General features: G+C 31.6%; 8 protein-coding genes, 1 non-coding gene and 1 pseudogene across 10 annotated transcripts; 2 read left to right on the top strand and 8 right to left on the bottom strand.

Annotated features, from left to right (window-relative positions):
* Positions 1-10,168: 10,168 nt before the first annotated feature.
* LOC107618681 (receptor-like serine/threonine-protein kinase At2g45590) lies at positions 10,169-12,238 on the bottom strand. The gene has a single exon (XM_016320811.3). The coding sequence runs from the start codon at positions 12,047-12,049 to the stop codon at positions 10,349-10,351; it is 1,701 nt and encodes a 566-aa protein (XP_016176297.1). The 5' UTR covers positions 12,050-12,238; the 3' UTR covers positions 10,169-10,348.
* A 7,554-nt stretch (positions 12,239-19,792) lies between these two features.
* SBT1.3 (subtilase 1.3) lies at positions 19,793-22,598 on the bottom strand. The gene has a single exon (XM_016319956.3). It carries the CDS (start codon positions 22,337-22,339, stop codon positions 19,982-19,984), a length of 2,358 nt encoding a protein of 785 aa, XP_016175442.3. The 5' UTR covers positions 22,340-22,598; the 3' UTR covers positions 19,793-19,981.
* A 10,610-nt stretch (positions 22,599-33,208) lies between these two features.
* LOC107616103 (uncharacterized) lies at positions 33,209-34,035 on the bottom strand (annotated as a pseudogene).
* A 6,576-nt stretch (positions 34,036-40,611) lies between these two features.
* Positions 40,612-42,384, bottom strand: LOC107616104 (3-ketoacyl-CoA synthase 6). Its single transcript, XM_016318104.3, has one exon. The coding sequence runs from the start codon at positions 42,308-42,310 to the stop codon at positions 40,853-40,855; it is 1,458 nt and encodes a 485-aa protein (XP_016173590.2). The 5' UTR covers positions 42,311-42,384; the 3' UTR covers positions 40,612-40,852.
* A 7,256-nt stretch (positions 42,385-49,640) lies between these two features.
* On the top strand, positions 49,641-52,125 carry LOC107617472 (alpha-L-fucosidase 1). The gene is made up of 3 exons (XM_016319233.3): positions 49,641-50,362; positions 50,654-50,893; positions 51,264-52,125. The coding sequence occupies exons 1-3, from the start codon at positions 49,809-49,811 to the stop codon at positions 51,940-51,942; spliced, it is 1,473 nt and encodes a 490-aa protein (XP_016174719.1). The 5' UTR covers positions 49,641-49,808; the 3' UTR covers positions 51,943-52,125.
* Positions 52,126-53,542: 1,417 nt separating this feature from the next.
* Positions 53,543-56,686, bottom strand: LOC107617469 (DEAD-box ATP-dependent RNA helicase 7). 2 transcript variants are annotated; one of them, XM_016319231.3, is made up of 11 exons: positions 56,001-56,686; positions 55,801-55,912; positions 55,633-55,703; positions 55,384-55,538; positions 55,168-55,279; positions 54,984-55,085; positions 54,679-54,908; positions 54,505-54,601; positions 54,332-54,426; positions 54,124-54,257; positions 53,543-54,045 (listed from the first exon to the last, which is right to left on the bottom strand). In XM_016319231.3, the coding sequence occupies exons 1-11, from the start codon at positions 56,541-56,543 to the stop codon at positions 53,789-53,791; spliced, it is 1,908 nt and encodes a 635-aa protein (XP_016174717.1). In that variant the 5' UTR covers positions 56,544-56,686; the 3' UTR covers positions 53,543-53,788. The 2 variants fall into 2 exon arrangements, with proteins under 2 accessions (XP_016174717.1, XP_088355921.1); XM_088499795.1 differs by having other exon boundaries at positions 53,543-54,257.
* Positions 56,687-56,871: 185 nt separating this feature from the next.
* LOC107617473 (Embryo-specific protein 3, (ATS3)) lies at positions 56,872-58,908 on the bottom strand. Its single transcript, XM_016319234.3, has 3 exons — positions 58,372-58,908; positions 58,051-58,164; positions 56,872-57,473 (listed from the first exon to the last, which is right to left on the bottom strand). The coding sequence occupies exons 1-3, from the start codon at positions 58,501-58,503 to the stop codon at positions 57,150-57,152; spliced, it is 570 nt and encodes a 189-aa protein (XP_016174720.1). The 5' UTR covers positions 58,504-58,908; the 3' UTR covers positions 56,872-57,149.
* A 2,323-nt stretch (positions 58,909-61,231) lies between these two features.
* On the bottom strand, positions 61,232-63,317 carry GT18 (glycosyltransferase 18). The gene has a single exon (XM_016319232.3). It carries the CDS (start codon positions 63,071-63,073, stop codon positions 61,433-61,435), a length of 1,641 nt encoding a protein of 546 aa, XP_016174718.1. The 5' UTR covers positions 63,074-63,317; the 3' UTR covers positions 61,232-61,432.
* A 6,099-nt stretch (positions 63,318-69,416) lies between these two features.
* On the top strand, positions 69,417-69,498 carry TRNAS-UGA (transfer RNA serine (anticodon UGA)). Its single transcript has one exon. It is a non-coding gene; the product is annotated as a tRNA-Ser (tRNA).
* A 227-nt stretch (positions 69,499-69,725) lies between these two features.
* Positions 69,726-70,869, bottom strand: NEET (2 iron, 2 sulfur cluster binding protein). Its single transcript, XM_016318506.3, has 2 exons — positions 70,517-70,869; positions 69,726-69,949 (listed from the first exon to the last, which is right to left on the bottom strand). Exons 1-2 carry the CDS (start codon positions 70,744-70,746, stop codon positions 69,850-69,852), a joined length of 330 nt encoding a protein of 109 aa, XP_016173992.1. The 5' UTR covers positions 70,747-70,869; the 3' UTR covers positions 69,726-69,849.
* Positions 70,870-72,089: the final 1,220 nt, after the last annotated feature.

The following is a 72,089-nucleotide window of genomic DNA, read 5'->3' as shown; positions in this document are numbered from 1 at the left end:
TTTTAGGGATTTAAATGTCTACAAAACAAAAAGTTAGATATATATTTGTCTTTTTATCAAAAAATTTAAAGATGTTTGATTTAGATTGTGTAATTCGATCGGATCAAATCAGGTCTAATAATTATAATGCAGACAATTGGGTTTATTATTGTTGGTATAATAAACCGATTTTGTTCTGGTTTATTAAAAAATAAATTATTAACCGGTTTAATAAAGATGTCCAATAATAACATGATACATATAAATATCTTAAAAAAAAAAAGACATTTTTAGTGTCTTTATTAAAGTGGTCTCCTTTAGAAATAGTTAAATTATTGCATAAAGATATTTAAGTCCTGGGTAACAATTTAAATAATTTTTTTTTTGAAAAAAAAGTTTAAAATACAAGAACTTTTATTAATAATAATTTATAAATAAGTTATTTTGTGTTTGAATTTTTAGTTATAAAAATACTTATTTTAAAGTTATATATAGCATTTGGATAAATGACACAAAAAATACAATTTTTTTATGTAGTGAATAATAATAAAATTTTAATTCACAATAATCTTAATGAAAATATCAAAAAAATTATTGTGTAGTTAATATTTGATATTTTATTGTGTATGATATGGTAGGTGAAAATAGAAAATAAATATAAAATGTGTGTCATGTATATAAAATGATAATGACACCATTAATTATTTGGATATTTGTTCTTTGTCTTAGGCAATATCCCTTTTGATTCAACATTGGTGAGTGAAATTTAAGAAACTTTCTACTTTCCAGTTTCATTCGAAAAAGGGGTATTTATGGATTGAATCTAATCCGCATATTTGTGGTATTTATCAGATCGGATTGCAGATTTTATATAGGTATATGTATATCCGATTTGTATATTCGCGGATCCGCAAAAATAAATAAATAAATAAGTAAATATTTTTTAATATTTTATTTCAACTAATAATTATTATATATGTTGTATTATTTTATTTTTATTATTTAAAAAAAGTATGTTTAATAATATTTTAAGAGTAGATATCTTTAAAAGAATTGAAAATAGTATTTTATTAATATTTTTTAAATAAAAATAAGTTTTTAAAAATATTTATATATTTTGCAGATATATCCAAGATCCGATCCGATTCGCGAACGTGCGAATCGGATCGGATCCAAATTTAAAAATCGGGATATTAAATTCGATCCGATAATTTTAGTATGAAATACCCTTAATTCGGACAGTCTAGAAAAGATAAAACAATGATATCACAACAAATTACTCGTATTGAGTGATCCTTTAACTTGCATAATAATGAGTGGTCAATGAAAATAACAACCACCGTAATATCTTCGTGGAATTGCTGTCTTGACTCGCCTTCATGATTGATAATTCGTGGTTCATTGCTTTTTAGCATCTCCCTCAAGAACATCATGCTCTCCCCATGATAAGACAACTAGTATAGTCTAGTTAACATTAATTAAAGTTTAGTAATGTGTAATTTAAAAAAACTATTGTAAAAGTTATACAATTTTATTTTCATAATGTAAATTACAGTTTACCTAGATCATTTCTTTAATATTAAAAGTGCCATTAATAGATGTAACAGAAATAATATTTCCGTGTTCTTTTTCAAATTCCTCTCTAACATTCGGGTCACGCTATGAACATTGGTCACTAGTTCTACTCCGAGTCTGCCTCTTCTATCAGTACCAATTATTAACAAAATTACTCATAGTGAATAGATCAGATTCACTAAAAATAAAAGAAAAAACAATAAAATAGAGCAAGAGCGTACAAAAAAATAAATAATAATAATAATAATAATAATAATAATAATAATAATAACCTAAAAGAAAATAAGAACATATGAGACTATATATGCAACTAACTAATCAAAGAGTAAATAGAATCCCCTATTTTTTAACGTCATATAACAATGAAGAGTATTCCGGCAAAGATACTCTTTCCGCGTTATATATTGGTTTCACACTGCTCCGAGATGTCCAATAACTTTTGGACTAGAATTGAAGTATCCTTGTGAACTCGGACCCAAGCTTGGTATCTATAAAAAGGATTCCCATACTTAAGTCAGTAAAAAATTTTTGAGAAAGCGAGTATAATATTGGTGTTGTGTTGTTGTTTGTTTTGTCCTTTATCGTTGGCCTCCACTATAATTTATAGTTGTTTGGGCTAAATTATTCAGTTACTTTGACGAGTCGAAGTATCCGTGGCCGACTTTAGGACAAGATTTGGGAGAAAAGTTTGTTGCATAGGAATAAGGAGTTATTCATTTTTGAATTTATTTAATCATGCCGAGATATAATCTATTTCTTCCGAAGTATTAAGAGCACAGTACAAAAAAATAATATCCATCAAAGATAATTACGAACCATACACCCAAACTAATTAAGCAAAAATAATGTTATACCCTAAATAATAAACTGAAGAAGATAGGTTAAGGACACACATATGAGAGAGAAGGTAAAGTAGAACAATAGGATATATTACATAATTAAGCACTATATAAGTTTTTTAAAACAAAGAAAAAAAAAACTAATCAAGCACGATGATCATCATAGTCTTGCACACACTCTATACAGAAATTTATTTAACATATAGATCAAGTACTAGTAATTACATATAATTAAGTTAACAAATAAGGGAAAGTTGTGAGAGTTGAGATTAGGAATGATCATAGTCCGGCTCTGACGTTGGACGGAGCTCTGTCAGTTGGAACAATTAGCATGAAGCAAGATTGCATGATTTAATTTCTGTTTCAGCCTAGTAAGTAGTAAGATCAATGCTTGTCAAGTCCTCCACCTGTGTGTTCAACAATTTCATGTAATATCATATATAGACGCATCAAATTGTTGCAACTTATTGCACTTCAATTCATCAATCAATAATTTTTAAACTTTCATATAGAAATAGAAACAATGATATTTATCCTTATTGTTTTATTTACAAGTTATGTTATTGTAAATAAAGAGTTCAATTAACATGAACTGATTTGTTTAAATTTTAAATTTTAAGAAATCTAAAATTTTAATTACAGATATTAAATTCTCTAAAAAATGTAACTAAAAAAAATTAATATTAATTATTTAAAAGTTAATTTGTTATACTTCTTAATAAATTAAATGATACACAACTACACAAGAATGCAATAAATCTAATAGATAAAATCAAAATTTCAAAAGACTAAATCCAAACAAACATAGAGTAATACTTTCGCATACATATTTACCAATAGTATAACTAAAATTTATAATTGTGAACAGATTATATGCTGATTTTCTTCGCCCATTGTTGCCTCAAATTCAGATCTCGTATCTTCTACTTGGTGATTAATAAACATAAGCAGATCCTTGTCCAGATGGAAAGGAGAAACCCAAAGATGATCATTAAGATTTGGAAACGAGATCTTCAATAATCAAGTTCCTCAGCTACTTGCACCTTTTATTTTATTTTTATTTTAATAATGCTGCAACTACTTTTGGCCGTGGTTTTTTAGATGCTCACACAACCCTGGCTTATGATTGACAAATTTTTAAATTTTCGTGACCCAGAGTAATTTCTCTAAGAATTTTTATTCATTTAGTGCTAGAGAAGTATAGACTATGGTGGAGAATAAATATTCTTATATTCAGATTAATATATGAAATTTAGGTCGAATTTTAAATTAATTTTTAAAAAATTAATTGACCCAGTTATAATTCTTAAATTTCCATTTATCATTCGAGTTAGTTCATAGTATAAGTAGTCAAGCATTTGAACATTTTACTAACTTCGATTATTTTTGTACGAGCTATATCTCATTGTTAATGGAGATGATTTTAGAGATTAGCATCATAATGTTATAAATGTGAAAAATATATGAAATTAGTCTCATATCAAAAAAAATATAAAAAAATAAAGAAAAGTAGAAAATTTATAAGACGAGAGACTTATTAACTTAATAAATTTTGAGCTGGATGTGATGTCTTTTTATTTTATATTCTTCTACTAAGAAGACTAAAAAAATATATTTTTTAAATTGGATAAAATATATTTTTTGCCTTTGAAGTTTGTTAAAAATTTTAAAAATATTTTTAAATTTTATTTTGTTTCAATTTTGTCTCAAAAAATTTTTAACTGCATCAAATATACTCCTAACGTCTAATTTTTTAAAAAAATTAGGACTAATGCAGCAACAATTTTACAAGAACAACCTTCACTACAAACAAACTAGACATAGTTGTCATGCATTATTACTAGATTGGTCTTAAAATTTTTGAAAATTTAGTTGTTAATAGTATATTTGATGTAAATTGAAAACTTCATGGACAAAATTAAAATAAAATAAAACTTAAGGATATTTTTGAAATTTTTGACAAATTTCAAAGATAAAAAATATACTTTACCTTTTAAAATGAAAATTTATTTTATTTTTAATCACACTTTTTGAACTAAAATATAAATTAAAAAACTATAAAATTATAATTTAAATATGAATATTAACTTTTCGATAACAAGTATTTTTTCTTTTTTATAAATAAGTGCATTATAATTATTTGACATAAAATTTATAAGACGCAAACTTTATTGAGTTAGACTCAATCTTAGTGTGACCCACTTGGTTCTTTTCCAAAATTTCTCTTGTGATCGAGCGGATCGATTGTCAACATAGAATGCTTTCATAGAGGTTATTGAGTGATCCTTTACCTTGTTGGGTTATACTGAGTGGTCAAATTCTATCTAATACGGCGCGAAATATTTTTTTTAATAAATTTATTTTTAATATATTATTATTATAAAATAATTCAATAAATATATTTAATTATATAACATTATATCAGTAAAAATAAATACTTTTATCAGTAATATTAAATGTCTATTAGTAGTAATATTGTACTTGATCATCTAAATAGAAAATACAACATTGATAGATTTGGCTAGAGTCAGGGACGGATTAGTGGAGGCTTCGGCCCAACTTTAAAAAAAAAATATTAATAATAATAAGTTATTAAGTACGATTTAATTTTTTTTAAAATTTATTTAGTATTTAATCTAATATAAATAAAAATTTAGTCTAATCTAAATATTAATGATTTTTAATATCTAAAAATTAAGTAACAATATTAAAAAAATATGAAAATATATTATTACTAATATTTTTTAATTAAATAAAATTTTTCAATTTTTATAAAGTAGATTTTTTTCTTCTTGTGAGCGTCCTTTTTTATTCATTTGGTATTAATTTTCTCTGTTTCAACTACTACAACTGAGAGTTCTTTTTCAGCTATGAATATTGTGAAGAATAATTCAGAAACAAAATAAAAGATAAATTTCTTGCTAATTGTCTTTTAATTATATTGAAAAGAAAATTGCAGAAAAATTTGACACAAATTCTATTATCAATGAATTTTATGAAACGAGGAATCGACCACTTCGTTAATAAAAAGTACATATATATTTTTTGCACTTTAAAATATATTCTCTATCAGTATATTTTTGTAATGCATTTTACATTATATAATTTTTTGCATAATTTTTTAATTTTTTAATATTATATATATTATTGGCCCCATGATACTATTTCTGGATCCGTCCCTGGCTAGAGTTAAATCTATCCTTTTATTTACTGAAAAAAAAAATCGATCCTTTTACTTTATATTAAGTGATAGTTTTTTTTATTCTTCTGACTCTGTTCAAATAAAAAAAAAATAACTACTTTTTACAATAACTATAATCATTTAAAAATATAGAATTTATTTAAAAATATAGAATTTATTTGATTTATTTTTTTATTTTTAATTATTTTTTAGTAATGCTATACATTTAAGTTTTTTTATGACCTAAATCTAATTAAGTTAAATAATAAAATTTAAAATAATACTATTTATAATTAATTTTTGTTGATATTAGATCAATTTAATTAAATTTAATTAATAAAAATACTTAAATACGTAGCATTATTTAATTTTTTTTCTAAGATCTTATAAAAAAATGAAAAGGATAACTACAATAATTAATTAAATAGCATGATCATCATCTATTATTTTTAATTGATCATTGTAATAGCATGTTCACTATCTACTTACCACTCATTTAAAATTATATGTAAAGAAAATCAATAATGTCATTCTTTATATGATTCTTTTACGTGATATTTTGTATGAACTTGTACACAAAATAATTGTTGGCATTATTAAAATAAGAATAACATTATTATCTTCTATATAAATAGATTATTTTTTTCCTTCTCAAACCAAATTTCATCTAATTCACTGCAGCTCAAAGTGGTTTAACCTTTTAATATTTCATACTCGTAATTCAGGGTATCTTGTAGCAGTTTTTTCTTTGTTTCTTTTAATGGATATATTCTGCAAAGGGTTAATTATAAAAAACACTCTCAAATTATTCAAACGTTTACAAAAATGCACCCGAATTTTACTATCAAATAAAAATGTCTTCAAATGATTTAAAAATACGACAAAAATATTAAATACGTATTTTCAAAAAATGTCTTGGAGATTGAACTTTAATGCGATTTTTCGCAAGCATGATTAGAAAAATGAGATATTATTATTCTTAAATTTTGGTGTTTTTTGTTACGTATATATTTTTTGTGATTTTTTAAAAGTATTATTGGTTGTTAACAAAAAAAATATATACTTAACGAAAAATCACTAAATTTTAAAGATAATAATATCTCATTTTTATAATCATGCTTGCAAAAAATCACATCAAAATTCAATTTCTAAGACATTTTTTGAAAATATATATTTACTGTTGGCCATTTTGTCGCTATGGGGCCAACTCGTTTTAATGGGCGGGACTTTGCCTCTAAAATTAAGCTCGTTTATTTTTTTTACATTCTTTTTAAATAGCCCTTTTTGCCAATATGTTTTTTGATTTGACCCATCAACTAAAAAAATACTATTTGTTAAAAGTTTTTAACCTAAAAATGATATTTTTAGTCAAAATATTTTTTAAAAAATAAAATAAAAAGATAAATAAGACAACTCGTTTAATTTATTGGATTGACCATAAACAGATCGGACTAAAATTTTATGGCCTGCGAATGAAGCAAGTTAAATGAGCCCGGCCATTTAACACGCAAACTTAAACCGACTGGACCTAAATAGGTCGGGTTGGCCAGTTTGAGAGCTACATTTTTATGTTAACCAACCATTCTCGAAAATTAAAAATTTGGTCACCGGGGTCTTTATATATCGTTCTTGTGTTAGTCCTTTCTCTCTTGAAAGAAAATTCAACGCCATCGACCATAATATTTTTAGTATGGAACCTGAGGACCATTCGGCAGGAAAATTCTCCTACACTGCCGTTCAATGCAACGAAGTTGTCCAACAATTCAGTTGAAAGGGGAAGATAATCAATCTTCTTTGGTTTATATAACCGACATGTAACCATGAATATAGCTGTAAAATTTGTAGCAGAAAACCTCTTTAACAGCATTATAAATGAATTATTCAATCTTTAACAGCATTATGAGTGAGTTATTCAATTTTCTTTTTTTGTTTTTCATTTGAATGGTTCGTATTTTTTATGAACTCCTCGTCTCAATACTCAATGTTTTTTCTTCTTGTTAGGTTTTTCTTTTTTTTCTTTATTGGATTCCTGTTTGTATTTTTGTCGATAATTAAAATAATGGCATCATCCTGCACTATTGGAAACATAAAGATTCTAGCGAATCAAGATTCAAGTGGTCTCTACTCTCTTATAAACATTATAGAAACATTAGTTTCCAAGCATTAGTGTGGTTGAACATTGTACTTGTGAAATCCCGATCATCTTTTCAAATAACATGAGAATTTTGGTTGCTTGCTTGCATGGCTCTTCTTAAAAATCACTGGCACTCAAAGGTGGGCATAGTTTGAATTTTTAAAAATCTAAACTGGATCCATTTTAGAATCAGTTTTGTGGTTTATAAAACCAAAGCGGAATTAGATTGAACATTGAAGAGAGAAATTGGTTCTAAACCGATTTGAAAAAACAAAAAACCGATTTTAAATCAGTTTTAGAAGTTAAATTCGATTTTATTTATAAATCGGTTTTAAATTCGATTTTTTAATCTCCAAATTTAAATTTTGGTTTTTTTTTAATCCAATTTTAGAACCAGATTTTTAAACAAAAAATTCAATTTTAAATTCGATTTTATTTATAAATCAGTTTTAAATTCGATTTTTTAATCTCCAAATTTAAATTTTGGTTTTTTTTTAATCCAGTTTTAGAACCAGATTTTTAAACAAAAAATTCAATTTTAAAACCAATTTTTGAAAATCCAGTTTTAAAACCAGTTTTTTCAACCAAAAATTCAGTTTTCAAACTAGTTTTTAAAAATCTAATTTCCAAACCAGATATTTTAACAAAAAATCCACTTTTAAAACCAATTTTTAGAAATTCAATTTTCAAACCATAATTTTTTTAAAAGTAAAATTAATACTAAAGTCATTTTAAAGTGTATAGGTTCATTACAACTAGAATTTGATTCTTTATAAATCTAATAACAATAGCTAATCTATATAACATTTAATTATTCTCAAAACATCAAGAGGATATCACCGAAAAATCTCTCTAAAACAAGAACCACAAAATATCAAAAGATGCCAAGTTGCCAACAAAATTATCAAACACCCACAACCTTTGAAAAAAATATATCTGCAAATAATAAAATATACCTTTGTCATTTTAAAACAAATCTTAGAATGAAAGTATTAAACTAAATGAGAATACTAAGCATACCTAGTTATCAAGATTATCAATTGGGCTATAAGGTATACCTAATAACGGGTTCCTTAGCTATTCTTGGTTGATTTTGAGACTTATCACCGATCCACTTCCTTCTATTCTCATGCCAAGCAATTGCAGCTGCATAATATTTCAATCAACAGTAGGTTTTAAGTAAAAATTTAGAGGAATTAAATATAAACATAAATAAAATCATTGGTGAAATGTTCAGAAAATTGAAATTGGAAAAAGAAAACAGAAAATTATGACAAGGCTACTGCCAAAAAAGTCTTTACAATTTAAGATTGTAACAAAAATTTAAAGAAAAGCTTTATATTGCACTTGAGGACAAGTCCTCTGATCTAAATGGATCATTCCAATAATATTATCGTCCTACACACAAGACATAACCCAATTTATCCATCAGCAACAAACTTTAAAGTTATAATAGATTAATTTCTGACTTGATGAAAAATAAGGTGAGAAAATAAAAAGCTAATGTCACAGAATGATGATATATGATGTATCTGACTTCAGCGGCTAACTCTGTCGCCATTGTATAATTGTTGCTTCCTTGATTCTCTGCATTCCCACTCACACAAATGAGTAAATGCTTCATTTATTTATTTATTCATTTTCTTTGATTAATGGTTGGACAAAGAACTAAGTATGAAAATCAATTAATCAAAATGCAATTCAAACTCAAGAATTCCAGCAGCAATATCTCAATAGGATTACACAATCTCAATAGTTTCAGCAACAATTTCAGCAATTTTACAATAAAATAGTAAATTTTCACACAAGCAAACAATGTGTACAATAGAGGTTTAGGAAGTATTAGAGATATAACCATTAAAATTACTTTTTTTCATCATGACATGGTATTAGAATTCTAGATTCGAAAGGTCAAGAGTTCGATCCTTGGTAAACCCAAAAATCAGTTTAAGCTTTTGGGAAAATGTTTATTATCCCTAGTACTCGGATGGTTATTTTAGATAATATGGGAGATGTTCATTTTGTAACTCAATAGCCCATTGTACACATTGTACAAATAGTCCATTGGCTCCTAGCAGGACTTAATTAATATAATGTGATTTGAATTTTTTTATTTAAAATTAATTTTTTTAAAATGGTTTGGTTTGAATTGGATTTAAAATCCAAGATTTGGATTTTTTTGCCAGCCCTAACTGTACCCATTAGTGGCCCATTACTATAGCGTAGTTATTACTTAATACTTATTAGTGAATTAGAAGTATGATGGAGAAAGCAAAGTGCATAGTAGTATAGTTGAATATAACATATGTCGTAAGGCGTTGCACCATTCTCCATTCGTAGACGGGTTTTTATCCAATATTCTCGGATGATTTCATTGATCTGTGGAAAACTGTATGTATGTCCAACTGTCCAAGTCAATTTGCATAATCAGAAAAACGACAACAATCAATTACCAAAAGATGTTACACAAAAGTAAGAAGGGTTTCTGATTAGCAAAAGTTGTGAACTACAAAGATGGCCTCTCCACTAAAGCATGCCTCAAAGTTAGTGTGAAATAGAGAAATCAATCAAAACTAGCAAAAGTGAAAACAAAAGAGAGTCAACGCAACTAAAAGGGAAATTTACAGCAAAGTAGAATTGCTACTGTTGAGTGGATGATGAAGATGAATAGTGAAGGGGCAATTGAGATGGGTCCAATTCCCCACTAAGCATCCCAACAACCTCTTTCATTGAAGGACGACGAGACGGTGACTTGAGCAAACAGAGCAACGCAACCTTGATACAGAGCAGAGCCTGCTCTTTATCCAAACCCTGAATGGATTCATCAACAAGATCAAGCAGCTTCCCTTTGCGGCTGCAATGGCGACCCCACGACACAAGATTCGCTCTCTGAAACTCACTGCTCGACAATGGTGAACCAGTAGTCACCTCCAATGGACGCCTCCCAGACACTATTACAAGCAATAACACCCCGAAACTGTACACATCGCACTTCTCCGACGCATCGCCACCACACTCTGGAGCAACATAGAACACCGTCCCTCTCATGCTTTGGTTGCTGCTCATAGCGCCACTCTTGGGGATTTCACCATCATCTACCCATGAATCTACGCTGTTCCTGCTACCGCTTTTCTTAATCTCCCTGAACCACCACTCATCACTCTCTCTCTCTGCACCATTTCTATCCTTTTCTTTCTTCTTTTTGTTTTTCTTTTTCTTCTTGCTAGCAAGCTCTTGAGAATACTCCTCCTTCCACCATTCCCTCACAGGCCTTCTTCTCTGCTTCTTCAAAACATCACCGTCCTCATCCATAGATTCCCACCATTCCAGTTTCCTCCTACTACTACTGCTATTATTCTTCTTCTTCTTCTTGTTGATCTCATCCTTTGCACTGGTAGAAGCAGCAGAAGCAGAAGCAGTCAACTCAGCTTTGGGTCTCTGCATTCCAACGTCATTCCCAATCCAATCCATCACATAATCCTTCAACACAGCACCCGATGAACCTCCGTTCTCTTCATTTACCAAATTGCCCCCCACACCCTTCCCATTTTTCTTCACAACTGCATCAGGCGATGGAATTGGTCCTTCCGGAGATTGCTCCTCAAAAACAGAGGCACCGTCACTCTCGCACCCCAAAGCCTCAGCTTCCAACCTGTTCTCCGTCTTGAACCTCGCAAGTCCAAAGTCTCCTATCTTGGCCGCAAAGGACCGGTCCAAGAGAACATTACTGGGCTTGATATCGCCGTGAATCACCGGAGGGTCGCAGGAATGAAGAAACTGTAACCCTCTCGCGACGTCCAGTGCGACGGAGAATCTCGTCTGCCATCGCATGAGCTCAGGGGATTTTCGGCGGAGGAGTGCGTCGTGGAGGTTGCCGTTGTGCATGAGGTCGTACACGATGAGGAAACGGCGCCGTTTGGGGTCGGAGGCGAACCCTATAGCAGGGACCACGTGACGGCACGTGGAGGAGGAGGATGAACGGAGGAGCCTGGAAGCGAAGAGGAGCTCGTTGTGGAACTCGCGCTCCCCTTGGAGGGATGCAGAGGAGTCCATGAGCTTAACGGCGAGGGGTTTTCCGGCGAGGGAGGCGGAGAAGACAGGGCCAAAGCCTCCATGGCCGAGGATGGTGGAGAAGGAGTTGGTGGCGCGGCGGAGGAGGGAGTAGGAGAAGCGGTGAGGAGGGTTGGAGTCGGAGTCAGAAGAAGGAGTTGTCCGGTTCTTCTTCCTTGTTGGGTTTCGAAGGCAGAGGAAGAAGAGGACGAAGAAAGAGGAGGCGGAGGAGAAGACATGGTTTTGGGGTTTGTTTGGTGGCGATGACGTGGACAGGTGGCGTGATGGCATCTTTTCATGTGAATTGCCAACTAGTTTGTTAGTCTTCTGAGGGGGGTTTTTAATGCGTCTCTGGATATTCGAGAATAGAAGAATACTGAATACAGTTACACTATGTATCTATTCATTTATTGTTTTCTTCTACTCTACTTGGCTACTTCCATTTCCATAACCCTCTTTACTTATATAGCTACCTCCAATTTTAGTACCGCATCATCTTTATTTAAAAAAAAAAAAATCACGTCTATGTTACTAGTATTTTAGAAAAATAAAGGTGCATTATCAACTCCATCTACATTTTATTACTAGTTAGTACTTTGATAATTAAGTCTCTTTAAATTATAGGTAGTTGTTGTAAATGTGTTTTGAGTAAGCAAGGCTAAAACAATGACATTAATTACTTTTATAAGAACTGTTTTTTTGATCTACCAATTAAATACTCCGCCTTAGTAGTCCATAGCAAGTGTGATGAGTTAACTTGTAACCAAGGGGGAAAATGGGGCGATATAAATAAATATTGATGGGCGGTGTTTATTGGTAATATACATTTGTGATTATGTGTGTTGATTCCTACATATATGTATAGCACAGGCTAGGACTATAGTTAGTAGTATTAGTTACTTCAATTCATTGTCTACCTGTAAACGCGGCACTTATTTTTTAGCCTTTTATGATTCATGCTTTGCATATGAATATTGTAGAAGATAGATTCATTGCCTAAGATTCATAATACATGCTCTATATATGTTCATACTTTATAATGCTTTTTTGACTCAACTCTTCCTTTCATTACAAGACAAATTAGAAAGAAACACCAATTATTGCAACTCGATCTTATCTATCGCGGTTTCACACCTTTAGGCTATGTTTTAAAGAGAGACTGCAACGGAGAGGAAAAAAAATAAGAAATAGAAATTAAATTAAAATTTTATTTTAATAAATATTAAAATTGAAAAATAAATTTATAATTTAAAAAATTAAATAAGAATACTTTTAAAAGGAAATATTGTTATAGTTTAAGTCTTTAGTCTAAGAAATTTCAATTTCTTTTGTCTCGACTTTTTGAAAGTACTTAAAAATTTGAAATTTTATATCTAAAACTAAAATTTTAATTCCAATTTTTTACCACCAAATATAATATTGAATTATAATTTCCAATTTTAATTTTAGTCTCTAAAAACAAACGCTATTTTATAAAATAAAAAATATTTAATAACAAAAAATATTAAATAAAAACAGTCAAAATTTATCTTATTTAATATTCATTAATTATTGTACAATAATTAATAAATATTAAATAAGGTCAATTTTAACAATTTTTTTTTTTGTTTTCCTAACATTATATATCCAATTTTCATGTAGTATGGATTCATATTTGTACAAGTAAATTAAGTTATGAATTAATATGTCATTAATTATGTAATAACTATCTAAAAAGTACTTGTATATTAATTAGCAATATAAAAACAATACATGAAGCAAATTCTTATTACTATAGTTTCGAAATAAAATAAAATGTAAACGTCATGAAGAATTGAAGATTGTAAAAATAGCAAATAAAGTTTCTTATTGTAGGAAAAAATAATGAAATTTGATTTAATTTTATCATGCCGGTTCAAACTTGAGAATTGAGACAAACCCGCATCCCCGTGCTTATATATGATCATGTGGTAGCTCGTTTCTCTTTGACCCCTTTTTAGGTGGATAATTTGGAATTATTAGTATACTTCTTGTTAGACTTTCTATTCGTGCAACTACAATAATTTTTTTAATCAATAAGTAAAGTAACTAACAAATCAATTTCTTTTCTTACTCTTCCACAAAAAAGTATAGAGAATATACTTATTTGTTATTTCTTTTTTATATTAATGATAAAAATGTTGATCCTAATAACGTGATTCATATCATATGTGAAATGAATAACATATTCTTCTATATAAATATATTTTGCTTGTTCTGCTTTTGTTAGCAACGGTGATATATGGATAAATTTCGAGAAGGAAAAGTTTTGGGCCAGCAACTTTTCTAAATTCTGGCCAGCATGTAACCAGTAAAGAAAAGTGAGTCATTAGATGAAATCTTACACCAATCTCACACCATTAAAATCATTTTTTATGACTATTTGATGACTACAAATACCAAAAGTTGCTGACTCCTAGCACTCTTCTTTGGAGAAATAATGAAAAATAACAAGTAATCAAATGACAAATTTTGGATATATTAACTTGTACATTTTTGGACCATGAATTTGTTATTGATTATAAGTTGATTTTTTATGTCTCCTTAAATACATACATTAATAAATAAGGCATGATGATACAGACTGAGGAGAAGTCATTCACTATGATTAGCAATATTCTTTTTCTTTTTCTTATTTTTGTATAGAGCAATATTCATTTTCGCATGGCATTAAATTATCAAAAAAATATTTATGCATTTACTTTGTGTATATTTTCATATGTTTTTAATTGAAAATAATTGATAAGAAATGAAAGAAAAAATAAAAAATTTATAATAGATTAAGTGAATATAATAATTAAAATATAAACACACGTTATGTTAAGCAGTGTAATCAAATAGATCAAATCATTTAACGATTCTAAATTATCATCTTTGCACATCTTTATATGAGTAGTTTGATACTGATACGATATTATATCAAAAAATAGAAAAAATTAGATAAAAATTAAAGAAAATTTAATAAAACTCCCTACAATTAGGATCAAGAAGAGAATTAGAATTTTTAATTACATTATATATAGGGTAAAGTATTTTTTTATCCCTAAAGTTTTACAAAAGTTTTAAAAATACTCCTAAGTTTTATTTTGTTTCAATTTTGTTCCAAAAGTTTTTTATTTGCATCAAATATACCCCTGACGGCTAATTTTTCAAAAAATTTAAGACCAATTCAACAACAATTTCATAAGAACAACCCTCAATACAAGCAAATCAAGCATAATTTTCATGCATTATTGTTAGATTGATTTTAATTTTTTTTTGAAAATTTAACCGTCGAGGATATATTTGATACAAATCGAAAAATTTTGGGACAAAATTGAAACAAAATAAAACTTAGGGATATTTTTAAAACTTTTATTAAATTTTAGAGACAAAAAGTATACTTTACCCTTGTATATATCTACACTATGATAAGTTCAATACTAATATTAACATATATATATATATATATATATATATATATATATATTTATTGGAAAAGTTTAGGGGCCAGCAATTTTAATGAATTTTGGCCAGCATGTAACCAGCAGAGAAAGGTGAGCCATTGGATGAAATCTCACACCAATCTCACACCATCAAATCATCATTGATGGCTAACAATCACAAAAATTGCTGCCCCCTAGCATTGCTCTATATATATATATATATATATATCATTATATTTTTTTGAAAAAAAAAGGTGAGTTTAATAGAGTGAGATTTGAAATGGATTGATGCACATTTACAAATAGATGGTTGGTGGTGCACCGTATGTGTGGGGTATGCATGTTGGTGTAATGGTATAGACAAGACGGAGTAGTGAAGCCTCGTGGTACATATACATATAACATATGTATCAGATAAAACTCAAAAGGAAGGAAACTCTCCCTTATTGGACTAAGACATGACCAGATCCTTGTCCATCCATTTAATTACACAGCAATGCATGTCTGCTTTCTTCACTGCTTCTTTCTGCTTTCTGCCTATTCAACTTTATTACTCTGCACCACCACACATATATGCGTTATCCGATCCTATCTATATTTAGATGCAAACACAATTGCTTTTCATTTTGTTTTTTCGTTTCTTGAGGGCTAATCTAATTGCCATGGCTTGACAATCAAAATTATTTAATATAGAAATAAACAAAAAAAACCGACGTGTATATATAAAAATAATTTTCCCATTCAAGACGCAAAAGCATAGTAATTTATGGACACACGTGTGCTTACAAAAAAGGTGGGGACCACAAATCCTCTAATGGTAGTTTAGACTGGAGATTTTGGTTGATTAGCATATATAATAAATTAATAATCAAGTTCAAAGATGTGCAGCTTCTAGATTGGATATTGCTAAATTGCTAAATGCATGACGACACGCGAGAGAACTAGGTCAACCTCTTATATCAAAGTTTATTTGTGTATGGAATAAGCTCCTCTTTTTAATTTAGTGCCACTTGTATGATTCGCTTTACAAGTTTCAATTATACAATTTTGCAAGTAACCATCACAACCACAATTTCCCTTACACTGCCGGCTCTGCATTATGCTTAAATTAATAGCTTTTTTTTATTATTATTATTAAAGTTGCTTTTTCTTTTTTTAAAAATGAAGTCTTATGCATAAAATTAGTCGAACTTCAAATACCACCAGCAAGTATATATCCAAGTTAAACAGTAGAATCGTAGATCGTTCAAACTTTTTAGCCGACTTATATTGCTCTACAATTTGGTGATTTAAGTTTTTTTTTTTTTTTAAGGAAGAATGGGACATAAATTTTCTAGGGTACAAAATTCTGATCTGTTTTCTTTGATACGTATATATATAGATAGATTACTTCTTCGAAAACAAACTTAAAGATAATTGTTTCAATTGATAAAAGATTAAAAAGCTACTAACACACGTCAATTAGAAGAGTAGAAATTTAATTATTTCTCTTAATAATAATCTTAAATTCTAAGCCATCACCAATATATAAACTATCAACTATAACAGTCATGGTTTTATAAAAATTTTAACAGTTGAATAAATATTGTCTTGAATAAGATTAGAATACATGTGAGTTTGAAAATGAAAATGAAAATGTCGTCCCTACTTTATATATATGGCAATTAGTAACCACGCGAAGAGACGTGTGTCACCGACATTGCAGTAAAAGAACTGTAATTAGAGCACACGGTATATAAGACATTTTCATTATGATATAGATTAAGAATTTGGTGAGAACTCATGTGAAGTGGATATATAAGAGTCATTAAATGAAAATTTAGTCAAATCAATTAAATTATCTAACAATTGTCAGGTATAATTTCACGTAAAATCGACTGCACTTGAAGTTCCACCTAAGCTAAGCAAGCGTCAACGGACCATGTTACGGTTAGTTGGTTATTATGCCACTTAACAATAAAATTGTTATCCTCAAGGTGTAGTTCACCTTTGACTGAAACTTTACTCTCTTTCCTCTTAATCTGATATTGTTCCTTTTGGAGAGACAGTCACATGTAAGGTGAAAATTGATTTTATGTGAAGTTGATAATTAAGTATCGTTAAATGATAATTTAATTAAATTTGTTAAATAATTTAAGGTGGAAATTTAGGTGTAGTTGACTTTACGTGAAGTTGATACCTGAGAGCCGTTAAATAATTTAACTAAATTTTTATTTAACGGCTCTCAGGTATCAACTTCTCGACTTCACCTGAATTTTTATCATAATTTAATGATTTTCTATTATCAACTTCACGTAAAATTAACCGCAAGTGAGTTTCTCCTTATATTTAAATCCTAGATGGGTAAATCCCAACCAAACCAAAAAACCTAAATCCTAACCAGGTTTGCAGCAGATTTTGGGCTTTGAATATCATCTCCTTTTTTCGAGTGATTGGCCCAAATGAGTAGGGCCAAAAAGTTTGCCATCCATTAAAATGTTGTTCCCGACCCAAAAGACTATCTATAGGAATGTTTTTCTCTACTACTTCCTCTTTCTTTCCAGGTCAGAAAGAACCTAATTCTAGGGGATTTACGTCTAATCATGTTAATTTCTTTAACATGACCATATAGAAATCCAGAAGATTAATGTTACAAAATTTACTGCATGATTTTTCTTATGATATTGTTATTTATATATAGTTATATAAGTACATGTGTTTGTGAATTGTGATTGAATCTTAACCATTGTACCCGGTTCCCATTTAATCTGTCTACTATATAAAATAATCATGCTTAAACAAACACTAGAGTAGGCCTTAAATTACTCCTACGCAAGGGTAGAAATAGTTCAGGTATAACTTGGTTTGAATTTAGTTTGGCCTGATCTATTATAAAATAGATTCAGCTTCAATTATTATAAAAATCTTAAATGTATTAATAAGTCAAATCAAATTTACTAATTAACTTTATTGATTTGTTAAATTTATCTAGACTTATTAAAATATAAATAATCGTTTATTATTAATAAAGTTATTAGATATTTTTAAATTTATTATATTTTATTATAAATATTTTTGTATATTTTTAAATATTTTAAAACTTATAATTTTTTGTAAATATTAAATTTATATATTATATATAAGTAATTTTTATTAAAAAATATTTGTTATGAATAGTATTTTTAAATTTTACTTTTGTAAAAAAAAGAAAAAAAAGTCTTTTAACAGGTTAAAGATCACCTCAAACTTAATAATAGATTAAATTTAATATTTTAAAAAAAATCTATAAATGACAAATCTAATCTATTGAGAGTAAAGTCTGTTTTCACCCCTACTCTTACGGCAATCAGAAACAATCATAAGCAATGTTCCTGTCTTTGAAAAACAATTAAATAGTGGTTCTTCATAGAAAGTTGCTGTGACTCAGAATGAAAAATATCAACACCTGTAATAAAAGTTGGACCACTATATATTTATTGATGGGGCCAGCTTTCTGTAGATACTCACATGCAAGGAGTACTACCTTGTGTCTGTCTTGCCCAAAATGAATTCAATAGAATAAGATAGATATTTAAAAAAAAAAAAAATTTAGAAAATAAATATGAAGATATTTGTTGTGTAAATGCTTCCCATTTCTCTCGTGTAATATCAATTTAGAGTTTCAAAATGGTCAAAGGATTCTTGAAGAGTACTCTTATTTTATTTATCATCCGTTTGGGTCATCCTTACTTCACTAAGAAGGAAAATTAATTACTTATTATAAGAATAAAACACAAATCAGCCCCTGACAATTACCTTGAAAGACAACGAGGCTCCTGACAAAAAAAAATCTCAACTCGGCTCCTGACAAAAAAAAAATCCAACCCAGTCTCTGACAATTACTTCGAAAGGACAACGAGGTCCCTGTGCAAAAAAAAAAATCAATGTTATTTTTTTAGCACAGGGGCTAATCAGTCCCAAAAAAAATTATCAGGGACCGAATTGGGTGTTTTTTTTTCTTAGGAGCCTCGTTGTCCTTTCGAGATAATTGTCAGGCCGGATGAGTTTTCACTCCTTATTATAATTGTGTGTTAAAATTTTGTAGATGTATCGTGGATGTATGAGTCAATAAATTCTAAAGCCTTTTTCGTTTGAGAAAATATTTTTATTTTGTTTACATTTTCAAAACTTTTATAAAAGAAAATAAAAATATTAATTTTCTAAAATTTATCAGTACAGTTTCTTCATCAAATTAAAATTAAACACGGACCACGCTTGCCTTAATTCTTGTCTCCAAGACAAGATTCCGACAAGATTCCTTAATCTGTGTATGAATTTTGGAGGAGCATACACCAATCCACATGATCCTCTTACATTTGTCTAATACTACTTTAATTCCTCTTGGAAATGATTAACTTATGCTAAGACCTTCACTAAGTGGACTAAGCTTTGTACTCTTGTATTGTATCATAGCCAAAAAATACTTTTTAAGATGACTGTTTGTGAAAGCTAAGTATTAATAATAGATGTGACTGAGGAAACAATAGAGCTCATGCTACAACAACAACATTTGAAATGAAATTCACAACTGGAATAGATTGATCTATAAGTTGGTTGAAGTGTGGAATAATAATGATGAAATGAAATGAAAGGTCATTATTGGATAGATGCAGCCAACATCATCAAAGCATATTCTGTAATAAAACTGCATGCACTTCTTGGTACATAAAGTTTGCTTACTACAAAAAAAACAAAATAAATAAAAATAAAAAACAGGTGAAAATTTGGAACTAGTTCCAGAGAAGTTCATAATCATTGTTCATCATATTGGAGGCATATATGTTATGACAATGGGGCTTCTCACCCTGTGCACACCATCCTTCCAAACCAGACCTCCAAATTCGGGTTCCTTAGGCCTAGACCTTGTAGTAAACGTAACCTTATAAGACAATTTTTGATACTTGGTTGTGAAATTCAACACATCAGGCTCAACTTTCACAGAAGCACCTATGAATGGTGACACCATCACATGGTACTTGGAAACAGCAGGTCCTACATTGGTAACAGTTCTATGAACAGTCAAAGAAGAAACAGAAGCTTTCTCAGGAAACAGCACAGATATTGCTGGATAGTTCAAGTCAGCAGCAGTTGAAAGATAGTGCTTGCAAGTTCTGTTAGAGGATTTGCCAAAAACTCTTAACTGTGGTGTAGTTAGCTTCTGTGTGCACAAGAATTCGAAGTAATCCTGTGGACTAATGTCATAGACTAAGCCAGGGTCAAGAGCCTTTCTTGGATTAATGTGGCCAGCACCATGATCATAAGGAGTGGAAGGAACAGCACTAGATGCATCTTTGAGAGGCTTGATTGTGTTGTCATGAACATAAGCGGTTGTCATGAGTGCAGATTTGATAGCTGCAGGACTCCATTGAGGATGCTTAGACTTGATGAATGCGGCAACACCACTAACATGAGGGCATGACATTGAAGTTCCGGAGAGTATGTTGAACTTGACCCTTCTGTGATCTGTCTGCAAGCTAGATGGACCAATGAGGCCGCTCCACGCGGCAAGAATGTTGACACCGGGAGCCACCAGATCAGGTTTCAGAATCTCAAGTGTTAAGAAATTAGGCCCTCTTGAAGAAAACGCAGCCACCACAGGGGAAGGCCTAATTCCCAATCTTGTGTTCATGAAAGCCAGAGTTGCAGTTGCTTTTCCGTTCTTTTTTGTTAACACGTAACGTTTGAGCTCTTTTCCTTCTGTCTCTCCGATTGCCACCGCCGGAAGGAGGTGGCAGTCGGCAACAAGCTCTTCGCCGTTGGTGGCGGTGTTTGTTAGAATCATTCCAACTCCTCCTGCTGATGCCACTACTTGCCCCTTCTGAACTCTTGCACTGATTCCCCTGTCACAGATCACAATCTTCCCTTTCACTATTTTAGGATCCAAGGTTCCTTCCAAGCACAAAGATCTTGGATCCAGGGATGATGAGTTGCCTCCTAAGTACACCAGAGGATACTGCTTCTTCAACGAGAGAACGCTTGTTCCTTTGTAGAGCGAAGAACCGGCTATGGTTCTTCCATTTCCAAGCCTCACTTCAGCAGGAAAATCTCTGTCCATTGTGCTTGCTCCAACGGTGGTGATCCATGGTGAAACATTGGTCAGACTCACAGGGTCAGGGCCTGCATTTCCGGCAGAGCAAGAAACAAAAACTCCGTGCTCCATTGCTCCAAATGCGGCAACGGATAAAGAATCTCGGTCGTAAGAGGAGACTCCGCCACCTAAAGAGATTGATAGAACGTTTACTCCGTCAGCCACGGCTCTGTCCACGGCTGAGAGAATATCAGAACTGAAGCATCCACCGGTCCAGCAAACTTTATACGCTGCGATTCTTGCCGACGGTGCCATCCCTCTCGCGGTGCCGTAAGCGTAGCCGAGAAGGTTAGCACCGCGCACCGGTGAACCTGCAACTGTTGCTGCAGTGTGAGTTCCATGACCATCTTGATCTCTTGGTGATTTGTATTCTGCTTTCTCGTCCATTCTTCCTGTTGCGGATTCATACCCGCGGTAGAATATTCTTGCTCCCACAATCTTCTTGTTGCAGTTGCTCTTCCTGAATCCTCTTCCGATTTCGCAGGCTCCTCTCCAGTGAGAAGGAACCGGTTTCATTCCTGTGTCGTTGAAGCTTTCACTCTCGGGCCAAATCCCTGTGTCCAGCACTCCAACGATGACATCATGATCAGCAACATTCTCTGACCAGATTTTGTCGGTGCTATCCAATGGTTCAAGGCCCAGAAAACCTGGGCTTCTTGTTGTGTGAAGCGTGTACTTTGTTTCTGGGAATATGGCCACTACTCCTTCTTCTGATTCTAGCTTCTCTGCTTCTTCTTCGGTCAACTTTGCAGCCACGCCATGAAAAGCTGTTTCGTAAGTGTATATGATCCTCTCTTCTTCTTCGTTGCGTATCTCATCATCAGATTTGGACAGAACTGATTTCACTTTTGATGAATACCATTCAAGGTGGTTGGAAAATGTGTTTGGCTTTGCAGACTTATCCATTTGAATGATGTAAGTCTTCTTTGCAAATTTAGCATTTGCAGATGATGATAAGCAGAGAGTGCTCAAGAGAACACAGTTTGTTATTAGAATAATGTAGTATCCAACCATTGTTAGCTTGTTAGCCATTTTTTTGCTGTGCTAGGAATGATGAAGAAGAAGAAAGAAGGGCTAAGATATTTGAAGCATATAGTCTATAGTATAGGTTATAAAGTGAAGAGAATTTAATAAGGGTACATTGTTTTTATTGATATTGAATTGTGTAGTGCGTATTCTGAGGCATGAATTGAAATATTTAAGAGGATGGGAGGTAGCGATAGAGATAGAGATAGAGTGAAGGTTACTACTCTGTCACCACTCCAGCAGGGCATTAAAGGTGACTTGTTTCGTGCATGCTAAGTCGAATGAGAGGGTTAAAAGAGTTTACCTTAGTGGTTGGTCATAGAAATTAATCCTCAACAGTGTGTGCTTCTCTGTCTCTATGCATGCTAGGGTAATTCTTATTACCACCCCTTTAATTTCTTGCTAGGGTGTATTATGGAAGTATTAGTATTATCGCCTCATATTATTAACTCTAATCATCTTATCATCTCACTAGATGAAGTTAATTGTATGGAGTTATGGACTAAACAACACTATTAAGTCTTGTCATGTATTATTATTGAGTAAAGTATTGTTTTTGTCCCAACGTTTGGGATAAATCTTATTTGTGTCTCCAACGTTTAAATCGTTTTATTTGTATTTCTAAAGTTTGTAAAAGCGATTCAATGTTATCCTGCTATCAATTATACATCATTTGCGCTTTAGTTTGAGTTTTAAAAATCTCTTCTTGTAGTTAGAATACAAATGTCTGGGATAGAATCGATGATCTACTTCGAAAAATAGCTCATCAAATGTTGAAACTAATTCTTACAACATTTACATAATTCACTTTTCTAGGACATAATTGAATCTAAACACAAATAGTGGGTATAATATTAAAATCGAACACATCTAAGTGAGACCTAATTGAGAATGAATACATCCAAGTGAGAATAATTGAAAAATATAATCTGATTTGTTAATATAATTGATAGTAGGATAACATTGAATCACTTTTATAAATGTTAAGGATACAAATAGGACGATTTAAACATTAGGGACAAAAATAGGACTTACCCCAAACGTTAGGGACAAAAATGATACTTTATTCCTTATTATATTTACAGTAAAATTAGTAGATTTTTTTTTTTACTGCATCATGTATAATTTTTTTAGAGTTTTTTTTCCGTGTCTAATTTTCAACTTATTCACTTTCCTACTTAGATATTTTCTAACCTTCTTTCCACGTGTCCAAACCACCGAATTAGAATAATAACAGTCATGTAATAATACTTACTACTATATATATAACATTAACAACTATCATTCTCACCTTCATTTTTCCTTATGCATCAAGTTTGTGATAAAGTTAAACACAAAAAGTACAATACTAGAGGACATGATTAAATGATAGTCCTTTTAAAGACTTATTGAGGGCTTCGTAGAGTTACTCTATTTCACATTATTACTCTTTAAGTCTTAACAATGAACTAAGAAGTGTTGGTTATTAGAATATTTGATGAAATGATCAAAGTACCAAGGTATATATAGTGTAGTAATATCTGCTTATGGGGTCCCTACTCCCGGGTCGTCCCCACCTTCACAGAATGCATGTAATAAATCTGAGCACCGCTGAGATCAGATTCCCAAAGTGGTCAATTTTTTCGTCCACTTAACTCAATTATTTGTAGTTGTAGTACAAATATATATATACTACTCGTCTCTGCAAAATGTATAGGGTCAGGGTGTGACCTTCGCCATTTTCATTTTCTGATAAAATTTTCTCACTCTAGATTTAATGTGATACTCATGACTTTTAACTAAGTAAAGGAAATGTCTAATGAATGTAACTCCTCGTGATAATTCTTTGCTCCATTAGATGAAATAAGGAATAATCAGCAAATGAAGTAGCAAAAACACTTGGTCCTATCAAATGCAAAGAATATGCAAAGCTAAGCTAGTGAATGAAGGGTGATTCTTAAAAATGATGCTTAAAAAATGAATTTAAGGGAAATTTATTTTTTTAAAATAATCAAATAAACCTACCTAAAATATATGGTAAATTCTACTATATTCTCTCTAAAATAAAGAGTAAATTATTACCCCTTGTGATATATACAGTGATTATTGATAATTATCTTTTTACCAGAGTTTCAAGATTCACGTTATCTTTTCTTTTATTTTCAATTGACGTTATGTTTCTCTTGATACTTGATAACAATGTCATTTTTATCATTTCACTAAATACACTTCTTCTTTTTCAATTTTAAAATTCTAATTCCTTTTAAATTGAATCACCATTTTCAATCAATTAAGTTAGAATTTTGAACTTGTTCTTATATTTTTAATCTCCAATTTCAACGAGCACAACTATCAATTTGTCAGTTCTCTTCTTTTTAAGATTTTTTTTCGTATTAGAAGATATTACGTTCGGAGAAAAGCAAGAGGGTATGAGTTTGTATGACAGATATGAATTTGCACCATAAATAAAATTCTTGTAAGTAATTAATGGCATGAATAATAAAATAATTAATTAATATTTGAGACGAATGTGAATATTAAAATACTTATTCCATTTTATCTTATTGTTATTTGAATAATAATTTAATATTTTTGTGACAATATAATAGTTTAATATGCTCCAACTAATACATTAGTTTTTTTTTTTAAATTAGGGAAGAGATGTATTTGGTGGAGATAATGAAAATGACACTGTTATTAAATTTTAAGAGAAACATAAAAAAAAACAAGAAGATAATGTGAATCTTAAAGTTATGATGAAAGAATAATTTATCAATAATTACTGTATATGTCACGAGGGGTAATTTATCCTTTATTTTAGAGAGAAAGTATGATAGACTTCACCAAAATATATATCTTCTTTATTAAGAACAAGTTACGGGGCATAGGCAAGTTGCTCGTGTGATTGTTTTAACATAAACAAATCTAATTTTTTATGTGAAATCGAATATCTCTCAAGATATGTTCAGTAATTTTGAATTCATTATAAAAAATATCTTCTCACTTCTAAACACTAAGTACTTTAGATCAATCAAGACTTAACTTGCATTCTGTTCGTTACATTCATGTTCAACACTTCAACTTTAGCTTGTTTTATTTATTTATTTAAATATATAATAGCAGTAAATTGTGGGATAGTACTGGTCCCATAATTAAAGGTTACAGAAATAAATATTATGTTGCCTTCATTAAGGAGTTATTACTTATTACCTAACTTACCCACAGTTGAAGTAGTTGGCACATAATAAATTCGAACGAATGTAACATATCATAACTGAATGTATAGTACTGTACGTAGACAGTTATTGCTAATGTTTATAGTATTGTATGTATCCACTACTATCTAAAAAAGCAGAAGGGGAAGGAAATTGCATCTTTGATTTATTTAGTGCTAAGTGGCCTTAGCAGTTGAAAAGAGAAGGGGACATCTCTTGGTGGATTTCAAAAGAAGAAAGCATAACCTTTGATTATTTAATTTTATTTATAGATACATATCAAAATAATTGTTTTTTTTTTTTTTTTGTATAACGGTTGGGACTTAAAAGTGGAATTATTATGATGAAGTCACTCTCTCTGTATACATTTTCATGGTAGAATGGAACCAAAAGAAAAGTTAAATGAGAGCGTAGAGTCAGAGAGACAGTTGCACAGATAGCAATAAATTGGTTTGTACTTTGTAGCGTATGGTGAATTAGGGGGAGCACGGGTAGCTACTTGTCCGAACTTGAACCGAATTAATTAAATTGGTTCTATAACCAACGGGTAATCGGGTTCAATCTAAACCAAACTAATGGCCTTTGTTAGTGATTAGTTCGGATATCGATTTTAGGGGTGCGGAATCTGAAACAACTCGTAAACCCGATCATATATTAATTAAATAAAAAAATAAAAATATATATATGGCTTTTAGTGGCTTTTAGTGAGATTATTCACTATTAATATGTTTGAATTTTAATGAGTTTAGTTTTTAATGTATTTAGTATTTAACATGTTTAGATTATTTATATTAATGTTATATGTTTATTGTACTTATTGAATTTTTAAGATAAAAATTTAGCTTTTTTATGAATTTTAAAGTCATCGGATACCCAATTATCCGAACCAAACCAATCCGTTCTTAATCGATTTGGTTTGGTTCGGATACATACACAAAAAAATATAAATCTGAACCAAATCGAACTAATTATATTTTAATCGATTCGATTTTAATTTTATCTTAAACCCGAACCAAACCGACCTATACTCACCCATATGGTAAATAATAACAAGAAAGACACCTTGAATATATTGTTCACAAAAAAATTTGTATTAAAACATGATATCGCTTTTATAAGATTGTATTCTTATGAAAATAGTAAATAAAATTGTTATATGATTTAATTAAATTATTATCCAATAATTTTTATTATTATTTTTGCATAAAATAATTTTATACTAATGACCACCCAAAAAGATATTTTTATATGGTGATATACGTTGGGGGTTCTACAAACTTATATTCAATGAATGACATACTTAATTTGAATAATTTGATTGGACACCATCAAATTGACATGTTTTTTTTTTTAGAACTTTTTCAAATTTTAAGATTGTTCCACTCCTATGATCTTTAAAGTAGCAGATGTGCAATAATTTTCTTTAAAAAAATAAAAGTGTTCACTAATTATGTAAAGTAAATATTTTTTATTTGATTGTGAAAATCACTTTAGCACTCAATTAATTAATCGAGAAAAAAGGCAACAAGCCCCTCCTTCACCCTACTCCATCAAGACCTTTTTTCATTACCTTTAGCCTTTGCTTTATCGAAGAATTCATGTATATAATATAGAAAAATTTTCAGGTGTACTGGTATACTGGTGTTTCAGTAATTTTTAACCGTTGATTATAATTATAAAAAGTATATATAATATATATAATTAAGATTAACAGTTAAAAATCACTGAAACACCGGTGTACCGGTATACTTGAAAACTTTCTTATAATATATGTTCATTAATCTATAACTATGAAAAGAAGAATTCGTCGATATAGTACTGCAAGACTGAAAATTATAACGTGATGGTTTTAGTGCGAGATTCTTCTCATCAAAGGTGAAAAGTATAATTTTATATGAAAAGTAAAAGGCGATTTAAAAAGTTATTACTAGCCATGCACATAAACATGAACAAATTGCAAATTGCATGATATAATAGAATCAAAGTTATTGTAAAAAAAAGAAAGAAGTAGAGAAGAGGTTTTTTGTGTAATTAAATTGTGCGTGATATAATACAATATATTTAAAAATATCTATAAACTATCAAAAATATTTAATATATAACAAAAATAAATTAGTCAAAAACAGATCAACCTTAACTTATTTAATATTTGTTCGTACCTTAACTCAAAAACATAAAGCCATGCCTAATAAAGACAAAGAATATGAGTGACATCTTCTACTATAAGGTCGGTACAATAAGGAGGTCCAAAGCCTGCTTATTTAAATAAGTAACTACCTGAAACGATTATCTCTTACAAATGTAGAACTCTCCTAAAAATGGTTACTCACTCTATGATATACACACTGACAAAATCATTGCTAACTTAAGTATCGGAATTTCTTGCAAGTACCACCCCTATCTCTTTACGAAGAACTCGAACAGTGCATCAGTCAAACGCTGCGTTCAAGCTCAAATCAACGTTTGAGGTAACTCCTGAAACAGTATTCATTAATTATTATAACAATTAATAAATACTAAATAAAATAAATTCTCTTTTTTTTTCTAGCATTATCAATAAACTACTATCATAAATGCTAAGTTTTTAACTATCAACTATATCATAAATGCTAAGTTATTATTTATTAACTACCAACTAATGTACATCATGCTAATTATTATAATATCATCTATCCACTAGTTATAATTCTTGTAGTAGACCCATATGTCTATTTATCTAAAAAAAATGACAATTTAAGATATAGACATATATTATATTAAATAATTTAATAAAACATATCATATTATCCAACCATTTTCGGTCATTATCTTCATGAAAAGCCTTTATGTTCTTCTCTTTGATATTTTCTATTGTGTTATATAGTCTTTATTTATTGCTAATTAACTTGTAAGTAGGGGATTCAAATGTACAAAAATGGAAACCATTTCTAAGCTAATAAGGAAGAACCCTAGTCTCTTAACACAGCTTAAAAAAAAACAATTGTTATTATTATCAATTTATCATTATTATTATTATTATTATTATTGGACTAGCGAACTTGTTTTTTTTTTTTTTTTTTTGTCGGTAGATTGGACAACCTTCAATCTTAGGTACGTCAAATGGACCTAGCGAACTTGCTTATTTTGAAGCTAAGGAAATGATTCACAAAGGTGACAGTGTGACCCTGGTTTTTTTGTTTTTGTCATACACTGCTTTTTGTTTTGACTCGTCAGCGTGATACTGTGCCCAAACGTCTTGGACCTATATATTGTGACCCAACAAAGGACCATGGGCTGAGTAATCAACAATACGCGAAACTAGATTTGGATAACTAAGATTTAAGGCCTCAAATTTCATTGAAAAAAAAAAGAAAAGCCGCTCGCAAGGTAGACAATGATTAATTAAATAACATGTCTACTAACTCCCATTTATAATTGATCAATTAAATAGTATGACTACTATCTACCATTTTTAATTGATCATTGCAATTAGCATGTTCACACTATCTACCTACTACTCATTCAAAATTATATATATAAAAAATCAATAATCAATTAAATTTGTATTTTTTATAAAGTCATTCTTTACATGATTTTTTTCATTATATTTTATATGAATTTGTACAAAAAAAAATGACATTATTAAAATAAAAATCACATTATTATCTCCTATAAATAAATTATTTTTTTTCTTCCCAAACCAAATTTCATCTAATTCATTACAACTCAAAGCAGTTTAACCCTTTGATATTTTCAACTCAGTACTTCACTATACTTTGTAGTAGTTTTTTTTGTTTTTTTGTTTTTTGTTTTTATTGTAAACCACTATTCAGACTGAGATTGTGTGTGCTGCAGTTTGTAGCTGTTTCTGTAATTTAATAAAACGCTATAATTTAAAGTGGTTTACATAGTCAAAAGAATGTTAATTTTTTTTCCTCACAACACTAAATTACCCTATTTCAACACTCATACGTTAGATATTTTATAAAATTGCGTAACTCCGGCCATTGCCAATAAATTCTTTGATTTAATTTGGAAACTTCTAATTCTTGAATCACAAAATGTGTTTGTTTGTTATTGTGTAATTAGAATTGGGGACCCAAATTTTATAAAGTTTATGAACAGTCGTGTTCTTTCCACCAAAGAACAACAACACCACCCAAACTAATTTCTATATTAACAAATTGGACCACAATTAGAATAAAAATTCTAACATTCTCACACTTGGTCCAACATTTGTTACATATAGTTTGTAATTACATATTATGCTTAAACAATTAAAATAAATTACACGAATCATCGCGGTAGGTTCTCATTAATCGAGTATTACCTTCTATGTATTACAATGTAACATCTTCTAAGTGAATAAACTCTTTATATGGTATTTTTGTAGGAATAAGCCCAATGCTTATTCTAGGTCCTTCACTGAATTTTATTTGTCATTCGCAATCATATATGCGCATATATACTAATCGAATGAGAAACAAACAATAATAAGAATTTCATATCCAAATATGTCTTATGATATAACATAAGTCACATAAGTGACGTTACATAACATAAACCCATACTAGTAACATGATCTTTAAACAATCCTGGTGGCATACCTTTTGTCAAAAGATTCGCTATCATCTGTTTAGTACTAATATGCTCTATCTGTACTTCATTAGACCTAACTCAGTCTTTAATGGCTAAGTACTTAATATCGACGTGCTTACTTCGACTACTACTTCTATTATTCTTAGCCATAAATACAGCAGCTGAATTGTCACAATATATTCTCAATGGCTTAGAGATACAATCCATAATCTTAAACCCAGAGATGAAATTCTTTAATCAAACACCTTGTGATGTAGCCTCAAAACAAGCAATAAACTTGGCTTCCATGGTAGAAGTGGCTACAAGTGATTGTTTTGCACTCTTTCAAGATACTGCTCCATCAGCAAGCATAAAGATATATCCTGACGTTGACTTCCTAGGATCAACATATCCCGCCAAGTCTGAATTTGAGTATCCAACCATTTTCAAATTGTCGGTTCGTCTGTATGTAAGTATGAAATCCTTGGTCCCTTGAAGGTACCTTAAGACCTTCTTTGTAGCTTTCCAATGGATAATTCCTGGATTATTTTGATATCTTCCTAATATGCTAACAGCAAAAGCAATGTCACGTCTTGTACAGACTTGAGCATACATTAGGCTTCAAACAGCTGAAGCATAAGGAATATTTTGCATCTGTTTCTTTTCAAGTTCATTTTTGGGACATTGATCTAAGCAGAATTTGTCACCTTTCACAATAGGTACAACACTTGGTGAACAATTTTGCATTTTAAACCTCTCAAGAACTTTATTAATATAGGCTTCTTGAGATAAACCTAAAATTCCTTTATGTTTATCTCTATGAATCTTTATGCCAATGACATAAGATGCATCGCCTATATCTTTTATATCAAAATGTCTAGAGAGAAATTGTTTCACTTCATGTAACAACCCTAAATCATTTGTTGCAAGCAAAATATCATCTACATATAAGATGAGAAATATGATTTTGCTCCCACTAACCTTGTGATATATACATTGATCAAAAATATTCTCAATGAACCCAAATGAAGAAGTCACATTGTGAAACTTCAAATACCACTGTCGGGAAGCCTGCTTAAGACCATACATTGCTCTCTTAAGCTTGCAAATTAACTCCTTACCAGCACTTGAGATAAACCCTTCGGTTGTCTCATATAGACCTCTTCTTCCAAATCTCCATTAAGGAAGGCCGTTTCCAAATCCATTTGATGCAATTCCATGTTAAAGTGTGCTACCAATGCCATAATGATACGGAAAGAGACTTTCTTTGAAACAGGAAAAAAGGTTTCCCTGTAGTTAACTCCTTCCCTTTGAGTAAATCCTTTAGCAACAAGTCGAGCCTTGTAGCGCTCAATATTGCCTGAGAAATCCTTCTTGATCTTAAAGACCCATTTACAACCAATGGCCTTTTTCCCATCAGAAAATTCTACAAGATCCCAAACTTGGTTATCCGCCATAGAATTTATTTCATCCTTCATAGCATCTAGCCAAAAATTGGAATTACGACTTTCCATTGCTTGTGAAAACGTCGTTGGGTCATTTTCATTACAAACATCATAGTTAGACTCAGCAAGATACACTACAGTCACTAAAAATTACAGGCTTTCTTATTTTTGTTGATCTTCTTAATGTTGCATCATCAACCTCTTGTAAAGGTAGTGGCATAACAGGTTCTCCCTCTTCTTGAAGTTGCTCTTGAGCAATATGTTCTTGAATAACATTTTCATTATGAAGAGTTTGATCCTCCACCATATGATCTACTTGAACATTATCTTCATGATGTGGAACATTAGTAATAGGTTGTTCTACATTGACCCTATCTGTATGGGCATTGTATTGAACAATCATTCTTGTACATAGAGAGGTTTGATAAACATTATCATTCTCAACAACTTTAAGAGGATGATTTCTCCTACTTTCCATATCATGCTCTAAAAACCTTGCATTTCTATATTCAACTATTTTACTTGAATGGGAAGGACAATAAAATATATAACCCTTAAACTTTTCTGCATAGCCGATAAAATAGGCACTTATCGTCCTTGGGTCCAACTTCCTTTCTTGTGAATTATAAACCCGAACTTCAGCAGGACAACTCCAAATACGTATATGATTCAAACTATATTTTCAACCTTTCCATAGCTCAAATGGCGTTTTAGAAATTGCCTTTGTTGGAACTCTATTTAATATATACGCAGCTGTTTTAAGGGCTTCACTCCACAAAGATAAAGAAAGATTGGAGTTGCTAAACATACTCCTCACCATATCCACCAAAGTCCTATTTCTTCTTTCAGCTATACCATTTTGATCTGGTGTGTCAGACATGGTGTATTGTGCCACAATACCATGCTCTTGAAGATACTTTGCAAATAGACCAGGTGCTTGTCCACTTCCAGTATATCTCCCATAGAATTCTCCACCTCTATCTGATCTCACGATCTTAATTTTCTTTCCGCATTGTTTCTCTACTTCAGCTTTATAAACTTTAAAAGCGTCCAATGCCTCATATTTATTATGAAGCATATAGAGATACATATATCGTGAATAATCATTAATAAATGAGATGAAGTATTTCTGACCACTTAAGGACATATCAGGACAATATATGTCAGTGTGAATTATTTCTAATATGTCAGAACTCCTCTTAGCACCTTTTTGAGACTTTTTGGTTTACTTTCCCTTAATGCAATCCACACAAGTATCAAAATCAGTAAAGTCTAGAGTTTCAAGAACTCCATCACTTACTAATTTCTTTATTCTCTCAATGGAGATGTGTCCCAACCTTCGGTGCCACAACATGGAGGATTTTTCATTCATACCATTACCATGCATAACCATAAGATTAGCTGGAACAATATTAGCTAAATGGACTTTAAATAAATCACCAATTAAAGTACCACGTCCAATAATATTAGAATTTTTAATAATGTCAACAGAATCATCATAAAAATTTATACATAATCCTTGTTTTACAAGCTTAGATAAAAGAAATCAAATTTTTAGAAAAATCTGGAATATAAAAGGTTTTTCTAAATCTAAAATACAACCAGTACTTAATACAAGTCTAAATGTTCCAACAGCTTCCATACGTGAACGCATCCGATTGCCCATATAGATGCTTAGTTCACTTCCTATCAGTTTCCTTTTTCTTATGAAACCCTGCATGGTATTTGAAATATGAATTTCAGCACCAGAATAAATCCACCAAGTATCATGACATATTTCAACAAAATTAGATTCAAAACACACTGAAGGAATAAGATAAGAAAGGTTAGTACCTTTCTTTTCAAGCCAAACTTGAAATTTTGGGCATTCCTTATTCATGTGTCTTTTCTTTTTACAAAAGAAACACCGTGCACATTCTTTCTTCATAGGATGGGATACAATACCCTTTCCTTTCTTCTTATGAACTTGCTTTTTATTGCCCTCATTTGTCACTAATAGTGCACTTTCACCAAGTTCCTGAATTAGCCTTCCTTCCTCTTGCACACACATCACCAGTAATTCATTAATGGACCATTTTTCTTTATGTGTGTTATAAGAAATCTTAAATGGTCCGTACTAGGCAGGAAGAGAATTCAGAATAAGATGCACCAGAAATGAGTCAGAGATCTCAACCTTTAAAGCTTTCAGTTGTGCTGCAATGTCTCTCAACCTCATGATGTGTTCACGCACACCTCTTATGCCGGTAAGCTTCATAGATGACAATTGTGCCATTAGGGTGCTTGCAAGTGCCTTACTAGAAGACTCAAATTGTTCATCAATAGCCTTCATACAATCCTTGACATTCCTACAATCAGGAATTGAACCTCGGATACTAGCTGAAATACGAGACTTAATAAACATCATACTTAAATGGTTGGATTTCTCCCACCATTCGTATAATGCTACCTCGGCTTGAGAACTAGCATCAGTAGGTGTTGGAGACTCTTCCCTACGAAGAGCATAGTCAAGATCTGCACACCCCAAGTGAAAGAGAATCTTATCTTTCCATTCTTTATAGTTGTCACCACTTAACAAATGAACTTCAGATACAGTTTCAGATATCATTATTGCTACAAATAATAAATCATGCTAACATTATTCAACTTTAAATAGGGACATCAAAATCCATAATATATGATAATACATGCCAATGCAAGTCATATCAAAATAAATATGTATCATAGTGTCATTAAAATTTACTTGTAGGCAAAGATTTTAACACACATAATATTCACTATATTAACTAAAGTATTGAAACTAGAAAATAAAATACTACTTCTTAATATCTGTAGGCTAATTAAAAAGTAAGAAATATTTTCTATTTCAATCTAATTATATGTGAATAACATAATAAATTTCTGTGGGTAAGTTTATTATATAGTTCACAACAATTACAAGTTTATCATATTAATATTTATGTGATTTCTTCAAATATAATTATTATCAAGGATGCTGTGGCTACTCCTCAATAAATCATATATTAATTACAATATGATATGCATGCAACGGAAGAATTTATATTGCATGCAAATATAATCATTAAATAAATAAATTCAATAACATGATTAATATTAAAAGTGAAGATGATTTAGTGGACAACTATTTTGCCAATATTTAGAAGATCCAGGTTTAAACCTCACTCCAACCAAAATTTGAATTTTTATAACAAATTTAAATTTTGTTATATAACAAACAAAATCCATCAATTGAAATAAGTTCTTTCTGTCTTCTCTCTTCCACTGACTTCTCTTTTTTCTTCTCTCTTTTTTTTTTCTTTTTTTTTATATATTCAAAAATAAGAAAACTTATGTGAATCATGGAAAATTATACTATTATGAAGAACAACTACGACACAAATTTAGAAGATTTTTGGAATATTATTTATTATTCCCTCCTTTTATGGTATGTCAACTTTAATTTCAATGGTTTTTCTTACTTCTTTGAAAATAATTTATCAAAATAATGCACAGTAATTAAATTTTGAAATGGCAAGGCAGAGACAACTTGGCTCTATACCATATGTTAGATATTTTATAAAATCAGTAATTTGCGTACCTCCAGCCATCACCAATAAATCCTTTGATTTAATTTGGAAACTTCCAATTCTTGAATCACAAACTCATATGGAATCAAAGTGTGTTTGTTTGTTATTATGTAATCAGAATTGGGGATCCAAACTTTATAAAATTTATGAATAGTCGTGTTCTTTCCATCAAAAAAACAGACCAATTACCAATATAATTAATTAATAATTACAACATCATCCAAACTAATTTCTATATTAACAAATTAGACCACAATTAGAATAAAAATTCTAGCATCATACTATCCTACTTCACCTGTATACAAATTGAATAAGTCTGGTATTTATGAAAAATACCAGAAAAAAAGATTAGCACGCCCATACTTCTCTCATCTGCCGAGGCTCTTAAAAAAAAGTGTACACAATGATCTTGCTGAATTTTATTTTTGCATCCGCTAGTCTATGGAATATTATATCAATGGTGAAAGCTGTGAAAATTGTAATAAAACGAAAAGAGTACACAAAGAGTACGCAAAGATAATAAAATTGTGAAAGAATAATGAAAGAAAACTATGAAGGTAAAAAAATTTTATTAATTGTTGTTTGATTGAAAAATTGTAAGCTGTTAAACGTCTTTATTGTTGTCATAGACTAAGGTGAAAAAGTGGTTTAATAAATTGTGTATGAAGCCCGCAATGGAAGGGTAACTAATTTCTCTAATATATATTTAAATACACAATTTTCCCTAATATATATTTAAACACTCCTCTTATTATTAATAGGGGGCGGCCAGGAAATTGCTTCAACATGCGATTGAAGAAGCTTTATGATCGCATTATTCGTCTTGAAGGTGGATCAAGACATGAATTTCATGACGACATTACTGCAATGGTTGTTTTCATCGACCACTCTTCACGTCTCAAGGAGGTAGCAGACAACTCAGTCTTGATTTGGTAAGTAGCTTATGAAAGTTATCTTTTAGAAGACAACTTTTTAAAAGTTGCAGCACTTGAGTTTGTTAAAATCAACTTAAAAATGATTTTTAATAAGTACAAACACCACAATTGTATTTGGTAAAACAACTTTTACAACTTAAAAAAATTATAATAAACTGATAAAATCGTTATCTGGATATAATTTATTGAAGAAAATAAGATTGAAGTGGAGGAAGAAAACTCAAAGAAAGTGAATTTGTCATATGAATAAATACAAAATCTAAAATTGAAAGAAAAACCACAGAGTACATCAGAGTACATATTGTTATCCACTGTTTGTAGCTATTAAAAAATTAACCTTACTAAAACCTAACTCATGGTAAATAAATTAACTATGGTTATGAGGTAATTACTATTATTCAACCATAATCAGTTACAGTTACAGCTTGCTTTTGTGAGTCATTAGATACCAGCTTAATATCATTTCCAACATAAACATGTTTATAACGAAGAAAAATTTATTTTTTTAAATTCTTTAAAATTTTATATAATATTTTAAAATAAAATAATTTTAAAATAAAAAATTCATAATAAACATAAATATAATAAATATACTCTTTTATTTTTTAACTTTAAAATTTTATATAAGTATCATAAAAATTTATTTTATTCTAAACATCATCATTAAAAATACTAAATTACCTAACTCAAATTTTAGAGACTAATAGTTTAAATATTTACTTGATTGTACTAATATAAATAGAGTTATTATTAGTCAATAATAAAATTTGTATGTAATTCAATGTTAGTACCGTCAATTACCCACCTATATATACAGATCACAAAAAATGAGACACATATCTCAAATAAACTACTCTTATGATTATATATCTATATTTATATATGTATATACATGTTGTTATTATAATTTTGACTAATGTTCATGCAAGGAAAATTTTATGATTGGTTTTCATAAACCAAGTCAACCTCTTCACATTTCAAAGAACACATAAAAAACAAACAAATATAATAGATCTACTGAAAAAATACAAAAATAACACACAAAAAAAATAATATAAATAGATAGAAGTTTATACCTATGATATAGATATATTTGTGTTGAAATTTGTGAAGATTAGGTTGAAAAATAAAAAATACATGAAGATTGTGTTAAAATTTGTGAAAGTTAGGATGAGAAGTTAGAAATATACGAGGATTTTAATGGCAATATAATAGCGGGAAATATGTACAGTAAAATAAATAAACTTTGATAAGCACAAGCCAATTTTAAAAAATTTTCGCTACGTGCTTTTAAAAACACCCCTAACTTTGAAAAGCTCGCAAGCACAAGTATTTGAACTTTTTAATTTATCAAAAACAAAATGAGATGCTTGTACTTTTAAAAGTACAAACACTCTATAAAAAAATTTTACCAAACTCAACCTCACTCAATCAACATCAGGACTTTCAGATAAACAATCCCGGACTCACTCAATCAACATCAGGACTTTCAGATAAACAATCCGGACCATCCGATTTCTTGAAAATTAAACATATTATGTGATGGGAATTCATATAAGAGTTCATATGTTTTTTTCTAATATGTTATCAGTTATGTTTTTAAGAGAGACATAATGTTTACACGTAGTTTATTCCAAACTGCACTTGAAATTGATGCATATAGTGAAGCCAGAGTTGGGAAAGATAGTGACTTGAATAGCCATAGGAGGTATCAACAAGGTGCCATCCTCTAAGGCAACACCAATATCAGCTTTTATCAAGCCACTATTCATTATGTTTTACTTCACATTAGTATGTCATTTACTTCAAACTTGTTACGTTATACTGATAGTTATAATGTATTTTTTTTAAATATTGATAAATATTTAATCTATTAATTAATTAATAGTATAATTTTTATAGTAAACACTTTTTTGTCTCCAATGAACACTATTTTTATTGGGTTGGGTAAGGTTGTGTTGGTAAAAAAATAATATATATAATGAATTTTTGATTAGGCTAAGTTTTTCATAGGTTAAACCATGTTTTTAATTTAATATTTAAAATTATTGTAATGAATATATAGACTAAATTTGTTAAACTCCTCATAAATCATACTTGGATTGGGTTTTTCCATTTTTTTTCCATTTTAATATAAATTATGCACAATGGTCCTCTCAAAAATAATTTAAAATGATAAATATAATTTTTTTTAAGTTAGAGTGCATTTTTTTAATTTTGATAAATATCTATTTCATTATTTAACTAATAGTATAATTTGTAGTAAAACTTTTTTTGCCTTTGTAGTAAACAGTATTGTTAATAAATAATTTGAATATATATTAAATAAAATATTATTTGGACAAATATTATTGGGTTAGGTTGGGTTGGATGGAAAAAAATGATTGTTCATACCCTGTCCCAATGATAAGGCCCAGGTCCAAATAAAAGGCCTAATCCGAAGGGTTGAGCCTCGCCTAGCACCGACCTTCTTCCTGCGAAGTCGGTTCTTATCACGACTTGCCCTAAAGAAGTCGGGGACGAGGGTTAGCTGGCAGATAATCACTCGTTTAAATGAGTAACTGCCCTTAGAATCTCTCTAACCACTTCCAGGAGCCATATCTTAACCTCCCTAAGATAAAGGGACGGTTATCACCCTAAAAAGATGGCACTACTTCAACGGTGGTTATTGGTTCACCACTATAAATACACTGACACCTATCAGGTATCTCTAAGTCCCAATACTCTCTAGACCTGCTCACACCCTTGCTGACTTAGGCATCGGAGTGTCTTTGCAGGTACCATCCCCCGCTCGTTCATAATTACAAATCGGACGGAGGCCCTCAAGGCGTAGACCCGCTCGAAGACTTCCTTCCTCAGACGATTGGGCCAACCTAGCAAGTCCAGCCCACCATCTCCGGTTACCCATCGTAACAATGATATATAATAAAATTTTGGGTTAGATCAATTTTTTCATGGGCTAAGTTAGGTTTCAATTTTTCATGGACAAATTTTATTTGGTTTCTTTCCCATGCTACTATTATTCATCAGGAAGTCGGATGAACTTCTTGTTTCTAAATATACTAATTAATGTCAAGGTAAGTATTCCATCTTTTTAAGTGAGAAAGAAAGAAGATCAGAGAGAGGAAGTTATGCTTGTCAAAAAGCTAATGTCTGTGTTTGAGTGCAACCTAATTGTGTGAAATACGTTAACATTGTAGGAAAAATCAACCCAATTTTGGTTTGAATGAGTGTGAAATACATTAACATTGTAGGAAAATCAACACAATTTTAAAATGTATTTTTTTTCTTTTATTTCACCTTGTTATGTTGAATTTTTTTTATTAAAAAAAAAGGTTAAACAATTATTTTTCACACTTAATTCAACGTGACTAAGGCTCAGTTTGGGTAACCAACTTAATTAAGCTCATTTTGATAAAATAACTTAAACAATAAATGATTCTGTTAAAAGTAACTTATAAATAAGTTATTTTATGTTTAGATTTTTAACTCTAAAAGTGTTTATTTTATAGAAATGTGATGAAAAGTAGAAGTATGATGAGAGAAGTCATTTCTTTTTAACTTTTCTATAAACTCCTAAATAGCTTCTTAGAAGCCAATGAGTTATAGCTCAAATGGCATAATCTCCTCATACTCAATTAAGAGGTCACAGGTTCGAATCTCCTATCTTTGGTAAAAAAAAAAAAATAGCTTCTTAAAGGCCTAAGTGAGGTTTTCAATTTAGCGTTCCCGGCACCTTCTCCTCAACCACTCAGAAGAGAGGATACTAACTTAATTGCATATCTTTGAAAATTGATTAATGCTAGGATTACTAAAAATTGAGTCATAATCTTACTTTTTGTCCATTCGACAAAGAATTTCAACATCCACCTATTAATATGTGGATAATCCCATGCACAAAGATGCATACAAGCAACTTTTAGTTATAAATTTTGTAAACACTGTCAAAAGACTAGCTTTTATAAAATTGTTTACTGTTTTGTTATTCTACCTTTAAATATATAAATATTTCTTTCTTGAATTACTGTAATTTTATTCTATGTCAAGGATCCTGTCAGATGCAAAAACTTATTCTTAATTTAATCTTTTATATATATATATTAGCTGAGATTTTGTATTAGTACATTTAAATACAATTTATATTTAGATATATTGAGTTAATAATTAAAACAAACAATATTTAAGTAAAAAATTCTAAAAGCATTAGATAGGATTAAGTGGATTTTCTATTTTCTATATTAATAGGATTTTTCCTTTTCTTTTTCTTTGGTGACTTATATTAAGAGGAATAAGTAAGAAAAATAAAAAAAAATTATATTCAACTTATATTTTCAATTTAAGCTTTTTTATTGAAATATCCTTAAAAAGTATTTATAGAACACTTCAAGAAAGAAAAAGAAGTATGAATTTGGCATAGGGGTAGAGGTGAGAAGATGAATATATGTACCCGGAAAGTGGAGACAGTCATAAAACAGTGGCATTAATGCATGCAGAAAAGCAATTAATATGAGGAACCAACCTTCTTAGTTCAAAGTTCAAACCTGTTTCAGGGCCCCCCTTTCATTTACTGTACTACAGATGAGAAAATTAAATACTACTTTGACATTGTAAATGTATACTCACTCCCCCCACTTAGCTTGCCCCTCTTTGATTCGCTACGGCTACAATTAATGAATAATAAACACATAAAATGCTAAACATTATAAAAGTATTTAAGGTGGGTCTACCTTATATGTATCAGTATCACCCATAGTCATATAATATAGGAACATTAATAATAAGATGATGATAAATATAAATGACACTAAGGTGTTGAAGAATCATTAACCCATAAGGGGTATCGATGGATGCAGTCAGCCCATGGGCCCTTGTTGGACTCAGCAATGATGGGCCTGACACATTGGAGGAGAACACTGTTGCATTTGGGCCCACTACCCATACCGAGTTGCCATATTCTGTCACCTTTGTGAACCCGTTCCTTGGCTTCCAAGTAAGCAAGTTCGTACCAGAGAGATGAAGAAGACTGGTTCCCGAACCTGTGAAGAGTCATCAATGCCGGTTCCATCTCTCTCTCCCCAAGCTTCAAGCCTTTCCCCACTTCCATGATTACTGACCTCCCAGAACACGGCATGCAGAAATGCTGTATCACCGTCTTGAAGTTCGGAACGTAGATCCCTTCAGACTTTGTCAACAAGAACCTCTTCTTCATCAGGGAAGCAAAATACCGAAACTTCTCAAACAAAGGCAAGATCTCAGAGCCAAGAATCGTGATGTTTGAACGAAGGGTCTCACCGGCTACTTGAAGCAAGTCCCTCTTCAGGGTAACTCCCAGCTTCCCTTCTGAATCTTCTTCTCTTATGGCAGAAACATAAGCTTTGTCTTCGAAGGCTCTTTGTGTTCTTAGCGTCCTAAGCACCCTGTATTTTGCGTGCTTCTTTGCTTCTTTCTTGTTCGAGAGAAGAATGGCGGCGCTTCCCATCCTGAAGAGGCAGTTGATGACCAACTTTGACTTTTCGTTCCCTGAATACCAACCTGTTGAGAGAATCTCTGTGCTGAGAACAATGGCGTTTGAGTTCTTGTTAACTCTCAGAAGATTCTGTGCCATGTCTATGCATAGTGCGCTTGCACTGCACCCCATGCCGGAGATGTTGAAGCTCTTGATGTCAGTTCTCATGGAGTATTTGTTGATGACAATGGAGGCCAGAGAAGGAGAGGGACAAAAGCCACTGCAGTTAACTATGAGTATGTCTATGTCAAGGGGTGAAACATTGGTTTTTGCAAAGAGGTCATCAAGGATGGGGAAGAGAACCATGTGAACCTCTGTTAAGGCTTCATTTTGGTCTGTTTTCGGAGGAATGTAGTGCAGTGAAGGAGGGAGGGAAGTCTCTTCGCTTTGACCAGAAGTTTGAAGAACTTTGGCCATGAAGGCTAAGCTTTCATCGTCAAAGACTTCAAACATGGAAGCGTTTTCAAGGAATGCCGCAAATGGCACCCTGCAAGATCCCGGCGGTTTAAGACATGAGAAGTCAACAAGGTAAACAGGAGAAGACCTTGAGAGAATGTGCTTTAGAAGGAGACAGAGAAGGAGGAAGCATAGAAGAAGAAAATGGAACATTGGTTCTGAGTTTTGGAAGAGTAAGAACAGTTCAGAAGATGCAACAAGAAGGAGAATACAAGACCAAAGGAAGTGTGAGAGTTTTGAGAAGAGAAGCTCTGATAAGAGAGGATCATGGCTTGGCTTGGAAATAGGTTCCATTATCATGTGTGATATGTGTGATGTGTGATGATGATTCTATATAATAATGTTTCAGCAATGGTGCCGAGGCCTAAGCTTATAGTTACCTTCGCTCCTTATATTAACACAACCAAACTGTACTAGCTATAAATAGAGACCATAGAAAGTGGGAGAAGAAGAAAACCATAAAAATTATTTAGGATCTTATTCGGTGGAATTTAAATGCAGTGAACTTCACATTAACTTGATAATTGAGAGTAATCAGATAAAAATTTAGTTAAAGAAAAAGTATATGAAACCAAGAGGTAATCAATAAAAAAATAAACAACTTAACTAATTTATTATTATATTTATTAATTTTATTTGTTTTTAATTTATAATTACTTCTCACCCCAAATTAAAATTTTGAATAATACGTTAGAGAAATAGGGGCGGGAATTACGAAATTTCTAACAATCTCGATTCTTAGTATATAAAAAAATTTATAAAATATATAAAAGAACATCTATTTAGTATGAAAAAAAAAACATTCTGATACTTAATAGAAGAAACATCCTAATACCTAGCATAAGCACCATCCACATAGAGGTTTTGGATTCATCCAGAGACATTTGGTTGGTTTTTGACTGGTACCCTCTTGGTTCCTAGCATTGTTGTTAGTTAAATCATTTAAATTATTTAACCGTTTTTCAACTATCAACTTCATTTGAAGTTGATTGCACCTGAATTTTCATCATCTTATTTTATATTTATTGTGTATTTATTATTTTTACAATATATATTCAATATATTTTTTTATTAATATTAATTAATATTTTTTATACTAGTAAAATTTAAAGTTTATCTATCTTGTATTTTTAGTACACATGTTAAGATTATAAAATTAAAAAAAATTATTAATATAAAAATTTGAAGTTTTCAATAAATTTATTTTATATTTATTAAATAAAAATATTTAAAATTTTATACTAATAATAAACTTATCATATATATTTAAAATTTGATTTTAGCATTTAAATTAACCAAATATTAATAAAAAATAAAAAATTGTATTAATTATGTAGCATTAGTGTGCACATTTTTCGTGAAGAATTTCAAATTTTGCAGTTTGGCAGATGAGGTTTACCCCAACACAGTTATTGACCTCATAGAAAGAATCAATGAATGCCTATATATCCTTTTTCTTCGTATATTTTCTTGTGGCCAAAGGGTCATAATCATAACCATACTGTTGAAGCACAATGGGTCGTAGTCATAAGTAACTCAACCAAACTCTTTCCAGTGGTAATAAATCCCATGAAAAAGAAAAAGACCACCATATCCCTTTTATGGTTTCTTTTCATAAAGTACGATCATGCTAGAGTTTGCAAAGCTAAGATATCACAATATGAATGGACCCCTCGATTCATTAATGAATAGTCTCTTGCATTCTACAGAGAAAGGGGTTGCACACTTGCACGGTTTTTTAATTAATTTTGTGGCTGTAATTTTCAAGCGTGTATCTTTTTGAAAACAAACTCAGTGATGATTATTATTGAAGTTATTGCAGCTTATATCAATTTGTACCATTTTTAAAACAAACATATAAGCATGCCTTGGTCTTATGTATAGATACAGAAACAGAAGAGCCGAGGAATTTTTCATCATGTAATTTATTATTTGTTACATGAGCAAAGTAACTAAAAAAGATTATTTAGTCAACCCCAACTTTCCAACATTATTGACAATGGCAAGGGTTATTATGCAGGTTATGTTATAATTTTGAATGTGAAAACTCATCTTATTTAGAATTTAAAATTTTGAGTAAAAATTTATATTCAATTATTTCTATATGTATTATTTTTATATAAAATTAATAATTAAAAATTAATAATAATAATTTAATTAAATATATTAAATTATTTAATTAATTATTAATTATTTATTAGTGGAAACTCAGGTAAAATCGACTTCAAATATCTAAAAGCCGTTAGATAATTTGACTGATTTGACTAAATTTTCATTCAACGACTCTTCGATAGAGTTCATTAATATCTGAGCTCATTAGTTTTCTCCCATCGATTTGAATAATGGGTCTCAATTCGGGGAAAAGAATTGGTAAGAGACATAAAACCATCCATTCCGGATTTATATTTGTTCGGATAAAATGTTTAGCTAATTCTATACGTCGAACCAAAAAAATTTTTCTTCTTCCAACTTTTCGAGCTTCTCATTCATTTTCATTGCCCGTGGATCCTCTTTTCAGGTATCAACTTCACATAAAGTCGACTTCACCTAAGTTTTTACCTTATTTATTTCATACAAAGATAACTATAGATAGGTGTGTATCAATTTTGAAACGGTTAATGCTTCATCACTCTAAAATCATAAATAAAAAAGTTGAAAGGGTATACATATGTGATTAATAGCAAGATGAAAATTAACTGATAATTATTTTAATGTGAAATTGATAATTAAAAATCGTTAAATAATAATTTAATTAAATCTGTGAAATTATTTAAGAATTTTTAGTTATTAACTTCACACTAAATTAATTATACTCGGGTTTCTCCCTAATAGCAAATCATACTGGCATTGGGAAAGTAGAGTAAACAGTAAGAAGTAAAGAAGGGAAGTGAGTTGTCACACACAGTTCATTGAATACTATAGCATCACCTCAAATGGAATTCAAGTTGGAGACGTATTACTACATTTGAATATGATACTGATATATATTATTATGATGAAGGAGAGGTTAAGTTCTGTTGTATTAGCAAAAATGCGCAAAGATTAGTCAGTGTATATGTTGGGGCTTTTAAGCAGAGACAAGAATAAATGACAGCATTGTGCTGTTAATTAATGACTACACGGTTTCCTGCATGTGATTGTGATGTGAATGGGATTCAGAATCCACAAGTAGAAGGGGGTTTCAACATTCAACTCTGAACATTATTGAAGTATTCCCTTCTTCACCTACATTGCTGCTCCTCCATTACAATGTCATAGTTAATTTACCAACGAACTGAAATAACCACTTTCTCACTAGATAAATGCTACGATGCTTAAAATGTGGTGTTTATTTACTAGAAAAAAAAATAAAAATTAATATTTAATTTAAAAGATATAAAAATAAAGAAAAAAAGATAAATCGAATCTCTGATTTTTTTTGTCTATAAACATTTAAATTTCTGAAAAATTAAAAATACAATTAAGTATTTGATCTCTTTAAAATTTAGACATATTTATCTTTAAGTCTAATTTATTCAATTTTAAAAACTTTCTTATCCATCTGTATTAACCAAGTCAATACAACAAGAGTCATATTTAATTTTTCTGTTAAGGTTGATAAACCTAAGTGAACATGAGAGATCGATATGTCCAAGTTTTAAAAAGGTAAAAAACTTAAATTTATTTTCAAATACTCGAGGATTTAAATATCTACGGATCAAAACGTCAAGGACCTATTCGTCATTTTCTCAAAAATAAATAATTTTTAAAAAATCAAAACTTACCACAAAAGATAAATTAGATAAAATTTAGACACCTAACTCAAAGATACCATAAAATTAACTCTTTTACTAAGACAGTAAATTTTCTAATTTCACAGTTATCTGAGTGTTTTTTTTTTACTTTTTAAATATTAACTATGCTAAATATATATTAAAATCAATCACTAATATTTAATATATATTAATAATTTATATATATAATACATTAAAAATAAATTAAATAATATATATATTTATACAAAATATATATACTGTGACTAATTTTGATATATATCTAATATTTTTGTTTAATTATATTAAATTTATAAAAAAGTTAAAACTTTTATATTATTATACTTTTAATATGAAATATATTATTAAAATACAAAATAAATAAATTTAAATTTTTTTATTAATAGTAATTTTAATATATATTTTTAAAATATTCGTTAGCTAAATCTGTTTGATATTTAAAATATGATTCAATAATAAAAAAATGTATATATGTGAATGAAATCGCATTGTAATTTGTAAATTAAGAGGAACAAAGTGAAAATCAGCACTACTGTAGAATATAGACAGAATTTAAGCGACAGTACAAATGAACCATAAATGAAACGGCGATAAAGGATTAAGGTGTTATTTATGATACACGTTTTCTAAAGAAAAATGATAATTCCGATAGAAACCAAGTCTGATAATTAATGCTGTATTTATCTATAAACTAAGGTATTGTAGAGTGAGTCCACAAAGCAGCTTAATAATCAATGCCGTACCTGTTTTTTACAGCATATGTTAAACTTATTATTAATAAAATATTTTAATTTTTTATTTTAGTAAAGATATAACAAACATATAAAAAAGTTAAATTTCGTTATTCCTTTTATAAAAGTATTAGTTAATATTTATACTCTAAAAATATATTAGCTAAATTTACAAAATAAACTAATGATAATGGTAATTTCATTTTGGCATTGAGCCAAGGGAATTGTATGTCTCTACATATTTTCTGAAATATGACTCAAAACAATTGATATATCTAGGTTGGTACCAGAATTTAAAGTAGTAGTGCAATTAAAATTTGTATACCAGAAAATAGTGAAATTGAATCAATTAATGTTGATAATAATAAAAATAATACAATTAAATAATGAAATTACAATGCTATATAACAAATGAGGCGCCCACCTACTTATATAGTATACTATACACTAAGGCGGCGCAAATTAAAGCCTAACTTCATCTATTTCATAATACAAGGTTTACAAACTATACTTTTATATATTGGCTCTTTAATTAAATCCAATTTGATAACTAACAACTTAGATAAAGTATGAACAGTTCTTGAAGTTTCTGAACTTTCACCGTCATATATATACTAGTGTTTCATATTAATAGTACAACACTTAAATGGCAGCTTTATCAATCCATATTGATAGTCTAGTGGTTCATCTTTTAGAATATATAATTAAAAATGTTATATCAAAGCATCACATAGATGGAAAAAACATAACATATGAATAATTCTGGTAAGCTAGTAATAATATGTAGTTCTAGAACAGGACAGAGATATTTATTCATTTAGGATTATTTGGATATCAAATAATAATGTGGGATTGATCGGAAAGTGCAAATTCCAGTTATAGTAGTACTTCATGATAAGCTTACCAGAATTTTAATGTGCTACTAAACAACCATTTTTCTCTTCTCTGTTTAATTAGTATGCCACCATCCTTATGAGTTATGACTTATGAGTACAATGGGGTATAGTTTGGTTTATAATGCCTCTTAATTAATTTTAAGTTTGGTTTAATTTTGTTTTAGACTTTAGGTCCTTAAAGTTTAAAGTGTATTATTTAAATTTAAATTTTTTTTATTTAATTTTAATGTAGTCCGTCGTGAGATCAAAGTTAAATAATTAACGAAATATTTTACACAGAAGTATAAAAACAAGGTCGATAATGTGGAGAACAAATATAAGTTTTAGAGGCACAAAATCAACTGTGGATGCATCAATTTATTTATTTATCATTCTCTTTAGTTATACAGAAAATATTTCATTTAAATTGTAAAAAAAATAATAAATAAATGTATTAATATATCTATGGTTGATTTTGTATCTCTGGAGCTTGTACTTGTTCTCCAGATTATCGACTTTATTTTTGTACTACTGTTATGTAGAATATTCCATTAATTATTTAACTTTAATCTCACCATGAGACTATATTAAAACTAAATAAAACTTTTTTAAATTCAAATAAAACACTTTAAACCTTAAAAATCAAAACAAAATTACATTCAAATATAAAAAATTAATTTAATACTTTACCCTTAATTTTATATATTAATCTTTAGCCTATATCTTCAAATGATAACTTTAGTGTGTGTATGTGTGTGTTACCGGGGACAATTATTTTAATATTTATAGGGTATTTTGTAAACTATTTAGAGTCTTATCATCATCAGCATGATAAGCATCTAATATGTATAATTATTTGGCTTTATATTTAGGGTTTGGATAATTATCACCTTAGAAATTTATAAGTTTTATGAGAGAATTTGTTAAAATTTTCAAAGGAAGAAAGCTATTAAGCAATAAATCCATTGACACTCAAAATTGTTAAATTTATTAAAATCAAACGACACATAAAAAGTATGCCAATAAAGTCACAAGATTATTACTAAAACATAAATATATACCGTACTAATAATAATAACGAGGATTTATATATATTTCCCCTACATATTTAAGAATGATCATTATTGTTATTTTAGTTCTTATCGTTAAAGTTTGATTTAGTAAATCTTTGATTTTTAATTTCACTTATATCATTGAGTCGTAAGGATTTTCTTACGTTTTAAACTTCTATTATCTATTTTCATAGTAGATAACATGGCAATGAATAACTAATTACAATATGTGAAGCTAAATATCAAAACTAAATCTCTATTATAAAGGAATATTTATAAGGTTGCTTTTATTTACAGATTATTAGACAGATATTGTGTATTTAAAAATATTGTGTATTTAAAAATATTGATTTAATATATTTTATATTTTTTAATAAAAATAAATAACATAAAAATACTAATAAAAACACATTTTTTTTAATTTTTTATTATTTTTATTAATTTTTTATAATTATATTTTTTTCTTAAAGTTTCTGTATGAAAAAAATAATAAATTAAATTTTTATAATTTATTTTTTATATTTAATTTATTGTTAAATAAAATAAAAAACATTAATTTTTATATTTACCATTGATATCTCATTCTAATGCCCAATTTGGATAAACAACTTAATTAAGTTACTTTTGAAGAAATAGGTTAAACAATAAATGCTTATATTAAAAGTAACTTATAAATAAATTATTTTGTATTTGATTTTTTAGTTCTAAAAGTACTTATTTTAAGAAAAAATTGATAAAAAAAAATTTTATTATGAGAAAAGTAATTTTTTTAAATTTTTTCTTAAACACCAAAATAACTTTTTAAAAAGTTATAATTTTATTTTAAAAATTGAACCAGACATTAATATTATACATTTTTCATAAATTAAAAGTTAAAAAAAAGTCAGTTATAAACCTATCCAAACGATCCTCAGGATATTGACTTATCCCATATTAGTAATTAAATGCAGTCTAAGATCCAATAAACAGAGTTAAATGAGATATTATTGAACGAAATTGATACATTGAACGAAAAGATTCATTGACGAAAAAGAAAAGAAAAAAGTGAAAAAGAATACAGTTTATGGCAGCTCAAAAATTCCCGGAAGAAAGTGAAATCCACGTGTAGAAAACACATTTTCTCTGCTGCATTAGGAGTGGAATTGGGAACAGAAAAATCAACCCGTGAATTATTATTGGAATGCATGATGAATGCTATTATCATTGATGATGACAATCACAAAACAAAATCCCATTCACCTTTTTCTTCACTTGTTTCTTAGCTACTTACCTTCATCTTCAAGATTCTTCAATTCCATCCTCACAACCATAACAATTATATAAAAAAATCTACAAAAAACAAACACAACATAACCATCAATATCACCATGCCTAGAAACAGAACAGCATGGTGCTATTCTTTCTTAGTTACACTATTAATCAAACTCAGCATTATTTCTTCTTTTTCTCATAAACTACCAACACCACCACCATTGCCAATTCTGCCACTCCCATCATATTCACAGTTAAAATGGCAACAAAGAGAGATCATAATGTTCCTCCACTTTGGAGTCAACACATTCACAGATAGAGAATGGGGAACAGGCCACGAAAACCCTACAGTATTCAACCCTTCTGGACTCAACACAAAACAATGGGCCAAGGTGGCAGCAGAGGCAGGAATCTCATTGATGATACTAACTGCAAAGCACCATGATGGATTCTGCCTCTGGCCTTCAAAGTACACTGACCATTCTGTCATTAACAGTCCCTGGAAATCTGGCAATGGTGATGTGGTTCAAGAATTTGTTGATGCTGCCACACTGCAAGGAATCGATGTAGGGATCTATCTTTCTCCGTGGGATCGACACGAACCGCGCTACGGCCATGATGTTGCCTACAATGAATACTACTTGGCTCAACTGCAAGAGTTGCTCAACAAGTTGGTTCTCATTCTCTTCCATACTCTATTTTGATTTGAGCAATGATAGGGACCAGCAATTTTTGTGATTGGTAGCCATCAAATAGCCATCAATGATGATTTAATGGTGTGAGATTGATATGAGATTTCATCTAATAACTCACCTTTCTCTGTTGGTTACATACTGGCCAAAATTCAATAAAATTGCTGGTCTCTAGACTTTTCCTTTTGGATTTTGACTATACTTTGTTTGTTTGATGGATTCAATTTTTAAGCTTAATGTTATGCATTGCAACGATTTTTAATTGGTAGGTACAAAAATGTTAGAGAAATATGGTTTGATGGAGCAAAGGATCCAAAGTCACAGAATGTGTCATATTATTTCTCAGATTGGTTCTCAATGGTGAAGGAGTTGCAGAGTTCCATCAATATCTTCTCTGATGCTGGTCCTGATGTTAGGTGGGTGGGAGATGAAACAGGAAGTGCTGGCTACACTTGTTGGTCTACCATTAACCGAACTTCTCTATCAATTGGAGCCCCAAACATCTCTCAGTAAGTTTTCCTTTTAAGCTAAGCTAAGTAGTAAATAACTTGTAAGATATGATAAGGTATGAAAGGTGAAGCATGAGTGCTAGCTTTTCCATAATAATGTGCACTTTCTCTCAAAAAAGGCAAAAACAATAATGGAGCTGCATTACTTGTGAGCCTTGCTCGTGTTTCTGTCTCAATCAACAATAAAAAGATGACAATGCTTCCAAATTTTCCAAAGCATGAATGGTGTGGCTTACCAAACCTATAATGTCATAGTACTACTGGTTTTCTTTTTCTTTTTTAGACACAGACTGGACCCCCATTTGTTCCATAATCAATTAGTTAATTAGAACTAAAATGATTTCAACTTGCTTAATTATGAACAATGCAGATACTTAAGCACTGGTGATCCAAGAGGAACAGACTGGCTACCAGCTGAATGTGATGTTTCAATTAGGCCAGGGTGGTTTTGGCACAAATCAGAATCACCAAAAAGGCTAAGTGAACTTCTTGACATTTATTACAATTCAGTGGGGAGGAACTGTGTGTTACTTCTAAATGTACCTCCAAATACAACTGGCCTTGTATCTGATGATGATGCTCATAGATTAAAAGAGTTTAGAAATGCAATTAACACAATCTTCAATAAAAATCTAGCTGAGGATTTTTACATTAAGGTTAGTAGTCAAAGGAGTGCAGAATTTGGGCCAGAAAAGTTGCTAGATAAGGACCACTTATGGTCATATTGGGCACCAAGTGCTGATGATGGTGAAAAGGATCACTGGATTGAAATTTGGACCAATGATGGAGGGTTGAGATTCAATGTGATTAGGGTGCAGGAAGCAATTGGACTTGGTCAGCGGATCCAACGGCACGAAATCTATGTGGATGGTAAATTGATGATCCAAGGGACAACTGTGGGATACAAGAGGCTTCATAGGCTTGATGTAGATGTGGTGCAAGCACGTCTTGTGAGGATTAAGATCACAAAGGCAAGAGGGTTGCCCTTAATTTCTTCTATTGGATTGCATTTTGATCCTTATTGGCATTCTAAGTTTACTGCCAACTGAAAAGCCAGATTCTAGAACATAGTAGAATGAATGAATACGTTGGAGAACAATGTAAACATGTGCTTCAATTTATTTTTATTATTTTAACTGCACCTTCCAAGTTCCAATGTTGTTGTCATAGGCTGTTGAAATTTGAATAACAATAAGAAAACAATTGAACGCATATGCGTACATTACTTTGCACTAGTACCATCTTATTCTATTATTTTAGCCACATTACCACATCTTAGTGCAAATTATACTAATTTTCTCTGAAAAAGTTATATGATACTCGATATCATATTAATCTCCTTTATATACATGCTAGTATGCTACTAATCTCCACTAAATCTTTGATAAGTTAGTATAAATATGACAAGAATTTTTTGGGTATAAATATCACTTTAACCTATTACTTAAATATCTCTCTCCTTTGAACCAGCAAAATCTATTTAATTAGTATTGAGTAAAGTATCGTTTTTGTCCTCAACGTTTGGGTAAGTCTTATTTGTGTCCCTAACGTTTAAATCGTCCTATTTGTATCTTTAACGTTTATAAAAGTGATTCAATGTTATCCTACTATCAATTATACTAACAAATCAGATTATATTTTTCAATTATTCTCACTGTATTCATTCTCAATTAGATCTCACTTGGATGTGTTCGATTTTAATATTATACCTACTATTTATGTTTAGATTCAATTATGTATCTAGAAAAGTGAATTATGTAAATATTATAGGAATTAGTTTCAACATTTGATGAGTTATTTTTCGGAGTAGATCATCGATTCTATTCCAGACATTTGTATTCTAACTTCAAGAAGAGATTTTTAAAATTCAAACTAAAGCGTTCATGATGTGTAATTGACGGCAGCATAACATTGAATCACTTTTACAAACGTTAAGGATACAAATAAGGCGATTTAAACGTTAGGGATACAAATAGGATTTACCCCAAAGGTTGGGGACAAAAACGATACTTTACTCATTAGTATTAATGATGGCTTCCGAAAACAAGTTCATGGGTCTACTCTAGTCCTGTGAACCATTAAAGTATTTTTTGCTTTAAAAGAAGATGAATACTTCTTGATGAGTTTCACTAAATTTACACCTAACAAAGGCCTTATAGTTTGTACACTACATGTGATATGAGATACATGACATGAATCAATGAGAGACGATCAAAGATATAGAAGGAAAGAAAAACTACTTCATATTTAGCCATACATATACATTTAGAAATCTAATCCAACTATCCTTTAAAAAAAATGTATAGAAAACAAAGCAATTAGAAAAAAGAAAAAAGAACACTAGACCCAAAAAAAAATAAAAAGGATATATCACATTGAATCTATTTAGCTACACAGAGACAAGACACTGAGACAAAAACAAAGAGATATAAGATTGTGTTTCACAAAAGAGACATGGACAAAGACATTGTGTCCATCCTGACAGGAATGACACAAAGACACTAACAAGAGACACAACTTATTTTTTATTTTTTCTTTTATTATTCTTGTTAATTTTTCATAATTATATTTTTCGTCTCATTTTTTAAATGAAAAAAAATGAAAATAAATTAGATTTTCATAATTTGTTCTAATTTATCACCAAACAGAATAGAAGAACACAAAATTTTATATCTCTGTGTTTGATGTCTTATTCTAAGTCTTGTCTTATCCTGTTTTCAGAAACAAACGGAGTCTTTGAACTAGTATCTTCCAAAACATCAGAGTGAGCTTCACTCGCAGTTAGTTTCTCCAAAGCTTCAACATACTCATGAATGGATCACCAAGGTTCAGGTTCATTGGCAATGATAATGGAGTAGTGATCATCATGTCTAAAAGTCCCTATCTCAATCTGTTTCACCATCTCTTTCCACTCCTGATGCCACGACCTCTCCCAATGCCACCATTATTAGAGAATCTGTCACTGGAAAATCTAACATTCCTGCCACTGCCACCTCTTCCACCCAAAAACCTGCTCCCAACACTTCTATCTCCGAAACCACCACGACGAGGGCCACCACTACCAAATCTTCCACCTCTTGATTGGTCTTTTTCTTGCAAACGTGGCAACGCTGTCAACACCTCTAACCTCACACTTGAGGCCTTGTCCTTACCTGTTGGAAAAAAGTATGAAAGAAATGTGTTGAAAGAATGCAGAGAGGAAAATAATTTCCTTTGAAATAGAACTGCACCTGCAAGATATGTATCTAAATCTTCAGCTGGTACATCAAAGACAACGCCACTTCCCTCGGCGGTGAGAGTGAGACCCTTCACTGCCTCAACCTTCTCTTCGGCCAAGAATCTCCTCAACACTCCATATGCAAAACTGACAAAAGCCAACAATGACTTGGTAAAAACATTGTCACAATTCATAGACATGCTTTATAGTGAAATTCTCACGTTGCAGTGAAGATAGGTTTCCCAATCTCAAGAAGTAATGTAACATGGTTCTCCATGGAAGTGAGAAGCGATCTTTTCTTCATCTCAGTATAACCCTGTACATTATTACATGATAAGCCAAAGAGAGTTTTCCAGCTCAGAAAGAAAGGATTTGACATTTTCAATCAACTCACAACAGCCTTGGCAAGAGCCTTTGCAAGTAATTCAACAACTGACAAACCGGAGTTTTTCAAAAGCTCCTCAGCAGTAGACTTGAATGCCGGAATCACACTGCATTCATTTCATATATATGTTAACAGTGAATGAGAGCAGTGAACACAATTACAATTAGCAAATTACAAGCATACCTATCAGACACTTGATTGATCATCTCAGCAGCTTCCCTACCTATAGCTTTAGCAATATCATGAGGCTGAGGAGCAGATATATGTTCAAATTTGACACCGGATTCTCTTTCGATTTTGGATATACTTGACCTCCTTGGATCATAAAGCATAACAGCAACTCCACTATTACCTGCTCGTCCCGTGCGCCCTGAACGATGGATATAGGCTTCTACATCCCTTGGGGGTTCACACTATAAACCAAAATACAAATATCACAATGGCAGATTGTGATGAAAATAAGAATTGTCCAGTTCAATATCTAGTACCTGGATAATTAATTGAACATCATTAATATCCAGACCTCGAGCTGCCACATTTGTAGCAACTAATGTCATGAATTTGCCAGACCTGAAGCCAGACAATGTAACCTGCAACAAAGAGGAAGGAGTAGTTAAGGGGAACATCACACTTGAGACATAAGGATATCAAGAAAATTCATGAATGGCTGACCTCACGTTGCGCCTGCTGTATGTCTCCATGGAGAGCTCTTGCTCCAGGCAAGAAACCTGCAAGTTGTGAAGCAGACTCCTTTGTCTCAGTAAATATAATCGTCCGTCCTCCGCTGAACCAGAACAACCATGTTATGTATCAATAACTAAGTAGGGATCCAAATTTGATATGCAAAATGAACATGGAAAAGGTTACTCATAACACAACGAAGTTCACCTGCTATAACAGCGAATGATGTCCGGAATAAGGCGGGACCTGGCAGAAGTAGTGCACGGAAGAACAATATGCCTAACATTGGTGCTTGCCTTCATTTTTGTATTTCCAACAAGGTCAGCTGTCTTCTTATCTGGCTTCAGAAATTTTGCAGCAATCTGGCAATAATAGACATAGAAACAATGAGGCAATGCAAGTATGATAAGAAAGGAAGCAAGAAAGAAAGAAAGAAAGAAAGAAATAGAAGCATACATGCTTAACCCAGTCTGGCAAAGTAGCACTGAATAAAAGTGTCTGGACTTTACTAATGTTCTCTACCTTACCTACAAGAGAGTGAGACAAATCCAATATGAATATCTGATATTACTCAAATGAAAGTGAAATTAACTCAATGAATGAATTGGGGAACAATTAAAGTACCAAGAATAAGTTCAACATCTTCAACAAAACCCATCCTCAGCATCTCATCTGCTTCATCCAGGACGCGAAATCTAAGCTGGCTTAGGTCAATATTTTCCCTCTCTATATGATCCTACACCAATACCAATAGAAGCAACATGAAAATTCATTCAAAGTTAAATCAACAAAATGGCAATGAATTAAGTACTTTCGGAATGAACCTTAATCCGGCCTGGTGTGCCAACAACAATATCAACACCTCTCTTGAGCTTAATTTCTTGGCTCTGGTATGGAGCTCCACCATATAAACAGCAAGATGTTAATCCGACGGCGCCACCATAAAGTTCAAAGTCAGAGTGAACCTGAGATGCCAATTCCCTTGTTGGTAAAAGAACCAGAACGCTTGGAGGCCTTCTATAACCAGTCTTTCTTGAAGCTTTGGCTATACCGTTTGTCAAAGACTCTAATATGGGCAACACAAAGGCCAGAGTTTTTCCCTGACCGGTTCGAGCACGGCCAACCAAATCAGAGCCATCAAGAATGGTATCAAAGGTGATGGCCTGAATTGGAAACAGTGACTCTATTCCCTTCCCCTTCAGCCTCTCCCTCAATGGCTCCGATATCCTAAACCTCCAAACTGCATTCAGATCCTCCTCCTCCTCCTCCTCCTCTTCCTTCTTGTCTTGGTATTCCTGTTCCATCAACTTAGCCGCCTCCTCCTCCTCCTCCTTCTTCTTCCTCACATCCCCGTTGGGGGTCCCCATGACGACGTCGGGTGGTGTATGGCAGTGAAGTGTACAAGATGCGGAGGAGTGTCGAGCTTTTCGGTTCTATGAAACATTCTCCTCCTTCAATGCTTCCTAAACTCTCGCAACTGTCATCTCATCATATTAACAGACAACTCTTTTGTCGCTTTTCGGACATCCTTCCTTTTTCTTTATTCTTTTAATTTAAACACTAAATAAAGTAAAACAATTTATTCATTAATCAATATCTTATCATTTTAATTTTTAACACGAAACTTTGGATTATATAATATTTTCGTTACTATTATTATGTATCCTAGACCGGGAATTCTCATAATTGGTTCGTTAATGTTAGTTGTTGGTTGCTTACAACAAATTCAGAAGAAGCTTAAACAAAATTGATTGGTTACAAATTCTACTACTATCAGTAACAATGATAGTTTATTTCTACTACTATCAAAATCCTTCAATGTTCTATAGAGACTTCTTTATTCAAAAACATTACCACATGGTCACATATCAAATGCAAATTTAAACAAGAAAGCCAATATAACTAACTGCATTGTCCAAACTCTAAAGGTTTTTCATATATAGGTTCACTATTTCTTCTGCAAGTGATGCTTATTACAACCAAAAATGAAGAACAAATCCCAGAACCAAAAATAGAAGCCATTTCTGAGAAGAGAGGTGGTATGAAGAAGAAGCAGCATTGCACCAATCAAAACCATACCATGTATCTCTGGGGATGAATGTGTTGTAATAGAAAGTAATAGGCTTGCCATAGTAACCACTGATTTTCACACTCTCCGGCATCCAACCGTCTAGGCCGGATCTATATAAGTACACATAACATATCTGATACGCGCAAGGACCTTTTATCTGAAAGGTATCTGAAGAACAGCGCTCGAACGTACCTGAAGCCGGATCGTCCAATCTCGGTACGTATATCTGATATAATTTAACATATGAAACAAAACTATGAATTTCACTTTCTTAATTAGTTAACACCAAACATGTTTGAAGCCATTTAAAAGCATGTCTTCAAAAGCCATCAATCTATTCAGGGTATATTTGCACATTGGAGGTTTTTTACAGTTTACACTTCAAACCCTTCCTTTCCAAAATGAAAACTCACAAACACCCCTTAGTGGTTGTGGATATCACAGTTGAAATCCTTGTTTTTCTATTGAAATATATTCATTACACTTTTGACCAAGTTTCTATTCTTACATTTTAATGCCTATAAGGTTACATTGTTTTGTCATATAGACTCCAATCTCCAGCCTAAAACTTTCTAACCTTTCTCTTCTACACACAGATATAAGAATCAATTCATGCACTATAAAAGCCTCCATAAAAAGACAAATGATGAAAATATACAGAACCAACTTATGAAGAAGCTAACAAAATAGATGAATTCAAGAAAGATGGTAAAATCCACCTCCCTAATCGACTCTAATAATTCAGACAAGCATATGAAAAGAAGTGAATGAATTGGATGAAGGAAAAGCATAAAAGTCAAAACCTGGTTGCCATAAAAATCCCCAAAAGAAATACTGATCTGATCCCTTGTATAAGAAGGAGAAGAACAACTAGTAGATATAACCACCGTGTAAGAGCAACTCCCCTGGCTCTTCAGCTATTCAACAAAGCAATAATCTCAAAAGTCAGAACAAATAAATACACAAATAAGCAAGATTTCAGCTACATATTCATTCATATATTTTTTGGTCTCCTGTTTATTTATATTCTAAAAAATAAAAAGTATAAGAAGAAGAAAGGGGTTTTAAATTTTTGTTTAGTTCAAGTGAAGCAGTAGTTACAACTTACAAGTTAGAAGTAGTACCTGAAGATAGCTGACATTGAAAGACTCGGCAATATGAGGCTTAAGAGCATAGGACTCCGACTCAGATACTGATAGGGTCACTCCACAGACCAACAAGAGCAGAAGAACAACAAGATGATGATGATGCTTCATTTTTTTTTTCTTTTTTAATTTTTTTCCCCCTCTTTTTGCTGAAACTTTAGACAACAGAATCAAACAGGAGCAGAGGAGTGGAGTTGTTGAGGAACAGCGTGGTGTGGAAACTGGAAATAGATGTCTTCGGCTAAAAAAATTCAACCTTTTCTCTCTCTCTCTTCCTATGCACGTGTCACTCTCTTGTTGAACAAAAAATATGAATATTTTAAAACAAAAACAAAATGTGTCAACGAATATGCAATCCAACCCCAATTTATGCTATAGATACTAAGATTGTATTATGTCTAGAAAGACAAAGCCAAGTTATGATGCCGAGGTTGAGAAGGGCAAACATGTCTTTATGATTATTTTTCCACGAGATGCGCGAGCGAGTATCCCATAAATGCCCGTATTATTCTTATTATTATTTTTTTTTTCATAACCTTTTAATTGAATAAGAGGAGACTATGTCATTTGAGTTATTACTCATTGGCTATATTATTCTTTTTTTTTTTAACCGAAGATATGGAGATTCGAACCCTCAACCTCTTAATTGAATATGGAAAGACTATGTCATTTGAGATATTGCTTCTTAGCTATATTATTCTTATTATTGAAAACTATAAATGTCAATTTTAAATAAGCATATTTCAAGAAGGTTGAATAAAATAACAGAGGAAGGTCACAAAAACTTAGCTAACAAGAAAAATCATATATATACGGATATCGAGAAACTTCCAAGGTTAATTTTGCTATAAATAATTAAATATTCACCTTTTTTTTTTCATCTCCTTAACTTATGAATTAAGTTTGACACCAAAAACCTTATAAATTAAGTTGATTTTTTGTTTTTCTGGGGCCGGAAGGTGGGGATTGTAATTCACAGATACCTTAGAGGCCCAATAAGCATTACTAGCAACAGATACTGCAAAAAATTCAGCCCAATAATGTATAGTCCAAAAAGCTTCGGTCCAAAAAAATCATTCAAATGTGATGTTTTGTTTCTCTCATTCAATATTCAATACCATGTCAGACCCAAATTAAAATCACTATTAGAATATTAAATAGTGAAAATATTTCATTTGATGATCTTAATTAGTATATTGCTACTTATGTGTAGGATTTATAACTTTTACTATTGACTCAACACATACCAAATTAATAGACCAAGCAATTACATCTATTAAAATTTAATTAAAAATATTCACATGCACACGATAAAAGTGTCGGTTTCTGCCATCAACATTTAAGAAATCTATAATGTCTACATTATTATATGCCATAGAGGTAATATTACTGTTGATTCTATCGAGCAATAATGTCAGCTTTGATTATGCCCGCTATGGTTAATTATTAATTTATTATACTCCAAGGATGCATCATAGTTCTTGGCAGCTAATAGGTTAATTAATCTATCTATATTTTTGCTTTAGTTTCTGTTCATGTGCAGTTAATGTATTACATTGTCGAATTTTATGCCATTCATGTGATTTTCTACATGTGTTCACTGCGTATGCTTCTGTTTATATTTCTCTTCGGTCAATGTGTGCTGCAATATTGAGATTTGAGAAGAGTTTTTTGCACCTTAGTTAAATAATTCGATGGTGCCGACTTAGCATCCGTTATTTTGTGTCAATTAAAGGAAGAAAATAATTGAAATGTGTCACCTTATTTTATACAGATAAAAAAATTAGGCACTTTTTCTCCACTAATAAATCCAACAACTATAAACTCCACGACATAAACAAAAATGCTACCTATGACCTAACACATATTGAAGTCTTTTACCAAAGAAATCTTCAACAGTAGGAAGAAAATTTAATAGAGAAAGTGTCATTTTCATCGCCGTGCTTTTCTTGTTTAGCATGTCCTTAACTTGTGTCCCTTCCTACTTGTTGCCGTAACCAACTAACCATGATGCCATCATCCCAAAAGCGATACCATGAAAATAATAGGAAGGTTTCTTGGATTCTTTTTTTTTTTTTTTTCCTTTTTTTTGGACTTGGATTCCTTTTTGTTTATATTTTCCTAATGTGACTTTAGTAATACTAAAAGTTCTTAAATTAATTAATGTGGATCTAGGAGAACTTTATTCTTAACCTTATGCGTCATTTACCCTTTGAAGGCCCACAAGGCCACTGCAACAAATTGAATGGATTCCCCACTTAATTAATTAAAAGCAGTCTTTCGAAAGAGGTGAGGCCACACATTTTAACCTTTTAGGGGCCTCCTTTGTTCATATCTATTCTGCTACTGCAAGTAATCACTTTCTTACTACCATTGTTTTCCTTGCCACCTGGTGAAATTCATGCAATCATTCACAACTCCCAAGTCAAAAAAATTGCAATTGTTTATAACAAGTTCATGAACAATATTGTTTGACTTTGATGTCAACATAATAACATATGAGTTTTTTTTTTTAATGCAATTTCCTGTGTGATATTACATTTCTTTGTGGACATCCAATGATTGCTCGTTCCAAAGAGAAAGAACAGAAGAAAACCATGAAGCATTAACAGCCACACGTCAGAGCATTATTATGAGCAAGAGTTTGATCAGAGAGTCAGATAGGTCCACCAATCTCAACCAATAGAAAAGAAAGAAACAAGTAACAGCATTCATTCATTTATTTATGCATCCTACATGCCATTGGACAATGTAATTAACAACCTCGTTTCCTTCATTCATGTATGCCCTGGTACCCTAATTTGCTCAATCAAGTGGATAATAAATCACCATAGTTATGTTTAAAAAGAATGCCAATATCAATCATTTTATATTATATGGTATATGGTACATCCCGTTATACATTAATAAATAAATAAATAAAACCTGTAAAAGAAAAACGCTATCCTACCAAACTTACAAGAAAAATGGTGTTCTTATTTTCTTATTTATTTATCTACCCCCTTCTTTTCTTTACTGAATGAAACACCCAGCTCCATTTTCATCTCCACTTACTGAAACTCAAATCTTCTTGATCCCTAAACCTTCTAAATACCCCTTCAATGGCAACATCAAAAGCATCCTTCATTCCCTCCAACCCATTGTTACTTTTGGCATAAACCAACCTTGGAATATACTCGATCACTTTCTCCCGCATTTTCCTAACCTCTTCCTTGCTGTAGCTTTCGAGAACCGCTTTTACCGAGGTCCCATTCTTAACCGCGTTCCGGTCTATGTAAACCGAATAACTACCCGGTTCAGCCGGCAAGAACCACTCATACTGAAAGTAAGCACTCCGCCGCCAGAAAAAAACCGGAATCGAACCTGCCACCATGCAATCGAAGATCGAACGCCGCGTGAAGCTGTCCCCTCTCGGCTGAAGGCAGAAATCCGACTCAAGAAACGCCTCCATGATCGCAGACGTCCCGTTCGAGCATCGGCTCCCGGAGCAATTCACGGCGCGGCACGACTCGCCGGAGTCTCGGCACTGGCTCAGCAACAACCCTCGGAAGTCGTTGCGGAAAGTGCGGCGTGGCGCGCCGGCGAAACAGAAGAGCGAGCTGCGGCGGCAATCGCGGACGAACTGCTGCCAGCGAGTTACATCAGAGTCGAATCGGGGGTGAAATCCGGTAGGATAGGGAATACCGACGTCGAAGTAGTCCCAAGGGTTACGCTCGATGAGGAGGCGCGTGACGTTCCTCATCCCTGTCTTGTAGATGCAGCTTGAACCCCAGTCTTGGTCCTTGGACCTTCGAAAATCCCATGTGATGCGCCCCATGGTGATGAAGTGATCCCAGCCGTTGGATTTCTTGTAATAGGGTTGATCATTGAGCCACGTCAGCATCATGTCACAGTGATGATCGCGATCCTTTGCTGTTGATGTGTTTGACCATAGGTACTTCCCAACCGCGAGTCCAGCGTAGAAGGGGATGTAAAATGCCGTAGCCAATTCTGGCTCCGTTACCCTGCACTTGTGGTGGAGCATCCTCCTGTGGAAGATTATTTCCGACACGAATTGGTCCGTCCAGTACCACGCCGGAAGGAGATCCTCCGGCACGATTCCGGCAAGACCGGCAGCGCTCTGGCCGAGTCCATCGTTTGCGAGGGCGACGCAGCGGGAGCTCCACGGGTTGAGGTTGTCGCAATTCTCGAGAATTTCTTTGTTGAAGGTTCTGGGGAGGTCGTAGACGAAAACCCTTCCGGAGCCGCATTGGTCGAGTGAGGTGTTCTCGATGACTTCGTTTTGGGGGAGTGTGGGTTGTTGAACGACAGCGTTTGCAGGAATAGAGAGGTAGGGATGGTGGGCGTTGGTTGAGTTATGGAGAAGTGTAGATGGGTGAAGGAAGGCGTCAGGGTAGGGGAAGCTACGGAGGTTGGAGAGGAGGAGGATCTGGAGGAAGAGGATGATGTAGAGAATCCATGAACGAGGGTTTCTAGGAGAGAGGAGGTGTATGAGGGCGGCGGTGAGGGCGGAGAAGGTGGATTTGGGATCGGAGAGTTCGGGAGATTTGGGTCTTCTGTGGGGTTCCGATGAATGGGGAAGCATGAGAAATGAGTTGTTAGTGGCGGAGGGCTTGTATGTGGAGTTTGCTAGTCTAGTATGCAGTGAGTTGAGGGAAAGTAGCAGAGATAAAGGATACATATGGTGGATGATGATGATGTTGATTGATGAGGAAGAGAGAGACACGTGTCAAGGACTTTTACTGGGTGCCAGGGGCAACCGACACTCATCATGCCAGATATTCATTGACATGTGGCTTCCATTGAGTTGCCTATCCATGTTCTCTACCCCTGCATAACATTCTACTACTCTATTCTACTATTACAGTATTACTGTACCAAACCTGTTTTAACCTCGCTTTTGGATATAAAATAAGATTGAAGAGTAGAGTAAATGGTTTGGGTTAATACTTCATAGTTAATATGGGGGAGTGAAGGTGAAGTGGCATGTGATCACGTTAGGGTTGCATAGAAGGGGACCGGAGAGAGAGGCGCAGTTATCGGTGATGGAGCATGAAAGCAGCTTCGAGAGAAATTCCATTTACCAAGTGTCTTCAGTCTTGACGGTTTGCGGTTGCGTCGCCGTCAAGTGTCCCGCCACGTGCACCGCTATTTATAATTGGACCCCGTCCACTAACTGCACTGCAAATACGACGCCGTTTCCTCCATATAATAATACAATTGTAATTTGCACATGCCAGTTGAAAACGGTGCGGAGCATTCAGGTGAGAGTGAAAACCCACCGTCTTGGGGCCCATTTGTATTGGCCTCAACCTTGCTTATATACCCACATGGATCATATGATTCTCATACATACAATTATAACGAGGTAAAAACTCAGGTGAAGTCGACTTTATGTGAAGCTGAGAGTCGTTAGATAAAAATTTAGTCAAATTATTTAACGGTTCTCAAGTATCAATTTCACGTAAAGTTGACTGCATGTTATCGGCTCTAATAGATAGACAATAAATATTGTGAACAATGTAAACAACTAGCTGTAACTTGGAAATTCCTATTTTTCACATTTTAATCTTTAACCATCCCTTTTTTATCCTGATGACCATCGCAACACTACACTCTCAAACTCTCTTATCGGAGGCACTCCATTTTTTATTGGTCGCACTAGTTGGCGTTAATCCGTTTCTCGCAACAAGGATCAACGTCATCGCTTTTTCTCTACCTAGCCCTCTCATCGGCAAAAAAACTAAACATATAATTAAAAATGAAATTGACTATTCGCATATCTAGTAAAATGAACATCTAGTATGATTTAATTATATATACTTAAATCCAATCTAAAAAACTAAACATCCAAATTAAAATAAAAATAACCATCCATATACCAATACCACGCCTACAACACCAACCACAATAATGAACTTGGAACTTCTAACAGCAGCCATTGTGAACAGTGATCAAGAGACAACAACAACAGAACAATGAAGGAAACGGATAGGGGTGCAGCTATGGCCGCGTCTGAGAGCGGTGCGGAGGCAACGACTACAACTGCGACGGCACGTGTGTGAGAGAGAGCTACATTCGATTGCGTCTGCAAGGAGTGGAGGGACAACGGCGTTCTGCTGCGTCTGAACGACGTGAGAGGGACGACAGCGTTCTGTTGCGTCTGAACAGCTATTTCTGGCGACAATGTCGAGTTGTGGTGGTGACTGGTGAACCGAATATTAAAGATGTATGGTAAATAGCAGACGTGAGACAATAAAATAACTGTATGAATGAACAATAGAGTTACATGCAAATTCTTATTTTTTAAATTTTAAAATTTAATAATAATTTGTTAATTAATTAAGAATCTAAATTCATTTATCTTACTTTTTTAATCTATTATTTACATTGTTTATTATATACATTATTTTTTTATATTTTTTCTAATGCGGCTAAACACTAAAAATTAATTATTGTATATTTTTTATATTTTATATATTTTTAATATGTTTTTTGTGCCAACGTTGATATTATTGTCTTACATTCATACATAAATAAAAAAATATTTTGTTGTATCATACTATATTCCAATTATGCAAAAGGGATTACAATACAATAGAAATACATACATCTCTTTGTCGTGAATACTGAATACATACATGATACATGCACTAATTTAAAAAAATTCCATTAGGCTTTGCTGGGCTGCTGGCAGTGATTATTATTTATCAGTAGCAGTGCGCCAGTGATGTTTTTAGTAAGATTATTCACAATGTGAAAGTGGTAACAAAATTTATTTATAGTGAAAAAAAAAATTAAACTGATATCAATTGTATGTTATTATATCAATAAAAATTAATTAACTTTTAACTTATTATTTAAAAAATACTATATATGAGCTAATATTTTTAATAAAAGATATGAAAGACTAACTAATGTCCAAGTGTCAACTCATATATATGATAAATATAAAAAATATATTAATTTCTTAATATGTATATTTAAATTCATGAATTTAATCATATGATTATGTATGATTTTTTTATATTGGATATTAAAATTAAATTCTTATACTATTATTTATAAAAGATGTAAATAATCATAACATTTTTCATTAAAATAATCAATTATTATTAGTCGTTTTACTTTTATTAAATTCAAATAATTTTACTTTAATGTACACTTTCAGTAAATTAAAATTTTTTAAGTAGAGATCATTGTCTGATGTGTGAAATCCAAGCGCAGCACTAGTGCACCACACTATTATTTGATATGATACAATAACCGCAACAAACTCTTGTCCCACTATGTGGGGTTGACTACATGAATCAAATAATGTTGTTAAATTCTGTCACGTATCATGTCTAAAAAGAGACCGATTACATATAGATCTCATTTGACTAATTCATGGATGGTCTTCTTAGGTCTTCCTCTTCCTTTCACCTCTTATCTATCTTTCATCTCATCCACTCTCATAACTGAATATTCTGTCAATCTTCTTCTCACATGTCCAAACCATTTGAGATGCGATTCTACCATCTTTTTCACAATGAGTGCTACTCTAATTCTCTCCTTATATATTCATTCCTTATTTTATTCAATCGCGTATGACCACTCATCCATCTCAACATTTTCATCTCTGCCACACTCAACTTATGTTCGTGCTCCCCTTTAGCCGCCCAACACTCCGTCCCATAAAGCATAGTCGGTCTTATAGCAGTGCGATAGAATTTATCTTTAAGTTTTAAAGGCATTTTTTTGTCGCATATAAAACCAGATGCACTCCGCCATTTTGACCAACCTGCTTGGATCCTATGATTTACATCCTATTCAATCTCTCTGTTATCCTATATGATGCACCCAAGATACTTAAAACTTTTAACTTTTGGTAGGATATTTTCTCCAATCTTCACATCTATATTAGGGTTTTTCCTTCTCATACTGAACTTACATTTCATATATTCCGTCTTGCTACGGCTTATGCACAAACCATACACTTCTAGAGCTTCTCTCAATAAGTCTAGCTTCTTATTTAGGTCTTCCATTGACTCTCCCATAAGGACGATATCATCAGCAAAAAACATGCACCATGGCACGGGCTCTTGAACGTGCTCTGTGAGTATTTCCAAGACTAATGTGAAAAGGTATGAACTTAAGGATGATCCTTGGTGTAATCCTATACCAATAGAAAATTCTTCTGTCACACCACCTTGAGTCTTCACACTAGTTGTGGCCCATCATACATGTGTTTAATTGCACGAATATATGTGATCCTTGCTCTTCTCTTTTCTAAATCTTTCCATAAGACCTCCCTTAGCACCCTATCATACGCTTTTTCCAAATTAATAAACACTGTATGTAGATCTCTTTTATTACTATGATACCTTTCCATCATCCTTCTTAGCAGGTATATCGCTTTGATAGTAGATCTGTCTGGCATAAATCCAAATTAGTTATCTGTTACTTATGTCTCTTTTTTCAACCTCCGTTCTATCACCCTTTCCCATAACAATAGTATAGCTCATGAATTTGATTCCTCTATAGTTTTCGTAACTTTAAATATCCTCTTTATTTTTGTAGATATGTACTAAAATACTCTTTTTCCACTCATTAAATATCTTCTTTAACCTTAAAATTTCATAAAAGAATTTGGTTAATTAGTTGATACGTTTTTTTACAAGACCCTTTTAAATTTCAATAGAAATATTATCAAGTACTCCTGCCATTATTTGATATGATAAATGTAGAAAAAGTCTAACACTTCGTTTAGCGGTCAAAATAGATTTTCAAGGAAAGAGTTGTGCATCAAAGAGCAAAAGTTCAAAATCCATCCGTAAGTTAAGCAAAATGGTAAGTAATTACTAATTAGTTTTGAACTATAATTTTGTTTGATTTTGAAGGATGAAGGGTTTTTTTTTTTTTCTGTGGATCATGTCATTTTATCTTAGAAAATAACATATAACACATGTGAGCTAATTGACTTGATACTCTATATAAACATATAAATCGTTCAATGTAAATATTTATTTATTACAAAAATATTTAATTTTTTATAACAAAAAAATTAAGTATAAATAATTAAAATTTATATTATTTAATATTTATTAATTATTATTAGAATTAATAAATACAAAATAAAATAAATTTATTTTTTTTTCCTGTCTTTCTAACATTATTATTTCTGTTAAAAGGGCACGGTCGTACTAGCTGCTAGATCCACCCTGCCGGCTTATGTTGTCAGAAATTACCAAGACCGGTCCGTGTTTTTTCTTTGTATGTTTGGAATCAACCAGTTAAATAAGAAGTTTCAACCAGTTATTAATTGTACTATAAGCTATGGTAATGAGCAAATTTGCATGGTACCATAATTCGTATATATGCTACATATCACCCAGGTCAACGCTTCAGCTCGTAGTCATAGAGAGACATATATTCAAATATCATATGTTGTAATAACTAGTTAGCTCGCGTTAGTTACAGTTAGTGGAATTAGTTTAGTTACACATATATATCATGCCCGAGTTGTTGGGAAGTTAGTACTTAGTAGATTGTGATTTGTGAGTAACAAAAACATGGGGTTATCAACTTTTATTTGGTCTAGCAGCTAACATAGTAGATTAATTAATGTTACAAAATAGATCTTACTACTCGTGCATATAGATAATTTATGGTGCATGATGAATTGCGCAAGCACTTATATCAAAATTAAATGACCTTTACAACTTTGGCCAAACCAATTATCGTCAAAACCAGGAAGAATTTCATTTAAATCCAAATTACCTATAAACACCTACGCATACGCCTCCTCTGGATTTTACTTTGTCACTTGGAAATTAATAAAATCATAATTAGTACAACTGTGCATGGATCACCACACTATATATATTTCTATCAATTCTAAGTTAATTATGTTAATTATGTATAAAAAATCAATTATTTGTAATATATTGTATAAATTAAATTTTTTCACAGAATATATAAATTCAAAAAATACTTAGTATACTTAGTACTTACAATTTATTCACGGTTTTTTTCGGCCACTTAGCAGTTGACCACAATAAAAAAGAAAAGATGTTTGCTATAGTGTCTAAAAGATATTAGTATTACCTAATTGTTAAAATAGATTAAATAATTAATTTTAAATTTAAAAGTATAAAAATTAAAAAATTTTAAATATTTAAAAATTATTATAAAAACTAATTTAAGTAAAAGTTAGATACCAAATAAAAAATACCATAAAATTGACCAAAAGAAAAATTGTGGAACTTGAATGATAGATGATGAAATGATGATGAAAGCTGGCGCTGATCATTTCTGACTAATAAAGTAAAGTAATGCCACAGATCCAGCAATCCAATGTCATCATTATTACATATTTTGGAAAGAAAAACTGAAAAACTTGATTAGTGTGATGGCGCTAGAAATCCAAACAAGGTGCACACACACATATACATCTGTTAAGATGATAGCTGGAAATTGTTGTAACTCTCCTAAGCGTGTGTATATGAACAAACGGTGCCAAGCTTTGGATCAACGGAACGGGGGACACCTGTCCCCACCATAGCCGCTTGCCGACAATTTCCTACGCTCAAATATTCAAATTCCCCCAACATATATTATTATAGGCATTTGAAATTCTGAATAATTGAATCTTCCTTGTTCAGTTGTTTGAGAAACACTGATCAACGTTTCCCCACACAAGATGATTGGTTGTATTTTTAGTTTTCAAATTTGAAGTGCATAATGCAAGCATAACGTTGTTTATAAATAATATAAATATAAATATAAATACATTTAGTATATTTGTAAAAATAATGCATTCAATGTTACGACTTACCACTAACATTTTTTTTTTTTTTTGGGAGGGGGGGGGGGAGAGAGAGAATTTTGCTATCATTTGTTTGAAGGAGTTGGGTCCGAGTTCGATAGAAGATAGAGTCCACAATCCACATATAACAGAAAATGGTATACCCAAAAAAAAAACACAAAATGGGCCACTTTGAGCCAATAAAAGTATTATTCAAGGAAACAGAAAGCCAGCAGTCGATATGTCCGAGTGGTTAAGGAGACAGACTTGAAATCTGTTGGGCTTCGCCCGCGCAGGTTCGAACCCTGCTGTCGACGTTATGTTTTAGATTTTGGAGTCCAAAGCAAAATCATGGACAATGCTCTAAACTTGCGCAAGAAAGAGTTTAATCTTGTGCAATCAGCGTTATGTGTAATTGGATGAATCAACATTAAATTCCAAAATAGGATTTTATACTATTAAATTATCTTAGCGATATTGAAATATGAGGTAGGTGTAAAGAGCACCGCAGCTAAGACTAATATGTCAATATTGGACAAACTAATTAACTAATAGGGAAGCCACCTTTTATTTGCTGCATTGAAAAGTCAAGTCTGATACACACAAAAAGTAGTTTTATTTTTAAGTGGTAATGACCAAGCTGAAATCAAAGCAAATACTAAGATTGTCTACTTTTTCAGAAGCAGAGGTCCAACGTTATCCCCAGTGGCCTTGTTATGCTTTACATGGCTTCCGTCGCACAGAGGAAAAGTTCCTGATCTCCAACATCTGCACCCACAATATCAACACTTTAGAAACTTAAACATGATGCACCTAAAAAATTGAAGACTCTCTACTAGACACGCCAATATGTATTATGGTAGCTTTACTTTCCAAACAATAATTTTCAAACTTAGTATGTCAAACAAGGAGTTTCTTGGCATGAACTTGCAATAAGGACTTGAGAGTAATTAAGACAATTCTTCCACATGGAGCATGTTCAAATTTCATCACTTCTCATGCCACCTCAAAATTAATCAAGATTCATGAATCAAGCATATATTATCAGCTGTATGTACTCAGTGATATAATTGTATATATATTCCTTAATGACATGTCATCCCTAAACCTTGTTCATGTTTGAAATTATATGAATTATAAGAGAAAGTCTATGAGTCAGTAGATTTTGTGGTTTTTAGCCATCAATTAGTCATTAATAATGTTTTTAAAAGTGTGAGATTGCATTTAATGGTGTAGAATCATTCAATTTCCTTTTGATGGTTAAGTGCTGGCTAGAATTTAACAAAAGTGCTGCCCTCTAGGACTCCTCAAATTATAAAGGCAGAAGGATAGTACCTGCAATAGGGAGTGAGGGGTTTAGAGAGTTCAGAGACAACAACAGAGTCCACAACCTTCTCCTCAGTCTTCCTGATATCAGGGTTGATTCCAACACCAACACCCGCACCCTCTGCTTTCACAACCACCGCCATGCGACTCTTCTTCCTTGCTGCTATGTTGCTCTCAGCAAACCCCTTCGGTGCCAGTGGCTTCATTATCATCTTGTTGAAGCTTAAAACGGATTCCATTGTCCAAGTAGAAGGAGAAGATGGAAGACAAGGATGGTATGTGTGTGTTCCTTAACCTGTGGAGAACACACTCTCTCTAACCTCTATTCTATTGTATGGTTAGTTGGCGACACACGTCATTCGCACACATCTCTTTCTTTTTCTTGGTAGGTGAGTCAACATTGCAAAAAGGAAAGCCAAAACCACAAAACATAAATATTTTTAAATGTTAGTAATTGAGTGAATTTAGAAAAATTTTATTTTATGTTTTAACTTTTAACTGTATTATTATACACTAATTATTAGAAACAGTATATGTATTAATAAATGATTAGCTTTTTTTCGTATATATTAGTCCACTATTTTCTTTGTACGGAAAATTAATTATTTGTCTTAAAAATAATAAAAAACGAATTTATCATTTCATATTTGAAAATTTTTTTTATAAAATTAATTTTAACGTATTAACAGATCACAACGTAAAGAATATTGTACGTTGATACAATAGAGTTTGTAATTTATATATATAATAACCTTAAAATATTTAGTGCTCTTTTAGGTTTTATTAGGTTTTATCAGTGTTCTATTTAGAGTTTTGATATTTCCATCTCTTTTTTACTTTTTTATTTTTATCTTCTTCGATCACAACAATTTGTATTCCTAATTCTCATTACCTTATAATCAACTTCTCCTCAATTAACATTCTCAATCCAATATAAATTTCGGTGAAGAGAGAAACTCTAAAATTGATCTAGGTAGTGAGGAGGATGAGGAGGATATTGTAGTATTGGAGACAAAAGATTATTCTCAGGGGTTAGAGGCTTGTATTAAGAGTCTCTCGGAGAGACTCTTTGCAGATAAGGTGTTTTCGATTGGCACAATGGACAATGCCCTAAGGGCGATATGGAGTAAATCGGAGGGGTTCCGATTGATTGAGATAGGTCCTAATAAATTTCAATTATTCTTTGAGAATGATTTTGATGTTCTCATAATTGAAAAAGAATCCCCTTAACTCTTTAAGAATTATATCTTGCATGTGAGAAGATAGGTTGAATCGGATGAACAGGAACAGAAAAGCGTTACTTGTTTTTCAATTTGGATCCAATTATGGGGTTTGTCTAAGCAGTTCAAAACTATTCACGTTGAAAAAATACTTGGGGAAAAAATTGGAGAGGGGATAGACATTGGTTTTTTCTCTGTTCGTAGAAGAGAATATCAAATTCTCAAGACCAAAGATTGGCAGGATGGTGATAAAGGGTGAAAGACAGCATTTGTATGGATGAAATGAATGGTAAGGTGTTGAAAATTTGATTGCGATACGAGAGGATTGGAATTTTTTGTACCTACTATGCTCATTTAGGACA

The sequence above is a fragment of the Arachis ipaensis genome, chromosome B9 (genome assembly GCF_059453495.1).
Source record: "Arachis ipaensis isolate K30076 ecotype BB chromosome B9, ASM5945349v1, whole genome shotgun sequence".
Lineage (NCBI taxonomy): Eukaryota > Viridiplantae > Streptophyta > Magnoliopsida > Fabales > Fabaceae > Arachis > Arachis ipaensis.
Note: the sequence above shows the minus strand (reverse complement) of the source record. Positions and strands in the feature narration are given on the sequence as shown.

Bases quoted from the DNA above. Each gene is read 5' to 3' on its own strand.
- LOC107618681 (XM_016320811.3), bottom strand. From the start codon at position 12,049: ATGCCATCACGCCACCTGTCCACGTCATCGCCACCAAACAAACCCCAA.
- SBT1.3 (XM_016319956.3), bottom strand. From the start codon at position 22,339: ATGGCTAACAAGCTAACAATGGTTGGATACTACATTATTCTAATAACA.
- LOC107616104 (XM_016318104.3), bottom strand. From the start codon at position 42,310: ATGATAATGGAACCTATTTCCAAGCCAAGCCATGATCCTCTCTTATCA.
- LOC107617472 (XM_016319233.3), top strand. From the start codon at position 49,809: ATGCCTAGAAACAGAACAGCATGGTGCTATTCTTTCTTAGTTACACTA. The intron at 50,363-50,653 runs GTTGGTTCTCAT...TTTAATTGGTAG, and splicing joins CTGCAAGAGTTGCTCAACAA to GTACAAAAATGTTAGAGAAA. The intron at 50,894-51,263 runs GTAAGTTTTCCT...TGAACAATGCAG, and splicing joins GGAGCCCCAAACATCTCTCA to ATACTTAAGCACTGGTGATC.
- LOC107617469 (XM_088499795.1), bottom strand. From the start codon at position 56,543: ATGGGGACCCCCAACGGGGATGTGAGGAAGAAGAAGGAGGAGGAGGAG. The intron at 55,086-55,167 runs GTCAGCCATTCA...TCTTTGTTGCAG, and splicing joins TACAGCAGGCGCAACGTGAG to GTTACATTGTCTGGCTTCAG. The intron at 54,258-54,331 runs GTGAGAATTTCA...GGCTTTTGTCAG, and splicing joins AAACCTATCTTCACTGCAAC to TTTTGCATATGGAGTGTTGA.
- LOC107617473 (XM_016319234.3), bottom strand. From the start codon at position 58,503: ATGAAGCATCATCATCATCTTGTTGTTCTTCTGCTCTTGTTGGTCTGT. The intron at 58,165-58,371 runs GTACTACTTCTA...TTTGTTGAATAG, and splicing joins TCAATGTCAGCTATCTTCAG to CTGAAGAGCCAGGGGAGTTG. The intron at 57,474-58,050 runs GTTTTGACTTTT...AAATTATATCAG, and splicing joins GGGATTTTTATGGCAACCAG to ATATACGTACCGAGATTGGA.
- GT18 (XM_016319232.3), bottom strand. From the start codon at position 63,073: ATGTATCCTTTATCTCTGCTACTTTCCCTCAACTCACTGCATACTAGA.
- NEET (XM_016318506.3), bottom strand. From the start codon at position 70,746: ATGGAATCCGTTTTAAGCTTCAACAAGATGATAATGAAGCCACTGGCA. The intron at 69,950-70,516 runs GTACTATCCTTC...TTGTGGGTGCAG, and splicing joins CCCCTCACTCCCTATTGCAG to ATGTTGGAGATCAGGAACTT.